The sequence below is a fragment of the Oryza sativa genome, chromosome 4, assembly GCF_034140825.1.
Source record: "Oryza sativa Japonica Group chromosome 4, ASM3414082v1".
Lineage (NCBI taxonomy): Eukaryota > Viridiplantae > Streptophyta > Magnoliopsida > Poales > Poaceae > Oryza > Oryza sativa.
Window position 1 is genome coordinate 22,373,981 of NC_089038.1, and position 67,878 is coordinate 22,441,858.

Below are 67,878 nucleotides of genomic sequence, written 5' to 3' on the forward strand. Positions count from 1 at the left end.
CATGTGACAGTTTAAATAATAGGCAGACAGTTCTGTCATCATCGCTAAGGATCAAAAACCATCGCTGCACTGAACTGACAGGCTAACAGTACTTAATTAATCATAAGAACATTTTAAACAGCCTCTCAGACAAAACCTAGCAGATGGCACATCGGTTCATAGTATCTTACTAGATCTGATCGACAAAGCAGATGCAAAAACTATTTTGGCCCATGATCTGGTTTCGAACCACTGAACTGTAGAATATGACAAAACTGACGACCATGATGCATGGCCATGGAGAGCCACTCTGACTCTGAAGAACTCTGAATGGTGACAAAAGGACATCTACCTACTAATTCGAGCTATATCTTATCTAATCACACGGTTGCGACTATAATATAATGCGTGATCATATCAATGATCATGACAGAAAGTTTCATGCAAATGACAAACTGCAGTTTCTTGGAACTCCCACTAACCACTGCCCTTGTTTAACATAATTTGGCGATGGGCACGCCACTAACACAACAGTCCATGCTCTGTCAGTTTTTAGAATGCAGCGAGATTGTACGGTTGCAGGTAAACCACCTCGCCTATAGCTATTTAACTTAATCATGTTGCTAAGATAATTGGACAACCATGTCTGAAAACATTTGGCTCCTGTGGGCTAGTGAGGCAGTGAGCAACCTAGTTCAGTAGCTGACAATCTGACAAGAATCTTATCAACTGTTCGACCTTAAAAATCAACTTGGTAACGAATATGCAGTTTTTTTTAATGCAAATACATATCTCGGCTGTAACAAAATTCAAACGAGAGCATCTTGATCTTTTCGGTTATTCGGTTATTTTACGGTTTCAGAATGGTATCATCCTATCATTACTTTTTCTTTTAAAGATGACGGAAGAATATTGCAGCCGGCCTCTGCATCATCATTAGATGCTCACAGTCAACGAGATTATGTAAATATAAATATATTAGTACTATGTTTTTTTCAAACACTTCAAACTGAAACTAAAGCCATATTAATCTTTTAGCTCATTGTTGTTTCAAATTAAGGTTTCAGAATTAATGGTATTATAAAAGTGTGTTAATTACTTATTTTCCTACCCTTGCAATGGGCGTGAAGATGCTGCCCTGAGGAGGCTTGTTCCGGTAGAAGGCGGCGCCGGAGACGAGGCTGACGAGCCCGGCCGCCATGGCGGCGGCGGAGATGCCGAACCCGACGTCCATCCCGGAGTGCGTCTGCACCCAGACCAGCGCCGTCAGCGCGACGAGCTCGCCGGCGCAGAAGCTGAAGTAGGCCGAATTGAAGTAGGTCGAGAGCCTCTTGGCATTGTCCGCCGCGGCGGCGCCGCCGCCGCCGGCCGCGGCCGCGAACTGGTCGGCGCCGTGCGCGATCATGTTGGGCTTGAGGCAGCCGCTGCCGAGCGCCACGAGGTAGAGCGCGGCGAAGAAGATGCTCGCCTTGATGCCCCTTGCCTGCTCGCAGCCGCCGTCCGTGGCCGCCATGTTGCACGGCGGCGGCTTCAGCTGCGGCAGGTGAGCTTGCACCGACAGAAGTATGAAACCCTGCATATACCCCAAAAAAACAGAGTAGTTTTTTAAAAAATCATTCGCAAATAGTGGCGGATCTAGAAAATCGATTTGTTGGTGTCATAACATGTCTATCGGTATCATAGTATACTAATTATGTTTAGATCATAGTGTTATAATATATGGATAAGCAGTTTTGCTATAGTTTTTGTGTAAAGTCGTCGGTGTCGCTTGACACCAGCCCTAGTTCTGTAGATCTCACAAAGTTGTTGTTAACTCTGAACCTGCAATCAAATATGTGCATTTGTTTCCTCCTCATTTGTGAAGGAAATATGATTCAAATGCTATTAGGATTCTTGAAGATAAACCATGATATATGGTCAGAAAATACTACTATTTTTAGGTGAATTACACAAGTTGTAGGAACACTACAAAAAGTGGCTAATGTGTCCAGTACTTAGTACAGGTAGTACAGCTCTGTCTGGGCCAGTTGTTTTCCCTGTAGCAAATGTGATGCTCGTCCTGCAGCTCTATCAGTTTGCTTTACGTTAAAAGAGATAAGAAAGAGCAATTTGCTCTGCGAATTGCGAGCCGCGTGTACCGTAGCAGCCGTGTCATCGTTGAATTCAACCTGGTCCCGAAAACATTTAAGCAATCGGGAACAAAATCCCTGGTCCATGCATGGTGATTGGCACCTTTTTTTTTCAGGCCCATCCATCCATGTTCATCGCCTCTCTCTCTCTCTCTTTACGTGAAAACAACGGTCAACAACAACAAAAAAAAGTAACTGTGCATTCCATAATTCCATTTCCTTTCTCGGTGCAGCACGCACAAAACCATCATCGATCAATGTCTCATGTTTAAACAGATTGTCCGTCTTTTCTTATCAGCTTAAATTATTTAAAAAAAATTCTAAGGACAAACAGTTTGATTGCATGCATGAGATCCTCAACCCTCTCAGCTCCAGAACAGAACACGATCGAATTATCCGTCTTTCCTCGTCAGCTAAAAACATTTTTTTTCTTCTAACAACGGATTGTTTGGTTGCATGTACGAGACTCAATATATAGAGTTAGTTTGTAGCGGTAGCTTCTCGCATAATCATAAACTCTACCAAACAGTCTAGCTTTTTGTTTAAATTTTGAGAAACTGTAGTTATAGAATCTAAGAAATGAACTGAATACATTGGGAAGGATTGAGGAGGTGAATGGGTGTATGTATGTATGTACCGAGAGCTCGACGAAGCCGAAGATGAGCATGGTCCAGAAGCAGCCGAGGTAGGAGTCGGAGAGGAATCCGCCGAGGAGGGAGAGTAGGAAGATGGTGCCGACGAAGTTGGTCACCACGTTGGCCGCCTGCGACAGCGGGAAGTGCATCTCCCCGAACACGTACGTTATCAGGTTGTTCCCCACCGCCGCGATCGCCATGATCTCGAACGCCTGGATCCCTGCGTGCAGCACACATTCGCCGAATCAAACCCCACATCATCCATTGTCCACCACGCACTGGCCATGATCAACCAATATTGGTCCCTAGCTCAACTGCTCAAGCACAGGAGCACTCACCTAGCACGAAGACGGCGGCGCGCATGCCGCCGTGGCGGCGCGGCTCGCACGGCCGGCCGCGCCAGTCGACGGCGGCATCCGGCGGCGGCGACGACGACGCGCAGCTCTCCACATCCATTGCCGCGAACGCGCACAAGAATTGCACGTCAATAGCTCTCTAAGCCTCTCTACCTCTGTCTCTCTGCTTTCTTGTTGCTGTCTGTCTAGCTTAGGTGTGGTATATGGCAAGTTGCGACCTGTGAGCTGGAGGCTTTATTTATAGGCTGCTGCTGATGCTGAATCCGATCGTGATTATCCCAGCAATTAATTAAGCCCCTTTAATTAATTCTGCTACATGATGAGCAGCAGCAGCAGCACAGATCGCTTCTGCTCTTGTGAATGAACTGCCGAAAGGAGCAGCAAGCAAGCGAAGCTAGCAAAGAAAGATAGTGCGGCTGGGCCTACCCTCCATGTCGTCTCGTCGACTACTCTCTCTCTCTCGCTGCCTTTTCATATCGGAATTTCGAGGTCGATCCATCCATGGTGCTGACTAGTGACCACTCGTGTTAGTTGGGAGGAGAGAGGGTGAAAAGACGTATGGATCGATCGATGGACATGCATCATGCATGCAGATGATAAGCAATTCGGAGGGAAAGAAAAAAACGCATGGCCTGGAATTATTGGTGATTTGTTTAGGTGTTTCCTGTGCAATCGGTGTTGACAAAAATCGGTCAAACTGTTTGGGCAGAGGCGCCTGTTTTCGTGTGATGTTTATGTAAAGTTTGTAAACTGGAGCAGAAAAGGTGTGAAGACTTTCAGGTATAACAAATAGGAGTATTAATTGTTATCTGAGCAAGTAGGCTGAAGGAGGAAAAGGTTCAGATAAAAGAGTTTTGTTTTCTGACCAGGAATTTTTTGACGATGGTCTCTGTAAACGGTGAATTATCGAGTTTTTTTATCATCCATGAGTGGTGTTTAACAGCTTGAACCATCGCAACACGGCAAGTAATCTAATAAGCTAACCTCCCACACCTAAAAAGTCAATACATACTGAAAACTAGTGGAATGCGTTTACTACCTCTCCTCCTTTCAGGCATTTGACAGCGACACCAACTAAGCAAAAAACGAGAGTTAATTAGCTCCTCCAAATTGATAGAAATTCTTTCTTGATAGACCTAACAACTCTAGCGACCTAGAGTAACTATCCTAGTGGCTAGCAGGAATGTCAACGAAATGAGAGGGCCATTGCTGCTGCAACGCAAATATGCAGTCCGCATATCAGTAGCAGCTAGCCACAAACATTTTGCATGCCAATTTTGTATAATGATAACAAAATTCAGGTATCTTTTGATATGTTTAGAGATTTGATATCTGATATATATGGTGGAGAGACCTAACAGGAAGATGGATGGTTAACCACTAATCTTGTAGCTAGCTAGGTTTGCTAGATGCCCATATATGCTGAGATGAGATGCCTCCTGATTCTCTGTATGTGCTGTGCCTGTGCTGCTGCTCAAAAAGGCGGCAGCTTTGCACGGCAAATCTTGCAGGGCATGGTGAGAGAGCCCAGTTGCATGCTCAGTGAATGAGTTAAATATATTGTTGTTACGAATTATCTACTTGATTATAGAGATAAATTAAATGTTTCAATAAATAACTTGAAACAAGTGCTCTAAGTAAGACAATAGAACAATTCTTCTGAAAATGTAACTTTCGAAGCATGAAACAAATAATCTGAAAAGAACAAAGTGTTAGCAGTACAAAAATCATTTCGTGGCACACTTTATTAGTATTCCCCAAGTTGCTGAAAAGTTCATGTGCTTTTATTGTCCTCACTCCCCCGGCAAATTAAGATCAGAAGGCATAGATTCCGCCATCACGTGCTCGCGCTAGTGATTCTCCTTACAAACATCGCGTAAAAAAATGCCAAATCTAGAACGGTTCTCATATCAACTATGGGTAAGCGGCAAAGATGCGGAACATGATAGCTCAGATCAGCTGTTAATTACTATTCTATACTTGATTAATGATTGTGAAAATCTGAAGATGGTTGTAGTACAGATAGTCGGCACACCATACATATTCAAGTATAAACTCGGTCTACAGAGATTTGTCACTGTTTTTCTCAATGTGTCTATTTTAGACTTGGAATTTTGAATTTTCTAGGATAATATAAATACTGTAACAATATTAATATCTCCATTTTAAAATATATATAATATTATTGACATTTTAACATGACATTGGAGCTTTAGTTTTATATAAAAAACTAAATTAGGTTTTTTTTACTTACTTTATTATTACGGATAATTTAGGCATAACTTATATTTTTATATTTACACTACTTTTTTAATAAAATAAGTGGCATGTCATGTCCAAAAGTTAACAGTATTATATATTGTGTTATATATTTACAAATATGGGAGTAGCACAAATCCCTCCTAGGGAATGAGAGGAGTTCCGAAGAAAAGAAACATCCACCGCGGACAATCTGGTCGTTTCAAGCCGTGTAGCCCCGAGGTTTACTGTTTCTGTATACGCTGAATTCTTACCAGCCACTCCCTCTGTCTCAAAATATAAGAGATTTTGGGTAGATGTGACACATTCTAGTATTATGAATCTGGTTAAGGGTGTGTTAAGTTCACGCCAAAATTAGAAGTTTGGTTGAAATTGGAACAATGTAACGGAAAAGTTAGAAGTTTATGTGTGTAGGAAAGTTTTGATGTGATGAAAAAGTTGAAAGTTTGAAGAAAAAGTTTGGAACTAAAAAGGCTAAGAAACATATCCAGATTTGTAGTACTAGGATATGTCACATCCACCCAAAATCACTTATATTATGAGACGGAGGGAATATATATACGTGATACCTTTAGCAGGTTGCACTTGTTAATTGTGTGCTACGTGCTCCATCCGTTTTAGATTATAAATCGTTTTGATTTTAATCAAAGTTTAACTACTTTAAATTTAACTAATTTTATAAATAAATATAGTAATATTTATAAAACCAAATTAGTTTCATTAAATCTATAATTGAATATAATTTATAATATATTTTAAAAATATTACTATTTTTTCTATAAATTTGATTAATTTAAAGTAGTTTAACTTTTAGCTAAAATTAAAATGACTTGTAATTTAAAACGGTGGGAGTACTACGCGTACCCCGCTCCACTCTCAACATACCCAGGACAGGACAGGAGCTCCTGTGCGGTTCGTACCTAACACGCCTGAAACGCGTGTCATCTGAACGCGACCTGATGAAGCTAGCTAGCCGGCAGAGAACACGGCCGATCAATAGTCCAAGACACATCATCTCATCTCCGAATAATCCTCCGAGCGGCGATATGATCTGCAGGTAGCTAGCCTTGAGTGATCTCCGATTAATCAAGGGCACCCTGTGTCCTGTGACGATCGATCCGGCCAAAAGAGAAGACACGGACCAAATCTTCGGAAAAAAAGTGGCGCGCCGCCGCTAGCTCCGCCCCGAGATCTCATCAGAATCGGGAGAAATTCGTGTAGGGGGCCGGCCGGGCGCCGATCGATCGTGTCATCCGTGTGTGGGTGCATGCATATGCACGATACCGGATGACGACGATGATGGATGAGAGAGACGAAGGAATTTCCCCATGTTGTGTGTGGGGTGGTGTACCGATGTAATTAGCAGTGTTTAGCTCCCTTTAAACTTCTAATCTTTCTGTCACATCAAATATTTGGACATATATATGAAACATTAAATATATAGAAAAAAAATAATTGCACAGTTTCCATGTAAATTACGAGACGAATCTTTTGAGCCTAATTATGCTATGATTTGACAATGTGATGCTACAGTTAATAATAGATTAATTAGGCTTAATAAATTCGTCTCGCAGTTTATAGGAGTAATCTGTAATTTGGCTACGTTTAATAATTTAAATGTGTGTCCGTATACTTAAAAAAATTTTGGCACAGGAACTAGGTTTAAAAAAAAAAGATCAATCTAGTATAATGAATCTGAATACGAGTATGTTTATATTCATTATACTATAAAATATTTATCTAATACTAGGTTGATTATTTTTTCTGTGACGGGGGAGAATGTGCCGTCGTGCAGATAGCTGCTTAGCTGAAAAGCGGGGTGGCTTTGTGGGATGGAACTGCTCGAACAAATGGGGGTGTGGATGAGGGAGGATCGAGGACCTTTCCATCGGAGTTGGGCCATTGTTAGAGCCAGCCAACAGTGGAATGTTTTTTTTGTTCATAGCTTTTCTTTTTTTTGCTCTCTGATTTTTCTGAGGATGCTGATGAGCATGTGACTATTTGGTGACTGCTCAGTGTTGCGCTGTTGCGTTGCCATTGGATGGGGCAAACCTGGCCTGCTGTTGCCTGTCCCTGTAGTGGAACTGTACAAGAGAAATGTAGACTGCAGCAAATTTTGCACGGACATGTCATTTTGACCATATATAGACCTCCCGACCGAACTCGATGGGATCCTTTTAAAAAAAAAATGATGCTTGGTTGCCTAAAAAAAATTGGGTTGTGTTTAGTTCCTTCTAAAATTAAAAGTTTGGGTTAAAATTGGTACGATGTGACTGAAAAGTTGTGTGTGTATGACATATTGATGTGATGAAAAAAGTTGAAAGTTTGGATCCAAAGTTTGAATCTAAACACAGCCTTGATGCTTGGATATGTAACGTTACCCCAAATATCTGTTCGTAACTTGGGGTTTGCCAGTTGCCAGTAATATGTTTGGCAAGCGGTGAAATGGAATAGGCATACATGTTGTAAATTAAACTAATCATATTTGAATGGGTGTACGTGACTTAATTTTGTTAATTTGGCTTTGCCGGAATATTTCTTTAGAAAAAAAACCTCGTAAGCTATAGCATGTCTTATTCATGTGTTTCTATTGATTATTTCCGATCTACGATGTCGCGTTAGAGGAGAACCAAATATTGTGTTTAATATGTTTATTATTGGAGTCACACTTTTGAAGTCGATCGTCAAGGACTTTTTTTACCCCAGACTGTTACAGAGGCAGATGTCACTATGTTAATAGGCTTCATAGTTAATGAGCTCTTTTTTTTCCTTCATGTTCATGTGTTGCTTAATTATTTCATCTCAGAGGAGTTTTACGCTTTATTAAATTTGCATATTTCATCTCAAAGGGTTTTGTTCCTTATTGAGAATATCTATTTTAACTAAAGCTGTGTAGTTTTGTACATACTTAGATGCAGAGGCCAGGAATTTAATCATCTTATTTTGTTTTAGAAAATAACTTGGAGGCATGATCAAGCTTAGAATTAAAAGGTGGAGTATTGTCTTAGGTTTGTTTACATTATATAGTACCATGTTCAGGTTTCAGGCTTGAATCCATTATTGCCCATGCCCATGAGACATCGGGCAGAGCCAAGCTGGGCGGTGCATGATCAATTAACTATGTTAATTAATTAATTTGAAGTCGAGCTTCACGTGGTAAAATTTTAAACTACAATCCTACGATATTTGCTCTTTATAATATTGGTCAGTGTGGCAGAACACACATCGGAGTTTGGAGAATTGAGATCAAATCTACTCCACTATCCACAAATAGAAGTATTCATGGCGTTTAAAATGTGTCCACGTGCTACCTCTGTTCCAAAATAAATGTTGTCGTGGATATCTGTGTGTCCAATGTTTGACCATCTATCTTATTTGATTTTTTTTTTAAAAAAATAGTAAGACACTATTCATATTTTATCATTTAATAACAATAAATACTAATCATAAAAAAATTTAAATAAGACGAACGGTCAAATGATGGACATAAACAGTGTAAAATTTCACTTATTTTAGGACAACAAGAGTAAGTTTTTTTTCTCTCTCTCTCTCCATTCATCCTCCATTTAATTTCTCTACTCACTTCCGTCTTAATCAATCAGGTCATACATGGCTATTAGAGGTATGAAAGTAATTCCACGTTAAACTCCCAAGAATACTTATGCTGTGAACTTAGTAGTGAAAAACCATATATACGAGAAAATGGAATTCCACCGGTAGCATATATATATACTACCTCATTTTTTAATATATGATGATGTTGACTTTTTATCACACGTTTTACCATTATTTTGTCTCATTCAAAAAAAATTACGTAATTATAATTTATTTTATTGTGAGTTGTTTTATCACTTAAAGTACTTTAAACATGATTTATATCTTTAACATTTGCATAAGATTTTTAAATAAGACGAATAGTCAAATATATGTTCAACTGTCAACACCGTCATCTATTAAATACTCCCTCCGTACTCGTAAATAAAGTCGTTTAGGATAATATTTAAGTCAAACCTTGGAAATATAAATCATGCATAACTCTCAAGTTGTTGAGTTTGAAAATATAAAAATTATATGAATAGATTTATCTTGAAAAATACTTTCATAAAATTATACATACATCATCTTTCGATAAATAATTTTATAGAAACAAGAAGTCAAAGTTGTGTGTTGGAGACCGTGTCGCTGTCTAAAACGACTTTCTTTATGAGTACGGAGGAAGTACTTAGCACGTTGTGCTCGTGCCAGATTGCCAGCTGCAGCCAGAAACACCGAACCGATCGAACCCACCGAAAAGCCAAATCCAAAAAAAGGGAGGGCGAGATCGATCTTAATGTTAATGGGGGAAATCACACAGGAGCGCGCCGGCCCACACTACGTACGGCTACGGCGCTGCGGTGCTCGATGTGGTCCTCCTCCTCTCTCGCACTCGCACACGCGCGCACGCAACGCACGGCCACGGCCACGGCGGCGCCGGTTGTCACGCGTGCGCGCGTTTCGCCCGTGTGGCACGGCTCACGGCTGGGCGGCTGGCTGTGGCCTGTGGCTGGCCTCCACTCCACGCCCCAGCGCACGCGACTGTCCGAGAGCACCTTCTTCCGTCCCAAAGCTTACGAACCCGTGTGGTTTTACCGTAGCTACTCTCTCCGGATTAATAATACTTATCGTTTTGGTTCAATGTATGATCTAAAGAAATAACTTTAACCATTATTTTTTTATAATATGTACAAAAGTGTTAACAAATATATAATTTTATTAAAATACTTTTTAAGACTAATCTATACATGTAGTCACCATATTTGAAAGACAAATATTTTAAAAATAATTCATAATCAAAGATTCTAAAGTTTGACCTCACATTTATCTAAAACGACAAGTATTATCAGTTCGGAGGGAGTATCACACATCGTATATATATTTTTAATGTCTTCTCAATACTGATATAAAAACTATTTAACCAATACATATATTTTTACATGTGGAGCCCAAATAATAAATTTATGTATGACTCTATCTTCATTTCATTTGATGATTTGCCTATTGTTTTGTGCTATATATGTACACCACCTCAACTCGAATTGCCATTTTGCTCTTTTTTTTTCCTTGATGCGCTGATTTATGTACCTTGGTATCGTCTCCTGAAATACGTTTTTTTTAAAAAAAGAAAGTTAAGATACCGAGGAAGAGCTTAAAGCCCCATCGGTTGGTAGGCCAAAGAAAAATAAAATAAAATTTGATTTTCAAACTTGATTTTAAGATATTTTCAACATAATTTTTTTTAGTGTTGGCTTTTAAATCGCTACAAACAAATATAAAAAAGTTTTATCTATAAATTAATTTTTATTCCCTACTAAATCGCTTTGGCTTACTAACAAATATGGATAATCAATGAGGCTCTTAAGGAGTGTTTGAGAGCAAAGGAAAAGAGAAATTGAGAAGATACGCAAAACAAGGTGAACCATTAGCGCATAATTTATTAAGTATTAACTATTTTAAATTTTTAAAATAGATTAATATGATTTTTTTAAAGCAACTTTCCTATAGAAAATTTTTGAAAAAACACATCGTTTAGTAGTTTGGGAAGCATGTGCGCGGATAACGAGATGCTTTCTCTCCCAATCAACCGGGCAATGTTATTAAGAGAGAAGCAGAATTTAGTTTTGGGAGGTGGTAAGCACCTGGATTAGAACCCAGGTCAATTGCTGCTAGCTCCTCGCAACTGCCTATCAGGTGAGCTATGCATCGTTTTCTTTATTCCAAAATATAAGAAATTTTTGATAAATATGATATATTATAGGACTATAAATTTAGATAACAGGCTATCTAGATTCGTATGATTTACATCTAAAATTAATTATATTTTAGGATAGGGGAGTAGCTCACACACTTGATAACGTGAAGCATTGGGAGAGCTCTTAGCATCTCATCTCTCTGCCTCTTCTTTTTGCTATATCTCATGGTAATTATGATGACGCATATTATGCCGCCAATATAATGCACGCAATCGCAAGGTCAACAATGCCGTGATCGATCGATCAAGGTATAAGCCAGCTAAAGTGCTAAAACCATCCGTGACGTATATGGCCAGTGGTGGCCTATATATATACACAGTACTCCCTCCGTCCCAAAATAAGTATAGTTTTACACTATTTACGTTCAATGTTTGACTGTTTATTTTATTTAAAAAAATTTATGATTAGTATTTATTATTATTATTATTATATGATAAAACATGAATAATACTTTATGTGTGATTAAATATTTTCAATTTTTTCATAATTTTTTTAAATAAGACGGTCAGTCAAATGTTGGGTACGGATATCCACGGCTACATTTATTTTAGGACGAAGGTAGTAATATTTACAGTGCGACGCACCAACGCAGCCGGAATGAATTCATTGAGTCGATCGATTCGATTCGCGCGCGGAAATGGAGTCAAGATTCAGGGGGTCCAATTTAAATCACGGCCTTGCGATTCAGCAAACAGTGTACGGCATTATCACACGATTACATCCAGGCTTAGAGCAAGTATAATAGCAGACTATTAGCCAGCTATAAACATATTTTAGTGAGATAAAAAATGAGAGAGAAGAGTAGCGGGCTACAGATCAGTAGCCCGCTGCAGCACGGACTCTAAGACGCAATGTGTGTATGACAGGTGGGACCATATATTAATAGTATAGTAAACAACTATTATATGAATTGACTATTAGATTGGTTATATATAAATTGAAGCTAGTAGCGGGTTATACTATTAAACTTGCTCTTACACCACAAAACACAAGGAGCAGTAAATCGTTGTGTTTCTCATTATTAGTGCCCCTTTTTTTTTTCCTCCTTTCTCCTTTCTCCAAATCGATCTCTCGGTCGATGTATCGTGCGCTGGTTGGTACGTGCTGGTGATGATCGATAAAATGTGCTTCCACGAAGAGTAATTTTTACGGTGATCTCTCTCTGTTAGTAGTAATTAAACTGTCGGTAATAATTTTTGCTTCAAGCTAGTCGTAGTGCGGTAGTAGCTGGGTTGCTCTTGCGTCGGTTACGTTACTATCAGGATTTTTTTTTTTTTACTTTGTTGACCTGTATTCATGGTTGATTAGGAGGTGAAAATTACCATGTCGAGGCGTTTCAGAGGGTGGCAAACAGAGACTGTTGCAAGTGGTTATCAACAGATCACACGCGTGATAGGTTGCGAGCTTTTGAGCATTGAGAGAGCCGCACGAGGGCTCCAGCTTTGGATAAATTGTTTGGCAAAAACGTAGTGAAAAAATAATTGTAACTTTTTAATTACACTAAAATTTTTACTTTTTTTTAATATATTGACGTGCCATACTTTTGTGAATTTGCGGAGTTATTTTTTTAATTACATAAAAAACGTACACACATAATTATCATTGGATGCATCCCTTGAACACACGCTCAAGAGACCGAGGCCCAACAATATGACTAAAATGCAAACCTTACTAAACTCCTACTAAAAATAAATCTGTATTTGCGTAAGTATTGGTTTCAAGATTTAACGCTAATGGATAGAGCCACGTACCATAACTCAACGCAGTGCTTCCAAAAACAACAGCAATTAGGGAACAGGAGGTTGACTCCTTAGGAAATGGGCAAATGGGTGCATTACATCTTACAAAAGATGGTGAAAGTCTTTCAACTTTGCAGAGTCACTTCTGCACTTGCCGACAGTACTTTCTTTTTTTGTCAAATTAAAGCTATACGAAGCTGTGGTTTGCTGAAAAGAAACTCGAAAGTTCTGAGTTAACCAGAGACCGAAATGAATAGCTAAACAAAGGCAGAATGCCACTTACAAAGAATAATCCTCACAAAAAGGCAGGTGCTTAATGGGGTCATTGCCTGATATGCTCTGGTTAGCACGGCAAGCAGCATTTCCTTGAGCTTTCACAAAAAGAAGGCAGAAAGAAAAGGCAATATTTTGACCCCTTTGATCAGTTAAGTGCTGTTTGTTCGCCACTAAAAGATTTAATCAGCATATTTTTGTATTCTCGCACGCCCTAAGAATTACTTTGTTGGAGAATTTAAGGTTAGGGGACACCCGTGGTTCTACCATGTCCACAAAAATGAGAACAAAAAAGGCAAAAGAGGGGAGGAAAAATCACTATCCTTAATTATATTGGTTATCATCCGATGAAAAGACTTCCTTAAGTAAAAGGAAATATCATTTTCTTAATGGCTTAATGCTAAGTGGTCATAGCACAGTAAACTATTACTTCCTCTGTCCCACAGAAAACAAACATAGTACAAGATGTGATACATCATGATATTACGAACCTAAATAGTCATTTGTCCAAATTAATATTAGTAAATGCATCACGCATGTTCTAGATTTGTTTTTATGGGACGGATGAATTGAAAATTTCAGAATCCCTCAAGTTTGATCAGCGTGTATTCCTTTCCACTGTCATGAATCTGAAAGTTAAAAAAGAAAACATGTACACTCACACGCACGCCTGCTTGCACTTACATGCATTGACAAAACAAAAGTAACCCAAAGAAAAAAAACAAGTGAAGAATTTTCAAGCCTTTGGCTTGACAATTTGGACTCCCAATAACTAACCGGGTCGGTTCATGGACGGCCATGAAAGGTCGATGTTGTCGAGATCTTCTTCCATCAGAGCTCCCACTTGCTGTTGTGGCTGCATCATTTTTCCTGTTCCTCCATCTTTGATTCGCGAGCAACAAAAACAACCCAGTATGCGCTGCTGCTGCTGCTGTTAGTGGCGTGGGAATCCTGCATTTTTGACAAGTGAACAGTTGAGAGCTCAGGATTGATTTGATGCCTGCCCAGTGGGGTGCAAGCATTGGTGAAGAAATCCATTGACGCTTCAAATCCAACTCACTCACTCACTCACGCTGCGTGTGCGTGCGTGCATGTTTGCAATGCCATCTGAAAACATTTCATGTGAAGCTGCAGAAAGGAACACGACTGAAACTCTGAAAACCAAATGTCTGAACTTACAACAAATACCCAGTCTATTAGTATTTGACAACTTTCTTGTTCCGATCTCATCTTTGTTCTAAACGAGATATTATCAATTTGCATGTGTGATGGGTCAGCATCATGTGGCCGATGAAAACTATTTGTTTGTAATCTGTACTCCCCTTATCTTAATGGAATTTGGTTGGCCCCGGCTAAAAAAAAGGAAGGACAGTGAGTTGTATTATTGTTGTACTAGCTTGTACTAACATAATCGTATTATTGTAGTACTAGCTTTGTACTAACAGAATCTCTACACGAGCGTATGTTTTGATCACATAAAAAGAAAGACCGATTTAAGCAGTTTTGATTTTGCATCAGGTCGAATATATTCAACCTTTTTGCGGATAATAAGTACTAGATTCTGGTTGTGTGCAGTAGAATATGTTGAGCCTTTCTCCAAGTGGTGGTGGTGGTGGTGGTGGTGGCAAGACCAACATTGCATGGCCAGAAGGAACACACGAAGGAGTTCCCTTCGCAAGAGGATCATTCATTCATTCACCCATTCATGAGAATTAAGAGAGGACCAGGCAAGCAGCATCTAGAGGAACTGCATTGTTTGCATGTGTGACCAGACAAAATATGAGGAAAAGTTAAGAGAAGATCACACAAGAACTCTCTCTCTCTGTATCAGACACTAGGGAGATGTCAAAGGAAAATGGCACATACACTTGCAGAATCTGTAGTAGAGTAGACACCAGAATCCAACAGAAAAGATAACTCTGTAAAAACGATATGTCCAGAGGCCTAATTTGCCCTAGCATGCTGTCACCAACAACAGTCCTGTCCACTTAATCAATCGCATAACCCATGGATGCCCTGATTACGGTGGTCATCAGTCTTATTACTACTCCTGCATTAGCATATTCTGTTTGATTTTTTTTTTTGCAGGGTTTAAAGTTTCGGTTTGGATGCAATCGGTCTCCCATTTTCTGCTCTAGCAGTGGCAGCAGCATGATAAGAGAGGGGTGGCCATCGGATCGATCCATGTGTAATATTGCCTGTACTGGCCAGGGCCAACATGTCTTGTCGCTTACTGCTGATCGCTGGCAACGTTGTACTATGACATGACATTAGTTGCCAACTAGGACGATCTTCTTTTTTTTTTCTTCCCACGAAAACTACACGACAAAGAAGAGATACAGGCATGCAGGTGAATAAGATTAAAGGGTTAGCAGCTACTACTATATAGCTACTGATGATGATGACGATGATGATGATGATGGTGATGCACATCCTGACAGGAAGAGAAGAAGAATTGGGTCGTGTTGTGGTGGATGCGGTGGTAGTGGCCGTGGATCGAGCGAGATCGACGTAGTACGATGGAGGGGAGGAAGGGTATCAGCGGCGGAGGCGGGTGGGAGGTCGGCCACCCTCCCGGCAAGGAAGGCGACGTCGTCTCTCCGCCTCCACCGAGGGCCACCGGCCGCGTCGGCCGCCCTCGTCAGCACCTACGAGGCTCAACAATTCGACGTGCCATGGCAGCCAGGGCTTTTGTCCAGATTCCCACAATTACTTCTCCCTCATTTTCTAGGTGTATGTTTTTTTTAAACGGTTAAGCGGTGTGTTTTTAAAAAAAACTATATATGTAGAAAAGATGCTTTCAAAATCGTATTACTCTATTTTTTTAAAAAAAATACTATTACATAATTAATTATACGATAATCCATTTCATCATTTTGAGTGCTGTAGGTATAGGTTTCTAACCCATACCTCCTACCACAGGCTAGATGTGCCCTTGCCATGGGCACTTAGTGACAAAACCGAGAGCCACAATGCATGCCTTGATCACTATAGTGATTTTTTTTCATTTGGAAATGCTATACATCACTAAACAGATCTTGGGGGAAATCATTGAATTTCTGACCTATAGATCCGCGTCATGATTCATGATTCACGACCTATTTTTCTAGCTTCGGTGAGCTCCTAGAGTGGTTAGGTTTCAGGACAAAAAGTGGGAGGTGTTCCCCATTTTAGAGGGATGGATGTGACGGGGTTGCGAGGAGTCGGTGGCACCACCTCATCCATGGGAGAGGAGATCGGTGGGACGGGTTGATGATAGGGAGAGCTCGTAATTAAGTAGTAAGGAGGCAATGGACCATGGAGATTGTGATAAATCTAGCGACAGAAATCATCAGAGGCAGAGGAAGATAGTTGTACGGTGGGTCTCGATGACGCTGGAGGTTGTGATGAATCTAGCGACAGAAACCACCAAAGGCGTTGTGATAAATCTAGTGACATAAACCACCAGAGGCAGAGGAAGATAGCTATACGGAAGGTCTCGATAACGATGGAGATAAAGGGCAATAGGGCGGAGGTGTCGGGGTGACATTTATGCTCTAGTCCTACTTGACAATGGTGTCTTCTTTGACAATGAAGATGTGCTCTAGTCCTCCTTGACAACGGCAGAGGATAATGGTGTCTTCTCTGACAATGAAATGGATTCTAGTCCTCCTTGGCAATGAGGATAATGGTGTCTGCTCTGAAGATGAAGGTGCGCCCTAGGCAATGGCGTCCTCTCTAACGACGGAGGATGGTGGCGGCACCACCAAATTAGGATTTGGAGCGACAGCCAAGTATAGTAAATGGGCCGGGGAAGTAGTGGCTCTATGGTGGCCGCGGCATGATTAACGGCTTAACGCCACATGGACAGTAGACCGATGTCAGCAAGGCCAAGATTAGGTTTATAAAAGGCCAGCAAGGCTAAGATTAGGCTTATCAAGGCCGCGAGAAATCTAGCCGTTCAAAAAATGACTACATTAGTACATTTAACAAAATGTCAGATGACGGATCAATAAACGAACACTTTTTTTTCAGCCAATGCAAAACTTATACATAAACCAATAAAATACGCGTCTAGTGCATCGTTATCGACATCTGGTAATGGTGGTGGTTGTTGTTACCTAAAAAAAGATTAAGACAAACTGGGAAATAGTGGCGATAATGTTTGACGATGTTGCCCGTCCATAGATTGGGCAAGTGTATGTGTGTTCGTCGATGCGCCCACTCAAAGCCTGTTACTACAATCTCTTATGGTCAGCAGCATTCAGCGACGGGTGAGGCGAGTCCAGCGTTCCAAGCTCGGCACAGAAAATTTACGCCCGGTGGCAGCCGAGATGTGTTCTGTGGTTGGATGATCTGGAGGTGCAGAGCAGGAGGGGCTCACTTCGTCTTCTTGTCCTCCGTGCTCGTCTCGGCCTCCGCCTCAGCCCCGGCTTGCTGGGATGCAGCTGCTAGATCGCTCCCTTCCAATGTCTGGGGAGCTTGTGGCTCGTCTTCCCCACCGAAGCCGTACTCGTTGACACGCTTCTTGTCAACTGGGTACACCCATCTCTGGTAGAGGTATATCAAGAAGATAACATCTGCACATGGCAATCAGAGTAGTTGGTCAAGAACCTATAATCGAAGGCACGAGAATGGTATGGCCAAATACTCTAGTAAACAGTGGTAGTTACCATCTCTGAAAACTGAGAGACGATGCAGCATCGGCATTTTGATCACAAATGCGAAAAGGTCATCAATTATGGTGTTGAGGAACTTGTAGGTCATTTGCCTCCATGGCATATGAGCAACAGACTTCAGCTTGTAGTTGATGAATAGTTGTGGGCACATCATGATGAAACCTGAAGAGTGCAAAGACATGCATTAAAATCCATTGCTAATTTGTCTAGTAGATCACAGAGAGAACTAGAAAGTAATTACTTACCAAACATGTACACACAACTTGTGAGAGAAGAGAGTATCCATGAGTACCAGCTCTTGTGTTTCTCATACTTAAGGGAATAGATGGAGAAACAGAACACAAGGAAGAGAAGTACATATGTAAGATACTTCATTGCAATTGCGTCATACTCCTTTGTCTTATTCTGTGCATATGATTCACGGTCCCGGAACCTCAACATGGGAATCTTTCCACTTCTATCGATCTGAACAGGAGTGAAGAGTTGTGACAAATTGATCAAAGAAAACATCAGAACTGATGCAAAGATTTCTACATCATTGAGCTCAAAAGATGGATGCAATCACGCTATATAGACAAACACAATTATGTATGACGAAAAAATATCTTGCCATAGACTATACCTAGTACCAAATATTAATGGTTTGACGTAACAAGAAAAGCCATAAAAATAAAGGGCTGATTTTGAGTTGACTAAAATCACCAATACATTGGACTTCATGAACAGAATTGGCAAATGCACAAAACAAAGTTAAATCCAATACTCAAAATGGAGTAATCAGTGAAAAATCCACAATAATCATGAGATCTTTGTTATCTCAATATACTAATGCTTTATCCATTAAAAATACCAGTGCTTTATTCAGTGCTATAAATACAACTTTTCAGGTGAAGATCACTAGATCTATCAGTTCCATTTATACATTTTATTACTTTCACTTTTATGCATAAGATGGGTTCCATTCATACAATTATATCTGACTGAAAAATATTAAGAATAACAGAACTAGGTGACAAAATGACCATAAAGGATAGAGAACCATATCTTAAATGGCCTACCTCAACATGCATTGCTTTTCCAATCTTCCAAAATTCAATGCAAACACCAATTCCAGAGCTACCAAGGATCATCCATGAAGTCTCATTGTCGAGCAGGTAGAGGAAAATAATCAGCTGGCATACAAAGTTCAGAACCACGGATTTTGCTGATAGACCTTCCATGGACTTGTTCTTATTCCAGAACTGAATATCTAAGCAATGGCACAAGAATATCATCAAATGTAAATGGAGTTACTTTTGGATAAAATACTTATGGTTACCATATACATGGTAATATGTAACTATGCAATGTACGTACCATTTTTGAAAGCCAGAAAATCAAACAGAGAGTGGAACAGAGAAACAATCATGGTCAATCCCAAAAAGTATGGATTTCCTTCAAGGAAAACTCTCTGCAAATAACAAAAAGGAGTCGAGGGTCAGCTCAATGAGTAATCAAAACCATCCAAGGAAGATGGAAACTTGTAACAATATCATTCAATCAACATACTAATAATATCACAAAAGTAACCATCTATAAGGCTCTAAAGAATATGAAATAGAGGTGCATATGTAGTATACTAGTGGAATCTCAGCAAGATAAAGCAGGTACTGTAAGGGTGGTCACAGAGCATAGAAGGTATATATAAACAAAATGTGTGTATGTGGATAGATACAAATTTATAATTGAGGATATCTGCATGTACCTTGAGCTCATCAGCCTCCCCTTCAAGCATACTTCCATAACTGCGATGAACTTGGAAGGACTGCTCCATCTGAAGAAATATTTGCCACTTGGTCATGCTAATAGGACCAACTTCAAGGTTCAAAGGCAGTTCCTCCACAGTCTCATTGAGTGCTATCAATTTATCTCTCAGTAGCCAAAACTCATTGAAGAATACAGTTGGGTAGTAGTTGTTTGAAGATGGATCAACATTCAAATCTGTATTTCTATTGTAAAGGAAACACAATTTTGACTGATTACGGATGCATTATACTCAAAATTATTTTGAACAAAGAAGAACATATAACACATTACTAATGGTAACAGTTAACAGGATACATGGAGCAACATTGGGTGGAACATTATTGTGTGGATACCTGCAAAATATGAAGTGGAAAAATATCATTCATAATTCATAGAAATGATGAACATCAACAAATAATTGAAGCCTAGAATTGGAAATGGAAGATATAGCATGTATAAAGCATGCCTATGCTGTAAAATATGAATCACCACACATGACGAAAATGCCAATGGGATTTGGTTGTTTCAAATTTACTACTCCCTCCATTCCAAAATATAGGGCACAACTACTTTTTAAAGTGGTTTCATAATATAGGGCGTGCATGCATGCATGTAACTAATTAGCACATTCTCTTCCCTAAACTATTATTATTTTAAATCCTATACTCACAAGATCTTTAATTCTATTGGTTGCATGTATTGTATTAATTGGGGTGATTCATGATAGCAATAAGATATTAATTATTTCTTGGTTTTTGGGTTAAGGGTGGTTGTGCCTTATATTTTGGAATGGAGGGAGTAATTATATTGCCTGACCCTTCTCCCTCATCCCAGAAAGAGACGATCAAATTGGATCGTAGAATATCTTAACTCTAAATTCAGCTAACAAATTATTTGTACCAACATTAAACATTGGAGTGCATATCACTGAACCAATCCAATTAACTGTATTTAAAAAATAGGAATGTCGTAGGTCTGATACAGTAGAACTTCATGCCATTTTGATCTTTGCGTACCGTGTGAAGTCGTCAACAAGATTTATTGTTACATTTGGTTTCCAATAAGAAATATATTCAACTGGGCCCTCATCTTTGTCTACAGAATCTTTATTCTCCTGCAGAAAATCAAGGTGTTGTTTTATTTGCTACATCTGCAGAAAATCAATTCCAAAATCTGCTCATCATATGTTAACAAAGAATGGGAATGAGAACCTTAGGTGGTGGTTGTTCATTAGATTCACTTGAATCTCCCAGCAAGCTCTTCTTTTTACCATCTTTTGGTTTTCGCAAGTAAGCCACAACAGCTAAACAGGTATTACGTGGTTAGGCAATGAGATTCATTAAATAAGAGATTGATTATATAAAAAGAGGTTTCTAAGATGGAAAAACAATACTTACGGTGTGTCCTGCCAAATGCAGAACTTTGCTCATATTCAGGATCAGTAGGATCCACAGGGTAACCCGAGCGGGCAAAATAAACATGAGCATACAAAGAACCATTGTTCTTGATAGCCTAGGCAGAAACATACCAATTTTCAAAATTATAGGTCAATAAAATGCAAGTCTACAAGATCACAACAGCTAGTATCATACCTCAGAAGGATAGTATGTCAATGTGTGCGTTCTCGTACTGGTAGGTCCCCAGACTGCATATGGTATGTTTGCCTCATGCCAGACGAGTGCATCCTCATTACTGAAGTCATTGAATTTCTCATTTTCTGATAAATACATCCACATATCCTACAGCAATACAGCCACCATACATTAAACCAACGGTAAGCAGAGGAAAAACAGTGAAACTATGAAAGAATTTAAAAGAAGTTCTGCCACATAAAACATAAAAATCCAACTGTCTCCACTCATTTGATTATTATCTTGAATTAATATGTTCCCCACAAAAAAAAATGCACAGTAGTTACTTCGATGAGCTATTCCTACAAGCCTACTGTAAACACCATAAAGTCAATTTTGATCTAAACCAAATGATTGGCCATGTACTGGATATATCACATGGCCAGCTTCATTCAGACCACACGTCCAAACTGTCTACCTCACTGATCTTAACAGTTGTTTTTTTTATCAATGCAATACTGTGACATTCCGAGCTATATGACAAACAAATCAAAAGTCAATATCCTACTAATACCATGGACAGCAAGAGAATTTAAACACTAAGCACCATAGACAGCAAGAGAATTAAACACCAAACATCTTCACGTGATCTACATACAGATCTAAATTGTGCAGCATCCAGTATATTGTACACTCAATATATACACTTTTTATATTGTATACTTCAATTCTTGAAAGAAAAAAAACTACGCTCAAAGGCTGAAACTGGCTTCCGATGTCAAACTTAATCCCGATCATAACATCTAACAAAAACAAAATCATGGCCTCCTTTTCCCAGCATATCAGTATCCAGCAATGCTAAAAAAACAAATACTTTTGCATGATCTAGTTGTTCGAAAGCATCCAGCACGCACCCAAACCCCAAAATTCTCGCATCAAACCGACTAAAGTTCAGTACCCGACTAAAGCAACAATTACCCCCCCCCCCCCCAAAAAAAAAAAGAAAAAAAAAGATCACAACAACCAAAATCTCCTAAAAACCCTAAAACCGAAAATTCCCCGCCCCTTCACTGCCATACAAACAAACAAACCCGCACATGAAACCTAAGACGCTTCTCCCCCACTAAAATCAATCTCGCGTATGCAGTGAGCGCGTTCTCACCAGCGGCTCTCCCTTCTGGAAGAGGTTGGACATGAGCATGCCCGGCTCCGCCGGGGGCCGCTTCGGGCCGAAGAACTTGGCGGCGAAGTACCAGAACACGGCCATCCGCACGATCCCGGCGATGGTCTGCCCCAGTCCGCCGCCCGCCTGCCTCGCCGCCTGCGCCCGGCCCTGCGGCTGCTGCCCCGCCGCCGCCCCAGCGGCCACCGCCGCCGGCTGCGACATCGCCGCCGGCGAGCTAGATCGAAACGAGGGAGGTGGAGAGAGGCGGCGCTAGATGCGAAGGCTTTTTTTTTTCACCTTTTTTTTTTTTGGTGCGAAGGCTTTGGGATTTAAGAGAGGTTGTTCTACGATTAAATTTATAGGGCTATTTTGCAGATAGGACCTGGGTTGTTACTGAATCATGTCAAGGTCCTGCACGTGGAGGGGGGATGGGTCTGTGTTGTTCTGGGAGATTCGGTTCGTTGGTTGGACCGAATTGTAATTTTGGAGAATTTTTGAGGGGGGGTGAGATGGTGATATGATAGCTGATGATGCCGATTCTGATGCTGAGATTTGCTAAAGGAAAAGCATAGTTGCCGCCCATGAGGAAGTAAAATGTTACACGCACCCCGGATCAAAGTGAGCTGGGAACCAACACTGAGCTGGCTAAAAGCCAGTTAAAATGGAGTAGTAAATCACAAATATGATGGTAAAAAAATCACCTTTTTTCTAGGTACAAACATACAGAAAAGAGAGTTTCGTAGAAACACGGTACAAATGTTAGCGCTTACAATGCGCACTCTGGGCCGTTTTGTATTGAAGCCAAAACGTGACCCTACCAAAATTTTGGTAACTTTAATAGTAACATACTAGTTTGTCTTGAATCCAAACAATCAGTAGTGCACACGCTCAATTTGGCTACATTCTAGATTCTTATTCACTCTCATACTAAATTTTGGCTTTATATTAATATTAAACCAAATATAGACTAGCTAACTTTGCCCTACCAAAAAAATTGGTAGTGCCAAAATTTATCTAGATTTTGACACTACCAATTAATTGGTAGGTAGAGAACCAAATAGGCCCACTATCGCTATGGGCATCTCTAATATTAAGAATAATTAACTGCAAATGGGAGCATACTTATCAAGTTTAGAGCTTAAACTTGGTTAGGTTGGTTCACCACAAGAAATCTTACCAGTTAAGCTAATCTCACTCCGAAAAAAAATATTTATGGTGCCTATCAATCATCTTTTAGAAACTACATAATATCAAATGTAAATAATGTGAGACGTATAACTACTTTTTAATATACTAACATGTGACAATGTTCAGCATAACAAGATCGAATAAAAAAATATACATAGAGAACTATATGCATGAAAATAAATGATAAAAGCTATGTGTCTCCATATCTATAATCTAGAACCATTATTTGTATATAGTTTACTTTTAGAATAACAGATTATGATCATCGTAAGTCCTGGTTGTTTAGCAGATGGTTTATGAACAGTGGAACTGGGATAAAGAAATGAGTGGACTTTTAAAATAAAATATAATAAATAAAACAGAGTGAACAGAATAGATAACTAGAATCAAATTTTACCCTTTAATAAGTACTCCATTCGTTCCAAAATATAACAACTTTTAGCTCTCAGGATTTGTCATAAAATATAACAATTTTTTCACAACATTCTCTTCCCAACCAATTACAATCTTCCACCATTCACTTTTTCCACCTATTTGCACTACTCATTCAATCACTACCCTCCACCACTCACTTATACCTACTTTCTTAATAATCGTGTCCACCTCTATAATTTCTTATATTTTGGGACGGATGAAGTAAGATTTTTTTCAATCCAATTTACTAAACGAACTATGAAATTTAGTACTCGTTCCCAAACATCTTAGTAGAATAAATTTGGATAGAATAATATTTATATTCGCTGTATTACGATGCATCACATTTATTTTCAAGTTGCTGTATTTTTTTAACGGAGAGAATAATAGTTTAAGAATGATATAGCGGTACTATACTATAATATCTCGAAGTAGCGGGTACACCTAACAGTTTCACTTTCTGAAGCGGGACCAACTAGATGTAAATCTGGAGAGAGAATTCTGAAGATGCAAAGATACTTTGGCGAGGGTCGGTGGGCCATCCGAAGTGATCGAGCAAACCCGATGACGTGGAATAAATATTGTGCTCTGTTACGTCAATTTCACCTTATCCCAGAAAGCTAAACAGATCCTAACAAATTATTCATCCACTCTTAACAATAGAATTGCTATACTGGGCTTGACGGATTGGATTGGGCCGTCAGAAAGGAAATCTATCTCTACGTCAAACTTTGTGGGCTTTCATCCTCACGCGATCGCTGGGCCGAACCCTTGAAAGCCACAATAGCGCTCGGCACTCGGTCCAGCCACACCGGTATACGATCGACAAGGTAAAGCTACTGTTTCCTTCACTGCCTTTTTTTTTTTTTCCTTTTTTGCACCTGCATTAGAGAAACAAACGGATGAGTGCCGAGTGCTGATGATAACACTGCTCGTTTCAGCGCTGAATCATAATACAAAACGATTTTGATTTTGTTTTTACCAAACAGAGCAAAATTATGTTAAATAGGATAATGGATTGTAACCCTGTTGTTACAATAACCTGAGACAAAAGATATGCCAACAAGGGGCTCCACATATTGATTTGCCGAAAGATAAGCGTGCAGACAAACGCAGCCACAAAGCTGATCGACTCCAGCACACGTAAAAACATACTACCTCCATTTTTCAATATACATGACACCGTTAATTTTTTATCATAGGTTTGATCATTCGTCTCATTCAATAAATTTACGTAATTATAATTTATTTTGTTGTTAGTTGTTTTACTACTCAAAATACTTTAAGCATGATTTATATGTTATATATTTACATTAAAAATTTTAATAAAACGAATGATTAAACGTATGTTAAAAATCAACCATGTCGTCTATTAAAAACGGAGGTTGTATGACATCTTTATTTTTGTAACAAAACTCTGATTTTTTAAGAAAATCTTAGGTAGATTTTACGTATTCTAGTATCACAATGATAAGAGATCCAGTCAAGAGAATAGATCCCAGAAAAAACCCTGTAGTCAAATTCTAAAAATTCAAAATCAGCTTTGGGTTATAAACCCACCAACAATTCGATCCGGGTTGAAATGATCTGTGATCTGTCTATGATTAGGTCACGCTTAGCTGGCAATGCCTATGTTAACAATGCACCCCTCTGCCTTTTCTTCCCCTTAGCTTATGAGCAAAGCAAGTATAATTATGTGCCATTGTGGGGGTGTGGGTTGGTTAAGCATAGCATCTTATCCTCCACAGTAGTTTAAATGCCTAGTAACAGGCCAGTTGTTTACCTGTCGACGCCTAGAATGCTTTGACTAGGATATCGTTTAGCTCGAGCTATATATTCAGTTAGATTGCACTTCATGCACTAGGAATAAATGTTTGCCCTTTTGGTGGGTTCTCCCCTATATCCTTTTGTTGATTTGCATGGATATTATGCTGAGCATCTAATGATTATTAAATCGATGGAAAAAAAGGTAATGATTAGGATAGTTAATTAGAGTGCAAATGATATATACTGTAGTAATAGACTTGTAGTAGCTCAAGTGTAGAAGTGTTTCAGGATGAGGCCTTTTTCAATCTGCAGTCTATTCTCCATTTTTTTAATGCATTGTTTCAGACACCTTTGATAAAAATAATGAATAGGTGAAATGGTTCTTTTGTCCTCCATTTATTTCTCCTCCTCGTGAATATATTAGATTTTCTTCCTATCATGACTAATGCGCCCTACGCCCAAATACTATGCTATTTGTTGAGCGTAACTACTCGTCGTGCAACGTTTCTGATGCCATTCACAATTCTGTAAATGGCGGCTTTGTAGCTTCTCAGGCACACATCCCAGGAGACCAAATCTAATCTTTTAGTCAAGTTAGTGGTATGTTTATAGCTGGATTTGTCTCATCTAGTATTTAAAGATTTGTTTTAAGATTCAAGTGTTTCTAAATAGACATGACAATCGACAAGGACACAGAAGCATATAGCTATTTATGCTTATTGCATTTTGTTTTTTATTTCTAGCAAGCTACCAAGTATTGGGGTATGCTGGGAAGATAGATCTTACACCATGGGCTGGCCATTCGACTATTGAAGGGGACCTTTGCTACAGCTGGTGCTAGAGCAAACTTCATAGGGGGAAAATATGAAGGTAAATCATATCATATGACAAATTATAATGTTTACATTGAAATATCCTAATTTTACATCACAATTTTTTTAAGTAAAAAATAAAAAAAATGCTTTATATATATCAAGCCACAACCATATCAAATGTATCAACTTGTTCCATCCATTTGGCTTTTATACTTGTATTCTTACTTCAAAATAATTCACCAATAGTGTGTTGTTGCTCTGGTGACGTATGCTGTGTTTAGTTCCTGAAATTGGGAATAAGTTTGGGGAAAGTTTGTAGTTTGAAAAAAAATTATGAGTTTATGTGTGTAGAAAAGTTTTGGATGTGATGTGATGTGATGGAAAGTTAGGAGTTGGGAGAAAGTTTGATGTGAACTAGACATGACTGTAGTGTAAAACCATCCGATTTAGGTTCTGAGGTGGGGAGAAAACGAACATTTTAATAGTCTAAAGTTCAATATATCCTAGTTTTATAACTAATGATCAATTTTAGGACATTTAAATAAAAAATGTCTAGAATGGACACTTTTTATATGTAAAAAAACACAAACGCAGGACATATAGTAGAGGTTGATCAATTTTAGGATACAGAGTAGATGTTAGACTCTTCGTTAGCACACACCGGAGTGAGTGTGGATTGAACCCTTATTGTCTCGTGAAACAAACCGTATGCAATTCCAGGGTACTCTAAGGATGTGTTCTTTTCGACACATAGTTTTGGCTGATTGGTTTTATAAAAAACGAGAAATATGATTAGCATTTGATTAATGATTATTAATTATTAAAACTTATAAAATAAATATATTTGATTTTTTAATGCAGGAGCATCATCTATATAGATATTTTTCATACGAAACGTATTATTTAACAATTTGAAAAATACAATGATAAAAAATGAGTACTGTAAAAACAGATCCTCGCCATATACAAGGCGAACGAAACCTGCAAACACAGCTTGTTATTAGCAACAGCTTTTCTGGGCGCACTCATTAAGCAAAGTGGCGATTATACTATAAAATTAAGCACGGGATCAGGATGGAATAAGTGGAGGAATCTTTGGCTGTTGGCGATTATCAGGAGACAACCGGCACCACCATAGTATAATGTTTCTACTAGCGTTACTCGTACGATATATGGCCGGATCAACCAAGACAGTTTTTTTTTTTAGCGGTGCGTCGAAGAGTCCAACCTGATGCACGAGAGGGGCGGAGGCTGCTCAGCTTGGCTGTTTACCAGTAAGAGCAACTTTAATACTATAGCCAACTACTAGTTTTAATTCATTTATAGCAAATTTAATAACTTATTTATATAATATTTACCTATAATTATATACTACACCATTAATATATAGTCTTACCTCTCGTACACATATAATATAATATATTGAAGTCTATACTATAGCTGACTATAGAAATCTATAGCTCACTTCTCTTCTCTTTTCTTTTCTCTTCTGCTTGTAGCTGACTTATAGTTTGATATTATACTCACTATAACGCTAATGTAAATTAATCGAGTTAATTAATCTCCTTGCCTTACCTTGGCCCCTTTTCGTGCACCCTGCTCCCTTGGCTTCCCCACCAGCAACAAGCAGGGTGAGAGAGTCCAGTTTGTTTAAATGCAATCATGGAGCATAGAATATGATTAGGGTCCCTGCCCTTTCGATCAATTGAACTGGCTAATCACGGGCCGGCAGGGGGATAAACTAGTCGTTAAATCGGGCGTTGTTTTGTTTTTATGTTAAGCTTTGCCTAACCTGATGACCTCTGACCAGGATGCACGTTCTTGTAGTTAGGTAGGAGCTCGGTGTTGTGAAGTGTATGGCATTAATTGTACCATCACAAAATAAATAAATTAAATTTAGTATATGATGTAATATATCTTTAGTACAACGAAACTAGATATGCATATCGTAATTGATAGTTTTAGATCACATTTCATCTTTTTTATAATTTATACGAAGTGAGTATGTGCTTAGGTCACTCCTTCTGTGGCAACATGTTAGCCTATGGGTCCAGTGTCATAGAGACAGGTCACAACTTATCAACTTTTCTTTCCTGTGTCTTTGCAATAGACAGATCACTCCTGCTTCATCGAACACATGAAAATTTTCATCCTCCTATGAGAGTATGAGTTTAACCGTTCGACGGATGTGAAAATATCCCGTAAATGTCCCAGCTTGTCATGACAGAAACGTAAAAATGATCCTAGATTATGGAATATCAGTGCACGCTTCTCAAGTCATTAAACGATGCTATTTTTTCTTTGAAAAAGAAACCTTATAAGTTTCTTATAATATACTACCTCCATCCCAAAATGTTTGACGCCGTTGATTTTTTTAAAAATGTTTGTCGGTGACATGTGACCGGGAGTATCATGACTAGAGGCTTGAGGCAGACACAATCGCCCACGTGGCCTGGCACCCTCGGGGGGCGTCGGGCCCGAGGGTGATGTGTTCGCCCTCCTCTTTGTCTCCCCGAGGGGGTCGGACCGCTCCCGCCTCGGCCCCGAGGGCCGAGGCGCCCCGACCCCTTGTGGGTTTTGCGCCGCGTATATGGGGTAGGTGAGCATAGCGGGGCTCACCTAACCACATTTATTGCGGTTTGGACGAGCGCGTCACGCCGCATGTAACGCAGTGCAGCGCGCTCGTTTATCCGGTCTATGACCAGTCACAGACCGGTCAGATCGTGGGTTAGGTGGCGACAGGTGGTCTGACGCACGCCTCGCCCCATCCCGTCAGGACGAGAGCCTCCAAGCACTCGTCCCTAGCCGGAGCCGGCGTGTTAGCTCCTGGAGATGGCACGTTGGTTTCGGTCAGATATATGCCAGGCTTCATCCTAACCATTACAGGCAAGATATTGTATGAAGAAGGGCGAACATGCAGATTGTTAAACTGACACGTGGTGGACAAGAATGACCGATTTGTGACCGGTCTGACAATGGTCATGTCGTCAGCAGACAGCCATGTTCCCACGTCGCGCCTGCTTCCGGCGGAAGTGGAGGTAGGTATGGGCCGTCCCATCAGAAGGTCATTCGGACGGCAGCCATACAAATCTCCGTCCATTAATGAAGAGAAGTGAAGTTGGAGGGAAGAGAGGATGAGTCCCCACACAAAAGAAAGAGAGGGAGAGATGGTGCACGTGGGATCCCCTTGAGATATAAAAGGAGGACCTTGCCCACTTAGAGAGGGGGGAAAAACGATCCCAGAACGATCGGGGGCTGGCTCGCACTTTGTAGTTTCTTCATACACAGATCCACCAGAACACAGGAGTAGGGTATTACGCTTCTCAGCGGCCCGAACCTGTATACATCGCCCGTGTCTTGTGTTTTTTCCATTCTCGCGAACCTTCCACACACAGACTAGGAGCTTAGAATCTCACCCAGGGCCCCCGGCCGAACCGGCAAAGGGGGGCCTGCGCGGTCTCCCGGTGAGGAGCCCCACGCTCCGTCAATGTTTGACCGTTCGTCTTATTTAAAAAATTTAAGTAATTGTTAATTCTTTTTCTATTATTTGATTTATTGTTAAATATATTTTTATGTATACATATAGTTTTACACATATCACAAAAGTTTTTGAATAAAATGAACGGTCAAACATGCTTAAAAAAGTCAACGGTGTCAAACATTTAGGGAATGAGGGAGTATATCTTTGTAGAACAACTTTTCAACTTTAAAGCAGTTAATCTATTCGTTTACATTCTTAAATATTATCACAAATTCAGATAATTTATACACCACACATTTATTCATTATGAAGAAAAGACATGACTAGTGTTTGTGGTTACTAATTTACACCTTCGCAAACAAAAAAAAACAACTAGTACTACTCCCTCCACTCTAAAATATAGAATAGATACGTTTTAGTACTAGAAATTTAGATATGTTCATATTCATATATGTAGTATTAATTACGATATTATCTCGTTTAATATTATATTGCTATATTTAAAAACATATGCAGTACTAATTTGACTTCACTAGGCTTTTTTTTTTCTGCTAGCAGAAAATGGTACTAGCCGACTGAATAGTTCCCGTGCGCATGTGACAGCAACAACTGACAATAGTACTGGGATCCATGACTGCATTTCACCAGTACACACTCATATGGTGGTTGGCAGTTGCGTCATCGTTCGGCGCCCCCGTGCACGCGATCAACGTGCATAAATTTAGACACATGCCGGTGAGTTATTAACATCAGACGTACGCTAGTCGCTAGCTAACCTCCAAACATCTCAAACCGGTGGGGGTCACACACATTGCTAAAAACCGTGCACAAATTAGGCTCAGGAGATCTAGGAGAGACCATTGCTAAAAACGAAGGGATATGCGTACGCTCCGGGAGGCAGCTACCTATAAAAACATCAAGCCAAGAGATGTCACTCTCGTTCGAATTTCTTTTTCTTCTCGATGAGAATAGCCGGAAAGATTCTTTGAATGATACACGATGTATTTGTGAATTTGTCTACAAGAAGACATCTGTGATAACTTCGACAATTTTAAAATATGCTGATATGATTTTCTAGAGGTGGCTGTTGAAATAGAGTATACCTGTTTGCGCACATTTTGAACGTAATTTGTTTTTTTAAAAGAAAAACACAAGCGTCGCAGGTGAGATACAGACGCCAAAACACGGAAATACCGTGGGGTGTTTCGAGTGACAACGATGCATGGGCACTGCTGATGTTTGCTCGTCCTAATTTCTCCCCTTCCATTTTTAAAATTCATTTTCCATGTCCACGTCTCCTCTTGTCCGGGTTCATTTTTCCTCGCTTGTGTCTCGGCCAATTTTGTTCGTTGTTGCTGGAAAACATCGTGACAGGATTACTGCTACTGCCAACTCTAATGAGTGTTTCATTTGTTTCGGTTCCGTGCTCTCATTAATTTCCTCCAAAACTCCAACGAGGTTAATCAGAAGATGATCGTGCTCGCATCCAACTCCGACGGTGATGGAGCACTAGACAGTTGTACAACCCCTTACCTTAAGGCGTAATTAAGCTGGCCGATCGATGGTGTAAAGATAGACTGGTGGCTGGTGGACATTTTGGGTACTGCACCAGGCACTACTCCATCCGTCACATAATATAAATGATTTTAAAGGTTCTCGGTACAGATTTGTAGTCCTATAAAATGTCACATCCTTTAATATCTCTTATATTATGGGACATGTGTTAGTACTATGTCCCATTCTAACCTTATACTCTCTCCGTCCCTAAATATTTGACGCTGTTGACTTTTTTAAACATGTTTGACCGTTCGTCGTATTCAAAACATTTGTGAAATATGTAAAACTATATGTATACATAAAAGTATATTTAACAATGAATCAAATGATAGGAAAATAATTAATAATTACTTAAATTCTTTGAATAAGACGAACGATCAAATATGTTTAAAAAAATCAATGGCGTCAAATATTTAGAGACGAAAGGAATATGTGCAACACTGTGCTTTTGTTTTGAACGCATATTTCACGTTTGTCCTACCAAATTTTAGTGCTGGAACGAATACCATACACCAACAAAGTTGAAGGAGATAAAATCTACATTTTCTACGATCATATAGTCAAACACATCACTGCGCATGCATCATCACACACATATCGACCAAGGAGAGATGAAGACCAGTGGTAAATTCATTATCACATTAAATTTGTACTTATTTCACACTTGAACGAGCATAATCCTATATATTATAAGAGTAAAATCCAATAGATGAAATTATGCACGCACAACTGCACAAGTTCTTTATAACCCTGATGAGTATAAGAACACTACTATTTCGTCAATCTTGTGGTGTATGACGCCATGCTACGGATGCAATTTTTTTTCTTTGGTTTTAAGGAGTACCAGGTCAAAAAGACCATGAACTGCGTAGCACTTTCCGAACGACCGCATTATCAATTCAACTCCCGTGCTGCAACTTTGTGCAGTCCACACCATTAGGTAGTAGCAGAAAGCATTACTGCAGCATTAACCAGCACAGGGCATGCACCAAAACAAAAATCGTCAACACAAAAAACCATCGTCTCTACCTACTCCAGCTCCCATTCTCCCGTCCATCCTCCACCACGCACGCTCGCACGAATGAAAACGAAAGCCACCACGGGTTAATATCAGATTCACCGAAACCCTTTTTAGAAACACCGAGGAGTTTACCGGCTAGCTCCGCGAGATAATGGGCTAGTTGATTTGAGTTCAAAGCCTCACCCACTTTATTTATTTGATATTAGATTTATCAAATCGTTTGGGATAAGATTATCGTCATCTAATAATTTGACGGTTACAATAAAAATTATATGATTATCGTGAGGTATACGTTGATATAATATAAAAAAAATTGGGAGGATTATCGTACCATGGTTTTGTAAACCCAGCCAGTGCTACGGCGCCGGGGGGCACCGGTCCAGCTGCGCCGTTGGACTCGCTGGCCCCTCGTTCACATCACCATGTTGGCCACATGGTTGCTGCTGCTAGCTGTTTCGTGTTTCGCCCACGCGAGCGACCGGACCACACGCACGCACGAGCGGCCCGTGCCTATGACAGCGCGGGCCCCCCGCGTCGCAGGCGAGGGGGGAGAAAGCGAGAGCCGAGAGAGAGAGAGAGAGAGAGGCGTGTGTGCGTAGGTTTGCTTTGCTCGGCGCGACAGTGGCTGGCTTTTGTGGTGGGTGCGGTTGCATGCCGGGTCGGTGAGGGACATGCTACTGCCCTCGCGACGCATCCAATCCAACCCTACCCTCCATGGGCCCCACCTGCCAGCCAGCGTCAGCCGTGACTCGCTGGCGACGAGAGTACGGTACGGAACGGGTCGATGCGTCGGTCGCACCGCCGGTTCACGGGCCACGTATAGGAGTACTAGTACTCCAGTGTGCGTCCGTACTACGGGCGGCAGCGAGAAAAGCCGCAACGGAAGGAGAAGGAGAAGGAGAGGAGATGCCATGTGCATGTGGGGGGTGGGGGAGTAGTAGTGGTGGCCAGACGCGGTCGGACGTCGCGGCGCAGAAGATCCCCCGACGAGACGAGACGAGACATGTCGGATCCCCCCGGCCGCTTTGGCCCGCGGGCGACGGTGACAACACCACGCCGCGCGCTCCACGGCAACGCAACGCAGGAAAAAAGATTCGCGCCGCGGTACGGCGACGACGCTGCTCGTCCGTCCGATGCGACGATGGGTGCCCAATTATTACTCCTCCACTACTACTCCTCCACCCGCGCGACGCGAAGCGAAGCGCACAAACCAACCAACCAGCCGGGCTGGGCATACTGCGACTCTGCGAGCATCCACCGCGACCCGTCTCTCTCTCTCTCTCTCCCACCTCCACTGGGCGCGGCCTGCCTTGCCTCCTGTGCCTCGTGCAGCTCCCCTCCTGCGACCGCGACCGCGACCGCCGCTCGCTGTCCAAAAGCCTCAAAGCCCAAGAGACCAGGGCGGCTACCTCCTCCTCCTACCACCACCGCCACCACTAGTCCCCCCCCCTCCCCCTTCAGCCAAAGCCTGCGACTATCCGCAACCTCAACCTCAACCTCACGCAGCTCCCGCGCCAACCGCGACCTCCCGGATCCGGCCACGCCGCCCTTTTCCGGCGAGATCCACCTGCGGGAATTCCGTGGTTGTTGGAGGCGCCGCGGCCGATACAGGGCGGGGTGCGGTTAGATCCATGGAGATATGGAGATGGAGCTGAGCTGAGCTAGCAGCGGTAGTACAGATCGTGGCTCGCGCGTGGCGTCCCTGTCCGTTGGTTCCCGGCGGGTGGTGCTTTTGGGAGGAGTCGAGGAGGAGGAGGAGGAGGCATGGCCGCCGCGATGGAGATGGCGGCGAATCCAGGTGGTTCAGGTTCGAGTTCGTGCCTCTCCCACCCATCGCCGCATTTCCCGGTGGAGTTTTTTCTTGCCCCCCTTTTTTCCGGTAGCCGCCGGGCTGTGGCCTGGTTGAAATTTTTGGCGGTGCTTTGGCGTGGAAAAGTTTGGTTCGTTTGAGACCGAGACAATAGTTGATTTGAGTGGACTTGAGTAGTTGACTGGCTTGTGTGTTGAAAAGGTGCCGAAATTTCCCTCTAATTTTGAGCCGATGTCACCGAACCAAAACGAGAAAAATTAGGCAATCCGTTCCCTTCTTTTTTTGCTTGATGAGTAGTTGTTGTCACCCTTGCTGATATGGGTAAACTCTTTGTTCCCACGATTTATGATGTTTGTGTGATATTTTTTTTTGTTTATTTAGTTCCGTAATTCGATGCTTCTGAATTGTGATCCGTCAAATAGGAAAAGCCGATTGATGTTTTCGCTGCTAATTTTGTTCGATTGTTTCAGTTTAGTTTGTAGGTGATGCATTTTTTTTTTGTGGCTAGTTTAGCTGATGAATTGGCGCTTCTCTGCTGATGATAAACTGTGTCGGTTTAGTGGATCTTTGTTCGCTTCAACTATGTTTAGGATTTCTCATAATTTATCAAACTTGTTTTCTCAATTCGTCTTTCTTGTTCTGATGACTCAATTTTGTTTTGCGATTCAATTGTTTCTGTGTAGGAACCTGCAGCGATGCACTATTCCGGGAGCTATGGCATGCTTGTGCTGGTCCGTTGGTCACGGTCCCGAAGCGCGGCGAGCGCGTCTACTACTTTCCCCAGGGTCATATGGAACAGGTGCTCACCGATCGGCTTGATCTACGAGTTCTTCATGCCAAATCTCATCGATTAAACTTTTTTTTTACTTAGTTTACGTTTTTTTTTTCACCTCAAAGGCTCAAACTGATCACGGTTTGTTCTATAGCTTGAGGCGTCTACAAACCAGCAGCTTGACCAGTACCTGCCGATGTTCAATCTACCATCCAAGATCCTATGCAGCGTGGTCAACGTAGAACTCCGGGTCAGTGTTTCTTTAATCTGTCTGGTGTAACCTCCCATGTGAGTGTGCTGGAAATCGCCAGTCCGGTTACTGTAGCTCGAAATATTATTCAATGCTTACCGGTTGAGTTCTGCAATGCAGGCGGAGGCTGATTCAGATGAAGTTTATGCTCAAATTATGCTGCAACCAGAAGCTGATGTGAGTATATTCTCTACCCCCCTGCCAATATGTAAGGGGGGATATATATTGCTTTTGCAATGCATGCTATATTGCTACTGTAGTATTTCTACTTTCTTATTGTAGCAGCCTTTAATGGTTATAAATCATGTCCTTTTGTCATTCACATTGATTGATTTGTTTGCTTGCATTTGCTTGTTCAGCAAAGTGAACTCACCAGTCTGGATCCTGAGCTTCAAGATCTTGAGAAATGCACAGCTCATTCCTTTTGCAAGACATTAACAGCTTCAGATACAAGCACACATGGCGGTTTCTCTGTTCTTAGGAGGCATGCTGAAGAATGCCTTCCTCAGCTGGTTAGTATTAAAAGCATATTATGTCTCCACAGGTTGTTAAGATTGTTATATCCAAGTGTCAAATATCTTCTTGAGTTCTCGTATGTAGCAGTACCAGTTTATGATATTATTGAATAGTGTGGTTGCTTTGCAGGACATGTCTCAGAATCCACCATGTCAAGAACTGGTTGCCAAAGATCTCCATGGAACTGAGTGGCATTTCCGTCACATCTTTCGTGGTTAGCTTGAATCTTATCATTCGGGTGTTCTGTTATGCTTTCAATAAAAGCAGGGCCAGCCATGTGTGGTCTAAAAAAAATCTCATCATTTGGCATGATTCTTCCAATCTTGTTGGCACTATGTTGTCCTTATTATTTTGGTGTAACACTTTATTTCTCAGCCACACATGCTCACCATTGTGTAGTAGCATGTGGAATATATAAGCTGTATATCACTTTCAGGATCGCAATCTCATATCTTTCCATTTTTTTTTACAGGACAACCTAGGAGGCATCTGCTTACAACCGGTTGGAGTGTCTTTGTTAGCTCAAAAAGATTGGTTGCTGGCGATGCATTTATCTTCCTGAGGTACACAATACTAAGCATGTAACTTGAAGGCATTAGGTGCACTTGCATCTATCTCATGACTCAATTTAGTTGCGGATGAATCTAGTCTACAGTTATTACTGGTTTCTTCCGCTAAATATCGTTGAATAACTTTCAGGGGCGAAAGTGGTGAGCTACGGGTTGGAGTAAGGAGACTTATGAGACAAGTAAATAACATGCCATCATCTGTCATATCAAGCCACAGCATGCATCTTGGAGTCCTTGCAACAGCTTCCCATGCTATCTCCACTGGAACCCTCTTTTCTGTTTTCTACAAACCCAGGTTCAATAAATTCTCATTTTGGTTATGCCCTTTGTTTCTGGTTCTTTATTGTATTGAGTTATGGTGCAAATTTTAATAGTAATGGTTGACGTTTAGACCTATATAAAACTGAATTACTGAAATATGGCATTATTGGAATATTGTTTACTCTGCTGAGTGTATGATCATTATAAAAATAAACTTATGTATGATGATTTACCCATCCAGTCATGCATTGTTTTTGATAAAGTGGAGTAATACTTGGGTTATCCTAATTAGCATTATGATGTGCAAGTTTACATTATCTTGCAGACTAAACTTAATGTACATCTATTATGTTCCCAGAACAAGCCGGTCTGAGTTTGTTGTGAGCGTTAACAAGTACCTTGAAGCTAAGAAGCAGAACTTGTCTGTTGGAATGAGGTTTAAGATGAGATTTGAAGGTGATGAAGCTCCTGAAAGAAGGTACAATCTTGAGTTTCTTTCTGCATAATTATGCTAGCTTTACTCCTGTAGTTTACGGTGCATATCATAAACATTTCTGTTTCACAGGTTTAGTGGAACAATTATTGGTATTGGGAGTGTGCCAGCAATGTCAAAATCTCCATGGGCAGATTCTGACTGGAAATCTCTGAAGGTAATTCATATTTTAGTTTTGAATTTTGATGGTTAAATTGGAAGATACTTTTTTGAGATGTTTTTTGTCCACTTATGTCTTGGTCTCTTGGTTGGTCCAGATCTGATTCTGTCCTGTAATTATTCGTAGGTCCAATGGGATGAACCTTCGGCTATTGTCCGTCCAGATAGAGTTTCACCATGGGAACTGGAACCATTGGATGCGAGTAATCCACAACCACCTCAGCCTCCATTGAGGAATAAGCGTGCAAGGCCTCCAGCTTCACCTTCTGTGGTTGCGGAACTTCCTCCAAGTTTCGGTAAGAATGAAGTCCTGAACACCTGTGACAATTATGGTTCTGATTCTTGATTACAAGGCTCAGGTCATAGTTGGTGCACATAAACTTTTATATAACTTACTCCCTCCGTTTTACAATGTAAGACTTTCTAGCATTGTTCACATTCATATAGATGCTAATGAATTTATATATATAATAATGTCTAGATTCATTAGCATCTATATGAATGTGGGCAATGCTAGAAAGTCTTATATTGTGAAACCGAGGAAGTAGTGTATTATCCAGCTTAACATTTCAATGCTGGTGCGACTTACATCAGGACTATGGAAACCCCCATCTGAAGCAGCCCAAACTCTCTCATTTTCGGAACCACAACGGGCTCGAGAGATATTTCCTTCAATTCCTGCATCAATCTTCTCAGCATCATCACATGTTGAATTCAATTCAAAGAACGAGCCATCCATACTAAGCAATCAGTTCTACTGGTCAATGAGGGATTCAAAAACTGATTCTTTTTCTGCTAGCACTAACAAAACAAGAGTTGAAAGAAAGCAAGAACCAACTACTATGGGTTGCAGATTATTTGGAATTGAAATAAGCTCAGCTGTAGAAGAAGCCCTGCCTGCAGCTACTGTTTCAGGTGTCGGTTATGATCAAACTGTTCTCTCTGTAGATGTGGACTCTGATCAGATCTCACAGCCATCTAATGGCAATAAATCCGATGCCCCTGGAACAAGCAGTGAACGTTCTCCTCTTGAGTCCCAAAGTCGTCAAGTGAGGAGCTGCACAAAGGTGAGAGTTTGTCACGTTATTTCCATTTTCAAGATGCTGAAGCATACAAAGAACTTAATTACTTTTCCTTGTGCAGGTAATTATGCAAGGTATGGCAGTTGGGAGGGCTGTGGACTTGACAAAACTAAATGGTTATGGTGATCTTCGCAGCAAGTTGGAGGAGATGTTTGATATACAGGGGGACTTGTGTCCCACCCTGAAGAGATGGCAAGTTGTTTACACCGATGATGAGGATGACATGATGCTTGTCGGGGATGATCCTTGGGAGTAAGAATCTTTACCTCTTCACATTTGTATATTTGATGCAAGTTTTTGGCATCAAAGTTCTAATCTGATGGTAATGCATGTTGTTGCAGTGAATTTTGTAGCATGGTGAAACGGATTTATATTTACTCCTACGAGGAGGCCAAGCTGCTGGCTCCAAAGTCTAAGCTGCCAGTCATAGGTGACACCATCAAATTGAGCAGTATGAACTCATCACATGAATCCGTCGACCTGGACAATCATGCCTCAGTTACTAACAGGGACTGCTAACCATTGACTTTGCCCTAATTCTGATATGATCATTTGAGGAAATTCCAATGTTTCTTCATTACTGCTTCCTGTGCTGAAGACGCAACGCCCTTTTGTCTTGAATTGTGGTGGTATTTGAACTGCAAGTGCCAGGAAGTTCCCAAGACTGGCAAGACCGCCTGGAAGAGGCATTCTGGCAAATGCATGCCGTTCCAAATTGTTTTGTGTTTTGGTAGGAGCCTTGGCGTTCTTGTCTGGTGCCCAGATTTAGGTAAGAAGTCCTGAACACCAAGATTGATGACGCTTCGGCCCTCTCCCCGTTGCTTAGGAGTAAATAGGATTTGCATATGTATATATAGTATCATTAGGATTCCTGATTGCCTGCTATTGTGATTCCAAGTAATTTGGATGCATTAATGCAATTATTATTCAGTAATTGTTATTTTTAGCAGCAAACCTGTGAGTGATGGTGGTGGATGTGTTGATCTTGCAGCATTTGCTACCTTTCTCTCCATTGTGGAAGCCATCTGTACATAAACAAACTACTATCAAATAAGTAATGTTGTGCTTTCTAACCATCCATTGTCATTATGGTTCCTTTTGTGGTTGCTCTCTTAGTGATGAGTTTGCGTACGTTCATCTGCTTTTTCTTTGTTCATGCGCTTCGGTACCTTGATCTCCGATACGTACAAGGGAATAATTAAGAGTCGCAAATATGTTTGCGGACTCTTGGCTTAAGTGCATTCTGACTCGACAAGTTTGATCTCTTCAATTTTAGAGCATACGTAAAGTTAATATTATACATGTTTGTAGATAAATATAATTATATTTACAATACCAAATTAATTTCATTAAATCTATAATTGAATATATTCTCATAATATATATTTATCTTGGGTTAAAAATATTATTTGAAAATATTACTATTTCTTTCTATAAAGTTGATTAATAAACTTAAAGTTGTAACTAAAGTTCAAATGAATTATATTCTGAAAGTGAAAGGGAGGGAGTATGCCCTAAATATCGTGGCTCTTGTTTGATATTATATTAGAGCATCTCCAACAGTCTTGCTAAATTTGTCTCTCTATTTACTCATTTAGCCAGCCCTCCAACCCATTTGGAGAATAAAGTGTAGTTTGCACTGCAAGTCTGTCCATTATACTCTCCAAACTAACGGTGGGACCAGTATGTCAGTCTCACATGGCAATAGTATTCCAGGCGATTCGGTCGGCGGCGGCGCGGAGAGGCGGCGAACCGGCGGCGTGGAGAGGCGGCGGAGGGAGCCCGTGACTCGGCGGAGAGGCGGCAAGGAGAGGCGACGACCCAGCTGGCGGGCTCTGGCGGCGAACCGGCGGCGCGGAGAGGCGGCAAACCAGCGACGCGGAGAGGCGGCGACCCAGCGTGGAGGCAGCGACCCAGCTGGCGGGCTCCGACGGCGCGGAGAGGCGGCGAAACGGCGGCACGGAGAGGCGGCAAACCGGTGGCGCGAAGAGGCGGTGAGGAGAGGCGGCGACCCATCGGAGAGGTGGCGAACCGGCGGCGTGGAGAGGCGGCGAAGGGAGCCCGCGACTCGGCGGACTGGCTCCAGCGGCGTGGGCTTCTTCCACGCGTCGTCATCGTCGCTCATTGCCGGAGCGAATGGCGGCAGCGACGGCGGTGGCGGAGCTCGAACTTTGAGTTGGGGAACGTGGTGGCGGCGACTTGGCAGGCTGGCTCCGACAGTGGCGCTGGGTTGGTGTGGGCGCTGGAGCACGAGAGAGGAGGGGATTATTGACGTGGGGAAGAGAATCCATGTGGGGCCACCATTTGGCGAGGTGCTTTTGTCTGGCCAAAGTTGGCCAGCCGGCGCACGAGTTTGGCCAGCCGGATGGCTTGGCCATCGGTTGGCCAGTGTGTTGGAGCTCTTTTTTGTGCTTGAATGGCCAAATTTTAACTTGGAGAGGCTAATAGAGAGACTGTTGGAGATGCTCTTACGATGGCTCGCAGGCGGGGATAGAGATATGGGGGCACGTCGGCGTTTCCATAGTGCCGGGAGAGGGGGGGAGAGAGGAGGGCGACCGGCGTGGCGGAAGAGAAGCAAGGTCGGCAACACATGTGGAGTTGTGCTATGGCCTGGCGGTAGATGTGTCGCTCGCTTTTTTTTTTTTCTGTTTCTTCGTTTCTCTTCCCTTCTTCCCTTCACATAGGAATTGGATGATGTGGAGACTTTTAGAGCATACTGAGTAAGATTATTGTACCTGCTCTTACAGATTACTCTATCCATCCTAAAAAAGACCAAACCTAGGATCTGTTTGGGGGAGCTTAAGATTCTGAGAAGTAGCTAGTTGGTAGCCAACTTCTAAGAGTCTAGAAAAAACTGAGTTTCTCAGCTTGTGGCTTCTAGTTCATTTTCTGGTTTCTACAACTACAGCTTCTCAGAATTTAGATAAAAACTGTGCTGCTTAGAGGAGCTTCCGATTCTGAAAGAAGCTGTAGCAGTTGAAAGCTCTCCTAAACAAGGCTCTAGTTAGGAATGGGGCATTGTCTAGTCCATGATTAGGTTGGTTTTTTTTTTAAAGGACGGATGGAGTTCACAGTTGCACGAACCCGTGGACGAAACGGACACCGAGTCACTCCGCCACGGGAAGAACGCGGGAACGCAGCACGCGTGGTCCACCCGAATCGGAGTCAGCCAGCCAAGCCACCTAATTAACCTAACTGTTCTCGTCCATATCTAACGACGGCCGCCTCCTCTTCCCCCTCGCCCAGCGCCGCCCCAGCGAAAGCAAAATCCCCTCCACGAACCGCGCGAAGAAAGTATTTCTCGCTCACCGGAATCCGCCGTGAACCGTGAGCAGTTGATGGGTTTCAGGGGAACCGCCGGCGCAGCACCCTCGTCCTCCCGCACGTCCGATCTGCCCCCTTCCACGCCGTGGTTCCGGGAGCTGTGGGGGGTCAACGCCGACAAATAGTAGCAGCCGCCGTCGCCGAAGGTACGCCAAATCGAGAGAGGAGGTTGGACGCTGTGCAGCGCTGTGCTATGTGTGTGTGTGTGTGTGTGTTGGGGGGGGGGGGGGGTGTTGATGGTGCTTCTTGGGTTAGATAGATCATAGATGGGAACGGGTATATATTGGGGATGAGGTGAAGGGGCATCGCTAGAAGAGCGAATTCTGTGTCATCAATTGTTGTGAACAAAGAAATAAGTTATGTTAGTAATCAGTAGCTGCGTATAACATGACAAAAGTATAAATCTTATTCATTACAATGCCGGAAACAAACATTAGCAGCAGCTAAGCACCAAAAATAACTTCAAGTGCAAGGAACAGTTTTTGTATTTCATGTTTTATTATTGATTTTAGGTGTCTTCTTAATGATACGCTTGTATTTGATTGATTGGCCTTTTTGCGCACATTATAGGACAGCATTGGTGGATTTCTCGATTTGCTGATTGAATCAATTAAAGCAAAGGGAGGGGCGTCCCTTCAGCAAGAGTTGGGGGCTTATTTATTTCAGTCTGATAATAAGACTTCTTTAAGAAGACTGTGCCGACTGTAAATATGTATAGGCAGAAGATACCCAATTCTGGGTGGGCTGCTTTTGATCGCAGGTGGCGCAGCAAAGATGGAAGAGGGGATGACACCGATGTCAATTCATTTCCAGCTCTCTCAGATTATATAGCCCCCAGTGCTGCTAGTAGCTCAGTTGCGGAAAACAGTAGGCCAAAAGCAAAGCCTTTTGCATCAGTGCTTCGTCCTTCTGTTGATTGTGCAGCTGATGGTAATGAAAACGGAAATAAGCATTTCACTTGTCACAGGGAGAATGCAAACTATGGTCTAAAATCTGCATCTGAAAATAAAATTGAGCTGCTGAGGGGTGCTCATAGTTGGGCCGACAGTAATTTAATTGAGGATGTACTGGCCTCTGTGAACAATGATGTTGGTGAAGCATCTGCTTTGTTGAAAGCTATGGCGTCTCCTTGTTTTCCAATAAGGGAGGATGGACTACCTGATCAGCTTTCTTCTGAGATTAATAAAACACATGGTTTACCATCAGGAAATGGTACAGCAGAAAATAATCTTGTAAATGACTCGCAGTTGTTGCCTCTGCCAATGAATATGTCGTCTGTACCCATAGAACCGGAAGTGGAAGAGCTCGATGACGATTACTTTAACCACAGGAAAGATGCATTGAAGATTATGAGGTAATACATGCAATCATCTTTTATGTTAGGTTCTCGAATTCTCTGATATTAGCATAATATTTGACTGGAGGATTTTGTATAGCAGACGCATATTGGGACTTCTTTTATTCACTGTGTTATGTTATAACATGGTGAAAGTTTGAAACTATTTTCTTATAGTAAATAGAACCCAAGCTCATGTTGTGTCAAAAGGTCGGTTCAGTGTGGACTTTGCATGTGTTAAGATCATATTTTGTTGCACAACTAGTTTCTTAGTTGCATGATTCTGATTATTGTTGTCGATGCCGATAACAGTAACACTGCAGAAGAATTGTGAACCATGAATTGCTGCTGAAAATTGTACAAACATGTTTCAACTTAAACGATGGACCATTCAGTTGAACAAAAAGGCCATTTTGATATTGAAAGAATGGGGGATACGTGAAATCTGTTTGCTGTATTTTTATAGCTGTTGTTCACGCACCTCATTTTTGTGAGGACAACTGAACCAAGTCCTTTTTGGGTAAAAAAAAATGAGACCTTTTATTTCTTTTTGGTCAATAGGGCTGCCACGAAGCATTCTCAGGCTGCGAGTAATGCTTTCTTGAGAGGTGACCATGCTGCTGCCAAGGAACTTTCCCTCAGAGCTCAAGAAGAGCGATCCGCTGCTGAAGAGCTGAACAAGAAGGCAGCAAAAGAAATATTTCGCCTCAGGAACAGCAATAATAGCATTTGGAAGCTAGACATGCATGGTCTACATGCATCAGAGGCTGTGGAAGTACTGGAACGGCATCTTCACAGGATAGAATTCCAGCCACCAGGGAATAATGCAGCTTCATCTGATGAAGTAGCTAGGTCTGAACCCAGAGTGTCTGGTCCAAGCATTGAGCCCGGCCCAGGGAAGGTGGTGTTTGTTCGTCCCATACAGGCTATCTTAGAGGTGATCACAGGTAATATATCGTTTGTCCGTAGGATATGAGTCCTTTGGTTCTCTTTTTCGCTAATATGTTGTTGCAACTATGTTCGGAATTATGAACTGCCAATTTTTTGTTTAGGGGATTTTTTTTTTCATTTAGGGGATGTGGATGAATGCAATATAATCTCTTGATTTCTGTTTGCACTTTGCAGGGATTGGCAAGCACAGCAAAGGGCAGGCCTCACTACCTGTTGCAGTCAGGGGCTTCCTCATTGAAAATGGGTACCGATTTGATGAGCTGCGGCCTGGTGTGTTCTCTGTTCGTCCTAAATTCCGTCGCCGGTGAACCTGTGGAAGTGTGTACTGTACCGCCAAATGGAGCATTACGCTTTGTGGCATGTCATAGTTTATTTACTTTGAAATTGAATGTAACATGCAATAGTTTATTTACGTTGAAATTGAATGTAACCATTTGTAAAATGCTCAAGTTGTTTATCTAAAACAGAAAGCCAATTCAATTCTGTAACCATACGAATCGGCAACGAGTGCAATGTGCTAGTGTTGACAGCATAGATTTGTGATTGCACTGTGTATGGCTTTGTGCTACTAAACGCAGGGCATAAGCTTCTCACTTCTCAGCCTGAAGTTAAAAATCACAAAGGAATCAAGGTGAAGGAAGAGTTCTTTTCTATACTTTCTTAACTTCTACTCTTCCTTTTTCATATACATGTTTTCTAAACGGTTAAACGGTATATTTTTAATTTCTTTCAACATTTATTAAAAAAATATTTTAATCATTTTCAATATTTTATTAACATTTAATTAAGAGAAAATAAAAAGAAAAAACCATTGAATGTCATCGACAAATATAAGTTCCATGAAATATTATCGTACTAGTGACTTTATCCTAGAATACTATCGTCGTTAGGGTTCTGTTAGCATCCCTCCACTAAGTGCTATAGAATGAACAGGTAATATCTCTAGACAAAAATCGCTTGTACTGTGATATTATGGAGATCTAATTTGTCGCATGCATGGGATGGATGGGTAATATCTCTAGACAAAAATCGCTTGTACTGTGATATTATGGAGATCTAATTTGTCGCTGGCATTTCTTCGATTTGGGTATTGGATCGGGGTGTTTGTCGATAATATTTCATGGATTTTTTTAATTAATTTTATTATTCTGTGCGAGAGGGGAAGTTTCCCAATTCGTTGAAAGGAAACCCAGCCGAAGAGATGATAAACGAGGCAGCAACTGTTCGTCGTTGAGGAGCATGCCACGTGGCAGCGGTTTCTGCGGCGTTTCCTGACTTGTGGCTGCCGTGCGGCGTGTCCTCGCGGCGTTGGCCTTTTGGCTTCTGTGGCGCCGAGCTCCGGCGCCTCCGGGGCCCAGGTGTCAGTCGGTTGCGCAACACCACCCACTGCTCGTCTCCGATCCTCACCCAAGCCTCTCTCTCTCCCTCTCACCGGAGGCAAGGTGGGGATGGCCTCGCCGGCGGTGGCGACGCGGCACCCTTCCCCCTCCTTCTTCGGCCCGGACCCTCGCCGCCGCCGCGTGAGTGCCCGCTCCCCCTCGCCCGATCCGATTCGGCCCGTGTCATTTCAGTGTTTTTTTTGTTGCGTATTCATGCGCTTGCGAATTGCGGTGATAGTACTCCGCGCTTTCGATGGTGGAGTTATGTATTTTGGTGGTGGGAGCTTTCTGTGGCAACGATCCGGTTCTGTTGGGGATTGAGCGCTGCACCTCGTTTTCAGATTACTGCAACCTGTGCGAGTTATCGAGGCATTATAGATCTGGACGGCGATAGGAATTGGTTTCAGATCGAAGTATATGCATGGTGTAGCTTTGCGCATAACAGATACCGATGAAGTGATACATAGTGTTTTTTTTTTTTAATATCAACAGGAGAGAAACGATGAATTAGTACACTACCCGCTTCAATTGTGTTTAGCTTTTTCGTTGAACAAGTTGTGCTCTATAATGATCATATTGTGTAATTTTTTTTTCTATTTAGAGAAGATCATGTTGTGTAATATGACCATAGGAGTTACACCTACCCTGGCAGTAACTTTCATATAGTCTATTTCCTTCCTTGTTTTATTCCTGAGTTGAATTCTTTTCTGAAACATGGCATCCACGTTTTGCAGGGGCATTCGCCTTCGAATCTAGGCTTCCGAAGATCGGGATTGCAGTTAAAGGTTACTGCAATTTTTGGGTGGATTAAGGGAGACACAAGAACACGTGAATTGAACCCATCTGCTGAATCATATACGCTTACAGGGTCAGCCTCAGAGGTGTTTCTCGGGTGAACATTGTTTCAAGTACATATGCACCTGATTCATGATTTTTCCTAATCATTCATTGGTTTCAGGCAGACACCAAGCCACGTGAGGTTTCTGTTGCTGTTGTTTCTTCTATTATGGACATTCCTTCAGCAGATTGGGATGCCTGTGCAGTTGATTCAGTTGATCCTGACAATTTTAATCCTTTTCTGACCCACGCATTCCTCTCAAGCTTAGAGGAATCGGGTTCTGCAGTGAAGGTGAGTGCATGAAGCATCGCTTGTTGGTTCCTTAATAAGAACAAATCCCAGTGGATGTTTTACCATTACATTATTTTTCGACTACCCATTTGTATACGCATAACAAGGACATCGATATACATATGTCTATTTGTTTTGAGCGGTTAATTCTGCTTACTGAATCATACAGGCGTTCCAGTTTTGCTTACCACACACTCAAGCTCAATTCCAAGTATTATTATATTTTGCAGATTGTTGTTGAGTATTGACGATATACTTTTCATGTTTAATTTACAACAGCACGACATGAGATTGATTGTTCAACATTACTGTGTTCAGTGTGTGCATTTTTATATTACGTGTTCTCTATGATGATATGACTGTGGAGCTGTTGTATTCATTTATTTACACCGCCGTATGATTAGATTTGATGCTTAAATACATAAGCTATGTCTTCATAATAATGCACTTACAGTGCAAAATTCTGAATATCTATATGCTCTAACCTTTATTTTGTACCAACAAGCATAGTGCCACACTTATTATGTTTTGGTCCTCCTTAAAAACCTTGATGTCCTTGACTTATTTCAGGAAACAGGGTGGTTACCTCTGCATGTTGTTGCACGGGATGAGAATGAAACTGTCGTTGGTGTTGTCCCACTTTACCTGAAAAGGTTTAACATCATTTAACACCATAGCATGTTTTGCTGCTTGCTCCATATTTCTTCATCAGCTGAACACCAACAACGTGAATTCACAGCCATTCAAGGGGAGAGTTTGTATTTGATCAATCATGGGCAGAAGCTTACTATAGCTATGGACTCGAATACTACCCCAAGTTGCAGTCTTGTGTGCCTTTTACTCCAGTAACTGGTCAAAGAATATTAGTTCGAGATACACCATACAGGGATCAAGTTTTTGAAGCTTTAGTGAAAGAATTGAAGAGTTTGACTACCAAGGTATTGAAATTAGAATTCTTGCAGTTACTGCTTTGAATTATTGTTTTACTAACTTTTCCTGCTATTGAAGAATTATAATAAAATGCTATTGCTTCTTTGACTATTTTGGTCGTTGATCCTTATTGACTTATGGTATAACTTGTCTTTTTATATTCTTGGTATTTACATGAATATTCAAGAAAGCAAAGCTCCTGCCATTGAATTATATTAATTCTGTAGTCCTCTTGGAAGCAACAAGTCAATAAGAAAATAATAAAAGGAAAGATTTAAATTCATGGCCCTCATTACACCTTATGTTTCTTCATGGTGTGTTCTAATGGAGATTTTGGTTTTCAACGCACTTCTATATTAATTCTAAATAGGGGGACAATCTTTGGATGTACTGAACCAAGTGGTTTTTTGTTTTCTTCTGCATTTCAGCTGAAGGTGTCATCGTTACATATAACATTTCCATCTGAAGGTGAATTCAGCAAGTTGAAGGATAGTGAGTTCTTGCAGAGAATCGGGATGCAGTATCACTGGAGAAATCGAGATTACAGAAGGTATGCTAGGTGCTAGCATGGAAATTTTAGGAATTCTGAGTAGAAATGTTTCAGTGTGGACTTCATGACCATATTAGATCGAAGTCAGAGTCAACCATTTAGTTATTTAGTCATAAAACAGACCGGTGAGACATACCTGAAAGCAGTAGCACTAATGTGGCAACACACCCACAGCTTGGGTACAACTACGCAACTACAGTTCTCATTAAATGTACAGATGTACTCCCACTGTCCTAAAATGTAGCAACTTTTAGCATTAAAAATTTGTTCCAAAATATTACAACTTCCCGCCTACATTCTAGACTGAACCAATCACAACATTTTCTCATTTAATTTCTCCACCTACTTCATCTTCTTAACCGATCATAACCTTTTCCCATTTAATTCCACCTACTTCCTTAATATCCATGTCTAAGCCTAAAACTTCTTATATTTTGGGATGGAGGGAGTAATACGAAATCCAACATCTCCTAGTAGTGGTGAAGAGATGATATACTTGTCATTTTTTCTGTTTGGAAAAAATGCAATGAACAAGCTAGTGATATACTGATACTAATCTTTTGTCACTTTCATTTCTTTATTTTTTTTAAAAAAAGAAGAAAATGGGAAACCCCGCAGGTTTCTATAATGGAAACCAGTTTGTGGTCACATGAAACCAGATAGAACTCACACTATGGGGTTTGTCTATTTCTGTTTAATTTTCCCTTTCTGGTCAAGCATACCAATAGAATAATTGCTGAGAGCAAATAATTTTAGAGAAAATAACCTGTTTAAGTTTAATGTTGTTGAGCTTAGCAAGGGTTGCGAATTTTCAAGTTAAAATTGTTTGCTTTCTACCCTAGACTTTACGAGACATTACTTTCAGTTGTTGTTTATCCAAAAGTTTATAAGGTTACATACTGAACTGCCTATATAGTAAATCAATATTTACCAATCTCTTTCTGTTCATTCTTTTTTCCCAGTTTTGACGAGTTTTTAATGGATTTGAAGCAACCCAAACGGAAGAATATCAGACAAGAACGTAAAAAGGTTTGCCTTATTTTGGATTACTTGATATGAATATCAGGCATGCATACAAAAAGGAACCAAAAAGTGTCTATAAGTTTGCTAATAAAGATATATATGTCTGCAAAGTGACTAACTGACTATTGTCTTCTTTACCATTCCCAGATTCCTGCTCAAAATTTGAAAATGAAGCGACTTCGTGGAGATGAGATAAAGGTGCTCATTTTATGAATGAATGATTCTGTGGCTGCACTATATTCGTTTTCTTTACTTCATCGAATATGCTTTAGTTAACATCAGCATATCCTCTTTGATTTGCTATTTTTCTTTACATTTTGAGAAGGCACTTACATATTCCATTCACTTATCATGATTTTTCTTTGCTTTGCAGAGCGAGCATTGGGACACCTTTTATAAGTTCTACCGCAACACAACTGATAATCAGTTCAGTGCATTTCCTTGTAATTTTTAAAATGTACTAATTCCCTATGTGCAAATTGGAATTATACCATATAATGTGGGCGTCGTATTAGTCTAAAATGACTTTGCTAGACTAATAATGTACTTCCTCCGTTTCACAATGTAAGATTTTCTAGCATTGTCCACATTCATATAAATGTTAATGAATCTAGGCATATATATATGTGTCTAGATTCATTAACTTCTAAATGAATATGAGCAATGCTAGAAAGTCTTACAATCTGAAACGGAGGGAGTAATTTCACTAAATCCACTATATGTGCTACTCAGCAGTGAGGACACAAATTAATCACAGTGATGAAATAAAATATCGAAACTAGTTAGTAAAATGCATGTAATTGCCATTGTGTTTCCTTGTACTTGGATAGGAAGCGCAAAGCTTATATTTAAGGATTATCGTCATGTTATCCCTCACCTTCACATTTTATATGGCCTGATACATATTTTTATATTAGTATAGAAATATTTTTCTTATGTTATTCTTCCCTTATAGGATTATTTTTTGTGTGCTTTCAGCTGGGGCAGACCATACTTGACAAGGGAATTCTTTCACCGCTTGGGAGAAAAGATGGGTGACAAGGTGATGCTTATTGTTGCTGAACATGACGATAAACATGTTGCCGGGGCTCTTAACCTTATTGGAGGTGACACATTGTTTGGCCGCTTATGGGGCTGTCTGCCAGATGCTTATTTCCCCAATTTGCATTTTGAAGCTTGCTATTATCAGGTAATTTGTGCATCTCTCAGAGCTTACAGAATGTGAACTTCATAATGGAAACTTATAATATGTATTGCAGTAGCACCTGAATATGTTTCAAAACCATTTCAAATGAAGATAACTAAATCAATATACATTTGATGTTTCTCGATGTACATATGATTTTGAATTTTTGTACCAGTTGGAACTCCAAAATATTTTGTATATGTATGAGTACTATTTTAGGAGTGGTACCATGAACGATGTAACAATTATATGGCTTGCTTATAGAATATACATACTACTCAGGCAATTGAAGCAGCTATAGAACTGAACCTGAGTAAGGTGGAGGCAGGTGCTCAAGGAGAGCACAAGATCCAGCGTGGTTACCTCCCAGTGACAACATACAGCTGCCACTACTTCTTAGATCCTGGTTTTGGGGCAGCTATAGGAAATTATCTTGTACATGAGACGGCTCAGGTATTTCATTTGAATATTTTCAGTAAGTTTTTTTATGAGCTGTTAATTCTTCTATGCATCTGAAGCCATCCTTTATGCTCAGTCCTTTGTATGTCGGATAAGGATCTTTTGCAATTTATATAATCCTAAATGCAATGCATGGCATCCAGTTATTACCCAACCATCTGACTGCATAGTATCTACAGTTATTGTAGTGTACTACTGCCATCCAAAAGCCAAACTCATTGCAGATTAGTACTACATCTGGCACCCTTAAATGTGAAATCTTGTCCTGTTTTCTGTTAAACGGTTCCAATGTTATGGCCTCAGATTATGATGGCTGATATGCATCTGCTCTGCAGATTTGTATGTTCTGCAGTCCAGTTTTGCAATGTGTACACCATTCATCGCCCTTAAACCCATCTGATTTTTTTACCACCATTTGAATATTCACTCCGTGTTCGCATTGTACTATGAAGAAACAACTAATGCATCATTGTCCTTCATTAGCCTTAATCGTTGGAGCTAAATATTCTCTTTTGGTGTAAATGTCAGGTTAAACATGTTATTAAGGTCCTGCATGATTCCGGCCCATACAAGGAAGATATACTGAACGAATTTTTGCTTACACAAGGGGATGGAGTGTAGAACATCAAAGGAACTTACAGCTATGAATATGTTCATGACTCAAGATGTGGAAGTAGCAAAAATATGGGTGATCCCATGCCTCCACAAGGAGATGATACTGTGAATATGTAAACCCACAGTTGTACATTACTAGGCTTGTAAATAGCTGTCATTTAAAAATCTCAAGTCATTAGCTTGAAATGTGACAACTGAAAGAAAAAACAACATTCTATTGCCCAGTTTCGCCTATCTGAATGGGATTACAAGTTTACAACCGTTGAGGCGAAAGTGTACTATGATATCTGCAATTTTTGTTTCTTTTCCCATCAGAAGAACCTGATGCTGCATTAGTCAACTTGTGTAGTTCTTTTCTCATGGGATCTGAACTACAATACAGGTGAGGAGTTGCCATCGGCGAAAGGAAAGGGCAAGGAAAAAGCTCTCTGAATGTCACATCGACATATCAGCCAAGATCCCAACCAAAAAGGACATCAGATACTGCCTCATTATGCTTTTTGTACAAGGATACAAGGATTGGTTCTTCCTCCCTCCTCTCATCAATCAAAGGCCAAGAAGAACCAAGCTCCAGGTTAGAATCTCAAAGCAAACAATCTACCTAAAACTTCCATCATCATCATCATCATCTGTTGTAACATTAACCTCCTCTCCATGCTGCTCTTTCAGTGCAGAAAGCTATCGCAAACAAGAAAGAGCTTTGCCAGTTGCAGCCTGCCTTTGCATTTGGACTGCACCGGTTGCTTCATTCGTCAAGCACACCACAGGTTGAGGAAGCAGCCGTTTGACCATCTGTGCAGCAGCTCACCCAGGCACAGGATGGCGTACACCAGCAGGATGAACTTGAAGAGGAAAGGGAAGTAATGTGACAGCTCGACGCTCGACGAGTGCAGGACCTGAAAGAGAAAACGCAGCGGCAAGCAAATTGAGGCGATGGTTCTCTTTCTTGTAAAACTCTCCGATGGCAACAGGTGACGACAATGCAGGTGGTTGAGTATAGCATATGCAGTGCATGAGGGGGGGACTTGCCATGGCAACTCCAGCGAAGTGCGCCCGACGCCGGGACGGCGGCGGCGGCGGCGACGCGGCGGTGGCGTCGACGACGACGTGGTCCGATGGCAGCAGCAGCAGCGGCGGCTTGCCGTCGCTCCCGGCGTCGCAGCACTGCGTGTTCGCCGGCGAGCAGTTCCTGAGACGCTGTACGTCCTTGCTTTGAAGAGGCTTTACGATGAAATCTTCAGCACCAGCATTCATGCATCTGTGTTTAGAAAAAGATTTTTTTTAAGAAAAAAAATCTTCTTATACTGCAGGATCACAGCAGTACTAGTACAGTACTAACAGGATATCAGAGATCACGAGACAGCAATCAATGAACCACACAAATGTCGTGGATCTCTGTATCTGATACAGCATCTTCTCAGAGGTCGAACGCCCATTCGACCAAAGTGCGGATCATAATGGGAAGGCAAGTACATGAACAGGCCAAGATGGGGTATTTACTGAAGCATTATTATTTCTCTTCCACTTCCTCGGTTATATTTTAAATGCAACTATAAATTTTCGTGTCTAACTTTGATCGTTCGTCTTATTTAAAAATTTGTTATAATTAGTATTTTTGTTGTTATGAGATGATAAAACATGAATGGTACTTTATGCATGACTTATGTTTTTAAATTTTTTTAATTTTTTTTTAAATAAGACAGATGATTAAAGTTGAGTATGAAAAAGTATGGCTACACTTAAAATACGATAGAGGGAGTACAAATCTATGAAGCTTTTTAAATGGATGGATGTATATAGCCATACGTATGTACAGTTCGCTACTCAGTTGTACACTCGGTACAGTGTACTCCTATTGTGCAGCAGGCAGAGGTATTGGGACCAAATTAAGACAGCTCCCCTTTTTTTTTTTACTTGCACAGAAACAGATGCTGAAGGAAAAAAGAAAGAAAAAGGATGAAAGCCTCTCTGCCTCACCTGCTGATCCTCTGGGGCTCGTTTTCCGACGACATGACGATCACTGGGATCGGCTTCAGAGGGCTCAGCGCCTGCAAACATCCAATGAAGCCATGAGCCAATCACACATCAGGTTATTACTGGAACTAATCACTACTACTGCTAATTAGTACTAGGGACACCAAAATAGTAGTAGCAACAGCGCAAGTCTGAATTTCTGCATTAACAGTATTTGTATTTATTTTACCTTGATGGCTTTGAGAAGCTCATAACCAGTCATCTCAGGCATGCAGTAGTCGGTGAGCACCATGTCGATGGCCTGCTCCTGCACATGATATTAAAAAGAGTTTATTTAGCCATCCAATCACATCCTGGTTAGCTGTAATTACACCCAGCCGTGTCACTACCACTCCTGTGTTGAGCTCACAGGGCACACCAAGAATCAAACCCATGCCATTAACCAATCCCATTAACCCAAGCTTGGTGTCATCAAGACACCAGACAGCTCTGTCAGGCTGCTGTAAGACGGCGAGTTTTTCTCTCTTTTTTAGTAGTATTTTTTTTCTTCTTCCTCTGCATGTCTCTCTCCCCCATGAAAAGAGGCCACCTTTTGCTCCCAAAAGGCGGAGACGAGGAGGAACAGAAACCCTCACGCGCGCACGCGCGCCGTACGGCCGGCGTACGGCCGGCGGTGCAGCGCCGCCGGCGAGAGGAGGAAAACAAAAATGGCGTCGCCATTTGTTAATGATCTGATCCTCGTTTCTTGCAGGCTTGCAGCAGCAGCAGGGCATCGGCGGCGATTATGGACGGTAATGGCGTTGGTTTAAGTGGTATGATTAGCAGAGACTTTTTTTTTTTTTTTTACCTTGCCTTCTTCCTTGAGGCCGAGGAACTCCATGGCCTTCTTGGCGCTGTCGACGGCGATTACTGCACGAAATTGAGCCGAGTTTCAGTCTTTCAGATTATTAGTCGCAAGTCAAGAGTTCAAGACTAGAGTTTGAGCAGCAGCAACAGCAGCAGGGTGCATCTGTTTCTTGCACACGAACCCAAAAACACCACCGGCAAGGGAAAACAAAGAACGGGAGAACAAAAAAAAAAAGAAAAAACAGAGTCGAGGAGAGATTGCAGTTGTGTCACAGCTTATGCATACTCATCAGGGGTCAAAAAAAGCATCAGTTTATGATGAAAACTAAAACAATGGAGTATAAGCATAACAAAGGAGAATGGGGGAAAAAACGAGCCCGGAATTGCGGTTGGAAGCCATGGAAGAAGAAGAAGCAGAGAGAGAGAGAGAGAGAGAGAATTCCAGAAAACGAATGGAGACACAGAGAGATGAACAAGCAAGCAGCAGCCAAGCTTACACTGCCGAGAAGAAGAAATGAAGAATCGAGGAGGGGATGAGATGAGCTGAGATGACTGACCGTGGAATGAGCCGGCGCATGCGCTGCTGCTGAGGAGGAGCTGCACCACCCTCCTGTCCACCGGCGAGTCGTCCACCAGCAGCACCCTCGTCACCCCCCTTCCTCCTTCCATCTCTCCCTCACCAACAACCACCACCACCACCAGCGGCGACGACGACGGCAACGCAAAGAGAGAGAGAAGCGAAGCACTGATCCTAGTAGCTAGCTAATCCAACCAACCAACCAGCTGTGCGTGGTGAAGTAGTAGTAGCCAAGCAAGTAAGGTGACAAGGCGAGAGACCGATATTGGGGGGGGGGGGGGGGTTTAAGCAGAGGCGACGAGCTCCTGCTGCCGCTGCTCGATCCGTGCAGGCCGTGCTATGCTCTCTCCTGCTCCTCTGGGTCAGGTCAGGGGGAGGTCGTGAGAGTCGTGGTGAGAGACTGCGTGAGCGAGCGAGAGAGACCGTGAGGACTGATGAGGAGAGGAAGAAGAGAGTGGAGGGGAGGTGGGCCCACCGGTGGGGGGTTGGGCTGTGGGTGTGGGGAGGTGGTAGCTCGTGGGGCACGGAGGGAGGGCGAGAATGCTTTTCCTCTAGATTTTGCTGTCGGGGAATCTCTCCACACACTCGCACACACAACAAACAACGCCTCTCTTCTCTTCCTCTCCGCTTTTCCCTTTTCTTCTCTCTTTCTCTCTTCTTCTACGAAAAGTACTCCTACTCCGTAAGAGTGTTTTCTCGCTTAAAATCAATAATCTGAAGCCCCTTTAAATCGAAGAATTTACGAAGGAAATCCGTAGGATTTAAATTCAACTTTTTTTCCTATTTAGTCCGTTAATATAAAGGATCGTAGATTTTCAAATTCTATGTAATTTTTATAGAATGGTTTGGAGAAAAATTAGCAAGAGCTCAGATCTCTTGAAAACTTTTTTTAGTCTATATCTTTCTTCCAATTCTTGTATTTTTCCTGTGGTTTATTCAAAGGTTACTTTTATGTTTTTTTATATTTTATAATTCACTGATTTACACATAGAATCATATTAAAATCTCAGTTTTTCATGTTCCTATGTTTCCTTAAACCTACAGGCCTTAAAATTTATCAGAGAATGTAAGCTTCAAACAATGTTAATTTTCTTATCTCAATCAATTAAAGAGCTCTATTGTTTAAATTTTCTACATGCTCTTTTATCCTAACCAATTATAACCATTTTCACTTTAGCTTAAAATCTCTAACTAAAGCTCCATATGGGCTTGTATTCTTTTGCGGACGGAGACGGGAGGGCTACACCTTTTTCTCGCCCAGAAAATATTTGGTGACGGCGACGCGCGCGTCTCCGTCCGTGGTCTCGTGTTTGCGCATCAAATCGAATGCTCGATTGCTCGCTTTGTCGCGGTTAATTAGTTTATTTGAGTTGCTGGTGTTAATTAACCATTAAATCGCCGGGGGTTTAGTTGTTGTTGTTGCTGTGGGAAATTAAAAACCGTTTGACCTACAGGCGGCGCTCGATCGAACTCGTCTGGTTTTTAGTGGGCGTCGCGGTTTTTAATCGGTGGAACTTTAAAAAACTCTGCACGTGGATTCGGTCCTGATACGTTCTAACTGTCTCGTGGGTTTATAATCTGGTGAGGTAGGTCCCGGATACAAGCTTGGCATTTGCTGGATTATCTCATCACAAGTGGACTTGCTTAATTTTCTATATATGAGATGTGTTTGAAATATTGGTTTGCGGATCATTTCTAGGAAATGCTTATCTGAGCTATGACTTTATAAACTCTAGCCAATTTTGAATTTTGTACAACTTAAGGACATTTTGTTGTTTTTTGTCACTCAACCTTGACTTTTAGAATGTTAAATATACAAGTGTATAAGTCTTACGTACCCTAAAATTATTTTTCCATTGCTACATTATGGAAAAGATAGGAAAAATATCTTCAATCAGATCCATATCTCTCTGTGGACTCTTTTAAATTCAAGGTACTTACACTAGTAATATGTCCTTGCTTAATTAAACATAAAAAGGGTAAGTATTTTCTCCCAAAAAGTCTAAGGTCACATTAATTGTTGGAGATCATCTCAAAAGCAAGTATGATACTTTTTTAGAAGGACGTTTTTCTTTTTCATAGGATGCGCTTTTCTGTTGCTACGGTAGCTTAACAACGGAGTTAGTTAATGAGAGTTAATTAAACCATTTTGCCGTGCTGCCGTTGCTGCGGTTGTTTTTTCTTGCTTGTCCTCCAGTTGGCAGCAACTGTTGCACACCCAGCGTATGTGAGATATAAGTGTACTCTGTACACTAGCTCTGTACGTTAAACCGAGGATTTGAGATAAGCGGTACATAAGCAGACACATAAAAGGCGATGTGTCGTTTCTGTACCTAAAGCGCATCTCTTTCTCAGTACGAATCTTTGATTTTTCTCAGTCGTCAACTTCTTCATGTCGCTCGAGCTGTGCAGATCTTCATTAATTTTGATGGTCCATGCATGTTCGAGAAATGACAATAGCACATTATTGTTGTTGTTGTTATTGGACAGAGTGGTCATTTCTTTCGCAAGTTAACCAAGTTTTTATTGACAGAAAAATAGCTTTAAGGGTATGACGCTTGTTGGCTGTGTACATCGGGTTGAAAGTAGAGACTGATTTTATCCCTTTTTTTTAGAAAAATATTGTTTAAAGAGTACACCTATTTATTCATATGATGTGTAATATGCTGGTATAGATATGCATCGACAGCTCTAGAGGTGTCTCGTTTATATTGGTACTTTAGCTTACAAATTATGCATTACTACGAGTACGATTCTCAAGCTCTTTATAGTGTAATTTTTATTAAAAACTGTTTTCGATATTTCTTACAAAACTTGTTCTAAAATTGTCTTTCAACTTTCTAATCTTTAGTTATTGAGAAAATCCAAAAAAAATATCATTAACAAACATCCAATTCTAATAAATACCATCGATAAAATTATTTCTAAAACAAAATTGCTTATACGATAAAATTTTCTGAATGAAACTCATTTATGGCATGGACTTGTGTGTTTGTTAATGTCATTTCTTGGAGTTTCTCTTAGTTATTTTGTTTATGCTCTCGAATAATTATTATAAACTCAGTTCCATTCAGCATCCATCATCAACTGGCCCCAAATCAGTCGCAACAACCCACATGTGCAAATTTTTCCTTCGGCAAAATTTGCTTCCACATTTCCGTTAAACAGCTCTGTGTATCATACTTTTAACCTTAGGATTCTTAACAGAATCTGCCAACTTGTGGAAGAGGAAGAGGAAGAGGAAGCAATCTATCATCTCTATCCCAAAATACAAATGGATCCAATAAAACATATAAAACAGTGCGACAGATTCGAGACCAACACAATTGAAATGTCAGGGAAACAGTCCAAGATCAACATCTGGTTCATCAAATGTGCATCCTGCCGTTCCGTACACCCTAATCAAAGATACATAGAGCACTGAACAAGAGGGGGTTCGTATTAAACCACATTCTCTGCTATAGCTTTCTGGCACACGAGTGAGTACCATGCACGGGCGCCACGCCATGGCATGGCATGGATGGAGCGCTTGGCTCTGCGTAGCAAAGAGATCTCAGCCATCCGTACGCAGGATCCGACGGACGCCCGCGCGTGAGCATCCATCTCCTCGATCTCCCTCTGCCACTGGGCGCTGTGGCTGTGTGCTGCACTGTGATTCTGTGAAGATTTTGTCGTCGGAGCCACCTGTCGGCTCCGCCAAAGGAGATCGTCGAGCGAGCGAGCGGTAGCTCCACCTGCGTGGGCGGGGACCTACCTACCCGGCGAGCTTCCTCTGCTCTACGCAGCCGGCCGGGACCAAGTCCGGAGGGTGGGTGTGACCAAAACGTACCGTACGGAATCGTGCCTTCCCTCCTTCCCAATCCTAAACCCTAAACTCTAACCTAAAAATATGTTTGCAACCCCATATTTCCAACCCCTCTCCCTCATTTTCTGCGCGCACGCTTTTCAAACTACTAAACGGTGTGTTTTTTTATAAAAAAAATTCTATATGAAAGTTGCTTAAAAAATTTAAATTAATCTATTTTTGAAAAAAAACAAATATTTAATTAATCACGTGCTAATGTACCGCTCCGTTTTCCGTGCGCATTGTGCACATTCCCATCCCCTGGTAGCGAACACACCCCCCTCACTCCATCCTCCACATCCACCTCCGCAGCATTGCACTCCACCACTCCGCATTGCCACAGGTGGTGGGAATAAGGTTATGTTTAGGAGAGCTTAAGATAATGGCTGATCGATAGCTAGTTTTTAAGAATCCAAGGAAGTTCTAGTTTCTAGTTTTGTTTTCAATTCTATAACTACTTAATTTTTCTATGATAAAAATGTTAGATTATTTAGAAAAGCTTTTGATTTTGAGAGAAGATAAAGTTGTTTCAGTTGAACCCTCAAACAATTTTTCGTCGACGGGACCATGGCCGCCTACCGACGCGCTGGTGAGATCGACGGGAGATAGAGAATAGGAAAGATGAAATAGAATAAGGGTAAATTAGTCTTTTTCATCCCAACGAATGGCAAATGTGACAAGAATGCTACAAAATCAAAGAAAAACTAGTGGCATGCTTCTGACTGAAAGGGGGGAAATTTTTGTGCTATTTTTGGTACCGACTTTTTTCTATACTATAGATGGAATTTTCTCTTTTTTAATCTCATCAAACTATCAACTACTTCGGTCATGACCAGACCGAACGGAACTGACTAAACCGAATTACTCTATCTTAACTACTCTATAATATAATGCATTTCGGTATTCAGTTTTAACCAATGACCGAAACTTTTAAGATCGGGTATGACCAAATGTCCAAGGGGACGGAGTTAGAACGAAATGGAGGGAGTGCTACTTATTTAACTTACTCTACTTTATATCGAGTTTAAGCTGATACAGGTGTCTAAGTTTGTACTGAGGAGATGCACACATGGTGAAAATATGTAAGATATAAATAAAAAAAATTCTTGACCGGATTCCTAGGCACCCCCTAATATACTCTGCCTCCGCCCCTGCAAATGTCCACCTCTAAGCTGGTATTAGGAGAGAAAGGGTGTAGCGGTGTGTATACGGGTGCGTCTTTCATATAAGTAAAAAAAAACATTTGTAGCCGTTATATAGAGAAAAACTAAACTACTCTTTCTATTTCAGATTACTTGTTATTCTCGTTTTATCTTAAATCGAACATTTATGTCTTTGACCATTAGTTATAGTTTACTGTCATGTGATTTATACGTTTAGATTCATCCGGAGAAATAATTTCATATTTATATGTTGTTAAATTAAATGTGATCTATATGTTGTCAAATTACACCTTTTTTAAAAAATAATAATGGTTAGAGATATAAATGTTTTTACTTAACAACAGAAAACTTTAGAATGACATATAATTTGAAACAAAAAGAGTAGGTTTACTTTTGTATGTGTACTTTCTGTGGGTATCACATTAGCTACTTAGGGCATGTTTAGATTGTAGCAAAAATAAACCTTACCAAGTTTTAACAATGCTAAAATTTTGGCAATATCGCCATCTTGCCAAACCACAAGATTTTGGCAGGATTTCTTATGTATTGTCCAAATTTGGCAACAAACTAAACGTAGACATTTTTTGACAATTTTAATTAAAAAAATAGTATGGTTGAAAATAGTATCAAAGTGAACATGTCCTTAGTATATAGTACATACACATGCGTATCATGTTGAACTCTTACTGGAGGGCTACAAAACAATGCATAAAAGTTATGTATTGGCCACCGCCTGCCAAATTGTTGGGAAGCCGGCAAATCTAGCACCTTTTAAGATATCTAGTATACACAGGAATTCTAATAAATATATCCTGAAAATAGTAAAAAGCTCTATTTCTTTTATAGCCGCTCCATATAATATTGCATTCACCCCGCATTCGTGCGCAAGTCGTGCTCACTAATTAGCAGACAAACCATTGGTTGCCGGCGCGCACACACGTGAATCGATCCGGACGAACAAAGCTAGCCCCAAAAAAACCTAATAAATCGCCGCTCCAACCCGACATTAAACACGGGGGTCGTCGTAGGCTGACCGATCGATATCTCACTCGCTAGTCATCGCTACAGTGGCTTCGATACGCCGACTGCCACGCGCCATAAAACCGCTACAGTACTGAATCTCTGTAACGGGACAAACTCGCGAGATATATCGTCCCCCCCCCCCCACCCCCTGAAAAAAAAACGCAGCCAGTAATTAAACACACACGCACAGCAATATATAGGAGTATAGTACAGTATACATATATAAAACTATACTAGAAAAAATGTCCGTGCGTTGCAACGGGTAAAGGCTATTTTAATTTTATTATTGTTATATGGTTTAACTAAGGTGAAATTCACTGTGAAAATTCGCTTGGATGAATTTTTCTTTAAATCATGAGCTGCGGTTAGGAGTCTGATCATTACAAATAAGCATGCGAGTTTTTTTAAAGAGATTTCTTATATGACTCCTTCTGTATTTCTAAAAACGAGCGAATTTAAAAACCGACTCAAATATGGACATGTATTTTCAAAAGCGAACGAACTTAAAGACCGACTCATACACGGATGACATACCAAAATATCGGCAAAAATATTTTCAATTTTTATAATAGTAGAGATTTGGGATGTTGATTTTGTGGGGATTCTTGGTTTTTATTTGGGATTGCAATTGAGTGATTTTGTAATTCATGTGTTTTGGGAATTAGGGGCAAAGGGGTTGGGAGGCTGATCTACTCGGGGATTTTTTTTTTAAAGACGGACTCGGACTCACAGCGACGACGGACGAAGCGAACGATCGGAAGCCTTACGTATTTTTTAAGTAGGCTAGAAAAAAAAACCCGTGCGTTGCATCGGGAAAACTAATTGTTTAGTTTCATGACGCCTTGCATGTATAGTATTTTGATATCATGGATCATGATGTTGGCCACATGGCAAGCTATCGCCTAACGCTTGTTTCACTTGATTGCAAATATCTCTTCGAACTAATAAATGGTGTGTCACTGAAGCTGAATATGATTTATCGCATGAGGAGAAACATGATAGCATTTCAAATTTGTTAATGATAGCACTAATATGAATATAACCAAGGATCCACCTAGGCATTGAGAAAGACAAGCCGCCAGATCTGTATTCTAATTCGATCAGGATTGCATTGTAGCCAATCATAAATCTAATTTGATCATACATGACATTATATATATTGCCGGTTTAACATGAATTTCACCATGACATTTGAAAGATATTCCTTATTTTATCAATGAAAAAAATGCAAAGCTGGTGAGAAAGTGTAAAAAAACACAGTAGAAAATTACATATATTACTGGTTTAATATTAATTTCAATCACATGGACTTTAAAATGAATTAATAAGAGGAGGTGATAAAAAACATAGTGGGAAATTACAAATATTGCTGGTTTAATATTAATTTCAAACATAAGGATGTACTTTAAAAATATATATAATCAAGCTTAGAAGAGAGAAAAAAAATAGGACATACTTTTTAGAAAAATAATAAGAGGAGGTGATAATGTGTAGAAAAGCACAGCAGAAAATTACATATATTGTTGATTTAATATGAATTTCAAATATATGGATGTACTTTTAAAAAAAATCAGCTTAGGAGAGAAAAAGAAAAAAAAGGAAATTTAATATGAATTTGATGTACTTTTAAAAAATATAATCAGCTTAGGAGAGAAAAAGAAAAAATAGGAGAGAATAATGAGCAGAAAATAAAATTACATATATTGTTGATTTAATATGAATTTCAAATATATGGATGTACTTTAAAAAAAATATAATCAGCTTAGGAGAGAAAAAGAAAAAATAGGAGAGAATAATGAGCAGAAAACTAAGTGTTGGTGGGAGTCGAACTCTTAACCTGCATTGGCAAGCTTCGTTGGCTAACCAACTGAGAACGTTGTTGGTTGTGTCTTGAGTTGGTGTTACAATTTAATAATATAAATATTCTTAGTGAGGCCACGTCTATCGCAACAAATCGGACTCGTTAAACGCACGGCCAAAAGGACGGACGAAATTTATATCCCCCGATAGGACAACAGAAATCTTATGGTATCGGTACGTATGAGAGCAGGTATAAACTAACTATAAACATATTTTAAGAAAATAAATAGGAAGAAAGAAGAGCATCGGGTTACAGATTTATAGCCAACTGTAGCATGAACTCCAAGACGTAGTGTGTATGACACGTGGGATCAAGTATTAATATTGTAGTATGTAACTATTGTATAGGTGAGCTATTAGAGCAAGGATAATAATATAGCCAACTTTCTACTATTAGCCCATCTTAAAGCCAACATATATAATATATAATAGATTAGCTATAATGTTGGCTACAATTTTCTTCTCTTCTCTCTATCTCTCACTTATACATTTAATGTATTTGTCTTGGAGCTTGTGATAAGCTAGCTCTTGCATGAGAGCCAACATCCTTAATTTTTCACTACCTCTCTCCTCCACCTAAGGTTATAGTAGGCTTATAGCTCACTATTATACTTGCTCTTAAATTGGCTATAAATGAATTGGAGATAGTAGTTGTCTGTATGCTCTAAAAATCGCTGTACGCCGCAGGGATTTGCGTGGCAGCAGCGAGAGAGATGGTCTCTGCGCGAACCCTCCCCCCAGCAGAAAACGGAATTAATTGATCGATCAGCCAGCCGATCCGTCGACCGATTGGCGAGATCTCGATTCGATCGTGGCCGGTGTGCCGCTGCTCTCCCAGGCGAGCTTTGGCTTTGGCGAGTTGTGCGTGTTGCGACGCGAGAGGGGCGGAATCCCCCACACGCACGCACGGTTTCTCACGAAATCTTAGGGCGCAGCGGCGGCAGCGGCAGAGCACTAGACGGCGCACAGGACAAAATCTGCCGCTGACGGGGGGATCGCCTTCAATTCGAGGTGGAGTATAGCGCAGCGCAGGGGAGTGAAAGATAGCGTCATCCGTGCAAACGCACGCTGATACGATCGTCCAGAGTCAGCCCTGCCCCGCCATTGATCGATAGATCGCCTTCTCTCCATTCGAATCACTGGTTCTTATAAATATATTTTATAATGATATCATTCGAATAATAAGGGAACGCCTCCCCTCGGGCGCCCGATGCAAACTGGTTAAAATCGGACGCTGACGTCAGTACGATGTCAGCGTCCGATTTACGTGCAAAACTACTTTAAACTGATTTTTCTCTTAAATTACTTATCCAAATCATAATCCTATTACACCATTAAGTTCGTTACAATTAAATCTTCAAAACAAGACCACACATGGATATATTCCGACGAAAAAAAATTAGCTTATTATTGAATTATTTTTAAATATGCACGATGTTCCACCAGATATATCGGAATTGTTTCACTAAGCAGATCGAAAATGTTTCACTCGTTTAAATCGGGTGTTGTTTCACCTTATATGAAAACAATGTTTCAGCAAATAGCGAAAGAATGTTTCAGTTCACTGTAACATTAGATCTATACATAGTGAAACATTGTGAGCACACTAGGTGAAACATTTTTCGGTGGAACAAAAAATAAACCAAATTCCCTTAATAGGGGGTTTCCAAAATATATGGTTTTTTTTTTGCAATGGAATGTTTTGTTCACTACAACATTAGATTTATACATAGTGAAACATTGTGAATACACTAGGTGAAACATTTTTTGTAGAACAAAAAGTAAACCAAATTCCCTTAATAGAGAGTTTCCAGAATATGTGGGTTTTTTTTGTTGCAAAAGAGTATTTTAATTCACTGTAACATTAGATCTATAAATAGTGAAATATTGTAAATACACTAGGTGAAACATCTTTTGTCAAAAAAATGAGAGAAAGAAGTGGGTGGGCCGTACGCATGTGGGGGAGGGCGCGCGGGGGAGCGTCCGAACCAGCTCCCCCCGCGCCTGACGCCCGGCAATGAGCATTCCCGGAATAATAATTATAGTGGCAATTTTATAATATTTTAGTGACATTTTTTACAGTAACGATATAAAACGATGGTAAATTTGTAATTGCCATGTGTTTTTTTTATTATATAGAATACTCAGAGCAAGTTTAATAGTATAGCCAACTAATAGCTCCAAATCATCTATAGCCAATTTAATAGCTTATTCATACAATAGTTAAATACTACATTATTAATATATGGTCCCACCTGTTATACACACACCGTGTCTTGCAGTCCGTGCTACAGTTGGCTACAAATATGTAGCCCGTTGCTCTTATCTCTTCTTATTTATCTCCTTAAAATATGTTTACAGCTGGCTTATAGCCTGCTATTGTACCTGCTCTCACAAGTACAATCCACTGTGCCCGTATACAGGTCATCAGTATTTTTTTTTCTAACGAACTAACAAATACATTTTCTTAACACACGCTTAAGGAGACTGTTTAACCATGGTTCCACCATCATATGTCGGATGCTTCTTTATATTCTCATACTAGTATAAGTTAGTCACTTTTTTAGAAGGAAAAAATATATAATTCATAGATTATAAAGGGAGGCCGAAGCATTGAAGCATCCCTCTCTTTTCCCTGACCCACAAATCTGAATGTACATGCATGTTATAAAAACTTGGAAGATCAGCATGCTCGCTTTTTTTGGGCGCGTCGGAGGTAACTAATGATGCGTGCAAAGGGGAGAGCTCACTTTAGACCTTTCTATTGATTCTGTTCCTCTAAAGGTCACTGATGGCACATGCCAAGCCTGCATCAGAGCAGAATAATGAACTGCCAGAGAGAGAGAGGAACGAACTAGTAACACAAAAGCTGAGAAATAATGACACGACCCATGGCAAAGATGCACCATCAAGCCATGCTTTAAGGCCTCCTCTCCTCTCCTCTCACCATTTGACCTAAGGCATCACTTTAAAGATTTCCAACTGACCCTGCTTTTTGACCAAATATTGATTGTGAATCTATCTGTCACAGTGTGCTATAACACACAAAGATTATTATGCTCCCCCTTCTCTCTCTCTCTCTCTCTCTCTCTCTCTCTCTCTCTCATGTGTTGCTTGCAAATCACCCTAAATCTTGTGGCTTTATTAGAAAGGAAAGGCTACAATGGAGTTGAAAACTGGATACATCAATCCATGGCCTACCAAACTCTCAATTAAAAGGGGATAACACACAGTGATGGATTTGGAGTTAGGAGTGGCCGGCCCCTGCCAAGATTTGAGACACCCCACAGGAGGGCCACACCCCCCAGATTACACCAAGATTGGTAGTACAGATTCTCTAAACAAAAAGGCATCGCCAAAACATTGCATGGCCCCTAGCTTAGGCTATTACCTGGCCAAATAATCATTTTATCTGATGATTATCCACAGGAAGGGGCCGGCCATTTTCATCAGAAATCCCAAGAAAAATTGAGAAGTATCCAGCCACGCCCACAAAGATTCTTTCAGTGCCAAAGGGCACTCCAGAAGAAAAATAGGACTATCTAGTAGGAAAAAAAATATAGTGTACTACTACTTTCTCCTTCCACAAATATAAGTATTTCTGTCATTTGAAATTTATTAAAAGAACATTTCTACTAATTTCACAATCCAACCGCCCATCATGATTTCCTGCATGTATTTTTGCATTTTAGTACTTGATTTTTTTCATGCTACTTTTTGAAGTATCAAAGTAATTTTATCTTGACCTTAATTTGTGATAAAACTGCTAAAAATACCTTCTTTGAATAGAAGTAGTGGTGGTGATTTTTTTTGAAATTTTAATTTTAAAAATATACTATTTTAAAACTTATTTCGAAAATCTGAACCTTTTTGTCACGCTAGCTGAACTAGTGTGGCAAAACAACACTGCCGCACCGGTTTGACTGGCGTAGTTATTTAGTCATCCTGATGATTAGCGTGGTAGTATTATTTGGCCACACCACCTTCGTTGACGTGACAAGACAAAACTATCATGCCTGCTATGTGTGGCGAGTCGGTGTTGTTTTATCACATCAGGTGGGCTGACGTGGTCAAAGGGTTCAGATTCAAAAAATATTTTTTTTGGAAATATTTATTTTTAAAATTAAAAAAGTTCAAAAAACAAAAAAAATCAGTCGTAGAAAAGTATGCATCTTTCAGTACAAAATAGTACTGGCAGCAATAATTATTCTTAGGACCAGGATCTAGTTGAATTGACCTGCAGTACACTTCTTTCTCTCTCTCTCTCTCTCACTCTGTTCTTCAATTAATTTTTCTTTTTCCGAGGGAGATAGCACTCCACTCCAGAAAATCCACATGAAAATGACACGGCTTGATGGGCAGTTTTATCGGTTCCCCTTCGGCGTAGCTAGTTTCATGGTCAATCAATTCATAGTATTTAATATTCAACATTACTCCTTAGTCCTTTCACACAGGTTATGATTATTATTTTCTAAGATAACCTAGTAGACTGCACGATCTTGACCTATCCCCATATTGTAATTTCGTTCTCCGAAGCTTAAGCAGGCAAGTAAATACGTCAACACACTTCAACAATAGTTCTACTACAAAGATCTTGTTTTCCAAGTTTTTTTTAGACTTGTATGAGAATAACAACCATTAGATATGAGTCCTTTTCACTCTACCAGTTGCACAAAATCAGTGCTAGATTACCCTTGACACGACGTATTACCTATCAAATCAGCTGCTTTATTAGAGGTCAGAAATCCAATCCAGGAGGGGACAGATTAATGCTCCCCTGTTACAACACCTCGTGACGTCTTAGAGCAGAGCAGGTACAATAGCAGACTATAAACTAACTATAAACACATTTCGAGAAAATAAAAGACAAGAGAGAAAAATAATATGCTACAAATTTATAGACAGCTGCAGCATGGACTCCAAGATACATATTTGTATGACATGTGAGACCAGATATTACTTTTATAATATATATTTATAGGTAACTATTGACTATTAAGTTGACTATATATATGATTTGGAGCCAGCAGTTGTATGTACTATTAAACTTGCTCTTACTGTCTATGGGTCGGTGACGTGGTCGGTTGATGAGTTTATACAGCTAAGATCTCGCACAAACAGCCAAGGGGAGCTGTCGATCCATGGATGGATGGATCGATCGAGCTGGAAGTTTCAGCAGCGAGGAGGAGGATCATCAGAGGAAGAGAACAAAATCC

The 67,878-nt window shown here is 40.7% G+C and overlaps 6 protein-coding genes and 1 long non-coding RNA gene across 10 annotated transcripts in view; 4 read left to right on the forward strand and 3 right to left on the reverse strand.

Moving 5' to 3' along the window:
* LOC4335932 (protein NRT1/ PTR FAMILY 4.4) overlaps window positions 1–3,643 on the reverse strand; it is a 5,302-nt gene extending 1,659 nt beyond the window's left edge. Inside the window, exons 1-3 of the mRNA XM_015778196.3 lie at window positions 3,082–3,643; window positions 2,746–2,963; window positions 1,091–1,552 (exon numbers count right to left, since the gene is read on the reverse strand). Coding sequence (XP_015633682.1) covers window positions 1,091–1,552; window positions 2,746–2,963; window positions 3,082–3,199 — 798 coding nt within the window. The 5' untranslated portion in view covers window positions 3,200–3,643. The remainder of the gene's footprint in view (window positions 1–1,090; window positions 1,553–2,745; window positions 2,964–3,081) is intronic.
* Window positions 3,644–17,140: 13,497 nt separating this feature from the next.
* Window positions 17,141–22,658, reverse strand: LOC4335933 (uncharacterized). The gene is made up of 12 exons (XM_015781357.3): window positions 22,336–22,658; window positions 21,195–21,341; window positions 21,000–21,114; window positions 20,814–20,905; window positions 20,619–20,716; window positions 19,918–19,955; window positions 19,562–19,797; window positions 19,174–19,267; window positions 18,876–19,066; window positions 18,063–18,282; window positions 17,812–17,979; window positions 17,141–17,718 (listed from the first exon to the last, which is right to left on the reverse strand). Exons 1-12 carry the CDS (start codon window positions 22,558–22,560, stop codon window positions 17,519–17,521), a joined length of 1,824 nt encoding a protein of 607 aa, XP_015636843.1. The 5' UTR covers window positions 22,561–22,658; the 3' UTR covers window positions 17,141–17,518.
* Window positions 22,659–33,786: 11,128 nt separating this feature from the next.
* Window positions 33,787–39,569, forward strand: LOC4335934 (auxin response factor 9-like). 2 transcript variants are annotated; one of them, NM_001419353.1, is made up of 14 exons: window positions 33,787–34,388; window positions 35,075–35,190; window positions 35,318–35,413; window positions 35,534–35,590; window positions 35,773–35,925; window positions 36,059–36,143; window positions 36,402–36,492; window positions 36,629–36,793; window positions 37,118–37,237; window positions 37,325–37,409; window positions 37,539–37,707; window positions 38,006–38,478; window positions 38,555–38,745; window positions 38,835–39,568. In NM_001419353.1, the coding sequence occupies exons 1-14, from the start codon at window positions 34,346–34,348 to the stop codon at window positions 39,010–39,012; spliced, it is 2,022 nt and encodes a 673-aa protein (NP_001406282.1). In that variant the 5' UTR covers window positions 33,787–34,345; the 3' UTR covers window positions 39,013–39,568. The 2 variants fall into 2 exon arrangements, with proteins under 2 accessions (NP_001406282.1, XP_066165254.1); XM_066309157.1 differs by having other exon boundaries at window positions 34,052–34,429; window positions 38,835–39,569.
* Window positions 39,570–41,733: 2,164 nt separating this feature from the next.
* Window positions 41,734–44,592, forward strand: LOC4335935 (polyadenylate-binding protein-interacting protein 7). 2 transcript variants are annotated; one of them, XM_015781646.2, is made up of 4 exons: window positions 41,734–41,963; window positions 42,388–43,171; window positions 43,715–44,100; window positions 44,279–44,592. In XM_015781646.2, exons 2-4 carry the CDS (start codon window positions 42,528–42,530, stop codon window positions 44,410–44,412), a joined length of 1,164 nt encoding a protein of 387 aa, XP_015637132.1. In that variant the 5' UTR covers window positions 41,734–41,963; window positions 42,388–42,527; the 3' UTR covers window positions 44,413–44,592. The 2 variants fall into 2 exon arrangements, with proteins under 2 accessions (XP_015637132.1, XP_015637133.1); XM_015781647.2 differs by having other exon boundaries at window positions 42,393–43,171.
* An 816-nt stretch (window positions 44,593–45,408) lies between these two features.
* On the forward strand, window positions 45,409–51,634 carry LOC4335936 (uncharacterized). Of its 2 annotated transcripts, none has more exons than XM_015781505.3 (12): window positions 45,409–45,624; window positions 46,218–46,364; window positions 46,446–46,612; window positions 47,183–47,265; window positions 47,352–47,550; window positions 47,971–48,092; window positions 49,055–49,121; window positions 49,263–49,313; window positions 49,489–49,541; window positions 50,094–50,304; window positions 50,584–50,754; window positions 51,289–51,634. In XM_015781505.3, the coding sequence occupies exons 3-12, from the start codon at window positions 46,490–46,492 to the stop codon at window positions 51,379–51,381; spliced, it is 1,173 nt and encodes a 390-aa protein (XP_015636991.1). In that variant the 5' UTR covers window positions 45,409–45,624; window positions 46,218–46,364; window positions 46,446–46,489; the 3' UTR covers window positions 51,382–51,634. The 2 variants fall into 2 exon arrangements, with proteins under 2 accessions (XP_015636991.1, NP_001389300.1); NM_001402371.1 differs by having other exon boundaries at window positions 45,412–45,624; window positions 46,442–46,612.
* LOC4335937 (two-component response regulator ORR1-like) lies at window positions 51,380–55,228 on the reverse strand. The gene is made up of 6 exons (NM_001402370.1): window positions 54,753–55,228; window positions 54,197–54,258; window positions 53,579–53,656; window positions 53,353–53,423; window positions 52,405–52,633; window positions 51,380–52,271 (listed from the first exon to the last, which is right to left on the reverse strand). Exons 1-6 carry the CDS (start codon window positions 54,862–54,864, stop codon window positions 52,128–52,130), a joined length of 696 nt encoding a protein of 231 aa, NP_001389299.1. The 5' UTR covers window positions 54,865–55,228; the 3' UTR covers window positions 51,380–52,127.
* Window positions 53,298–54,396, forward strand: LOC136355945 (uncharacterized). The gene is made up of 3 exons (XR_010740534.1): window positions 53,298–53,464; window positions 54,101–54,161; window positions 54,285–54,396. It is a non-coding gene; the product is annotated as an uncharacterized lncRNA (long non-coding RNA).
* Window positions 55,229–67,878: the final 12,650 nt, after the last annotated feature.

Coding starts and splice junctions, on each gene's coding strand:
- LOC4335936 (NM_001402371.1), top strand. CDS start 45,553: ATGGCCTCGCCGGCGGTGGCGACGCGGCACCCTTCCCCCTCCTTCTTC. Junction 45,625..46,217: donor CGGACCCTCGCCGCCGCCGC/GTGAGTGCCCGC, acceptor CACGTTTTGCAG/GGGCATTCGCCTTCGAATCT. Junction 48,093..49,054: donor AGAAATCGAGATTACAGAAG/GTATGCTAGGTG, acceptor CTTTTTTCCCAG/TTTTGACGAGTTTTTAATGG.
- LOC4335933 (XM_015781357.3), bottom strand. CDS start 22,560: ATGTCGCAGCCGGCGGCGGTGGCCGCTGGGGCGGCGGCGGGGCAGCAG. Junction 18,283..18,875: donor GAAAAGCAATGCATGTTGAG/GTAGGCCATTTA, acceptor ACTCCTGTTCAG/ATCGATAGAAGTGGAAAGAT. Junction 17,980..18,062: donor AAGTTGTGTGTACATGTTTG/GTAAGTAATTAC, acceptor TGCACTCTTCAG/GTTTCATCATGATGTGCCCA.
- LOC4335935 (XM_015781646.2), top strand. CDS start 42,528: ATGTATAGGCAGAAGATACCCAATTCTGGGTGGGCTGCTTTTGATCGC. Junction 43,172..43,714: donor GATGCATTGAAGATTATGAG/GTAATACATGCA, acceptor TTTGGTCAATAG/GGCTGCCACGAAGCATTCTC. Junction 44,101..44,278: donor TATCTTAGAGGTGATCACAG/GTAATATATCGT, acceptor TGCACTTTGCAG/GGATTGGCAAGCACAGCAAA.
- LOC4335934 (NM_001419353.1), top strand. CDS start 34,346: ATGGCCGCCGCGATGGAGATGGCGGCGAATCCAGGTGGTTCAG. Junction 36,493..36,628: donor GATGCATTTATCTTCCTGAG/GTACACAATACT, acceptor AATAACTTTCAG/GGGCGAAAGTGGTGAGCTAC. Junction 38,746..38,834: donor GTCGGGGATGATCCTTGGGA/GTAAGAATCTTT, acceptor ATGTTGTTGCAG/TGAATTTTGTAGCATGGTGA.
- LOC4335937 (NM_001402370.1), bottom strand. CDS start 54,864: ATGGAAGGAGGAAGGGGGGTGACGAGGGTGCTGCTGGTGGACGACTCG. Junction 54,259..54,752: donor ATGCGCCGGCTCATTCCACG/GTCAGTCATCTC, acceptor AATTTCGTGCAG/TAATCGCCGTCGACAGCGCC. Junction 53,424..53,578: donor AGCTTCTCAAAGCCATCAAG/GTAAAATAAATA, acceptor GGATGTTTGCAG/GCGCTGAGCCCTCTGAAGCC.